At 56.2% G+C, this 68199-nt stretch overlaps 4 protein-coding genes across 6 annotated transcripts; 3 read left to right on the forward strand and 1 right to left on the reverse strand.

Annotated features, from left to right (window-relative positions):
• The first annotated feature begins 10229 nt into the window (after positions 1–10229).
• GCK (glucokinase) lies at positions 10230–22751 on the forward strand. Its single transcript, XM_077765776.1, has 10 exons — positions 10230–10277; positions 14506–14668; positions 15185–15339; positions 16163–16282; positions 17573–17668; positions 17809–17908; positions 19594–19777; positions 20625–20780; positions 21160–21375; positions 21640–22751. Exons 1-10 carry the CDS (start codon positions 10230–10232, stop codon positions 21782–21784), a joined length of 1383 nt encoding a protein of 460 aa, XP_077621902.1. The 3' UTR covers positions 21785–22751.
• A 2014-nt stretch (positions 22752–24765) lies between these two features.
• On the forward strand, positions 24766–26871 carry MYL7 (myosin light chain 7). Of its 2 annotated transcripts, none has more exons than XM_077765777.1 (7): positions 24766–24818; positions 25032–25145; positions 25273–25348; positions 25530–25634; positions 26000–26078; positions 26201–26249; positions 26760–26871. In XM_077765777.1, exons 1-7 carry the CDS (start codon positions 24816–24818, stop codon positions 26859–26861), a joined length of 528 nt encoding a protein of 175 aa, XP_077621903.1. In that variant the 5' UTR covers positions 24766–24815; the 3' UTR covers positions 26862–26871. The 2 variants fall into 2 exon arrangements, with proteins under 2 accessions (XP_077621903.1, XP_077621904.1); XM_077765778.1 differs by having other exon boundaries at positions 26006–26078.
• Positions 26872–42282: 15411 nt separating this feature from the next.
• Positions 42283–49397, forward strand: POLD2 (DNA polymerase delta 2, accessory subunit). Of its 2 annotated transcripts, none has more exons than XM_077765823.1 (11): positions 42283–42361; positions 43328–43598; positions 46171–46292; positions 46469–46592; positions 46872–46986; positions 47139–47337; positions 47512–47592; positions 47754–47911; positions 48134–48261; positions 48695–48796; positions 49154–49397. In XM_077765823.1, the coding sequence occupies exons 2-11, from the start codon at positions 43379–43381 to the stop codon at positions 49312–49314; spliced, it is 1410 nt and encodes a 469-aa protein (XP_077621949.1). In that variant the 5' UTR covers positions 42283–42361; positions 43328–43378; the 3' UTR covers positions 49315–49397. The 2 variants fall into 2 exon arrangements, with proteins under 2 accessions (XP_077621949.1, XP_077621948.1); XM_077765822.1 differs by lacking the exon at positions 42283–42361 and adding an exon at positions 42554–42769.
• A 64-nt stretch (positions 49398–49461) lies between these two features.
• Positions 49462–59032, reverse strand: AEBP1 (AE binding protein 1). Its single transcript, XM_077765821.1, is given in 21 exon segments — positions 49462–50331; positions 50552–50651; positions 50800–50939; positions 51032–51383; positions 51554–51733; positions 51850–52046; positions 52289–52412; positions 52717–52802; positions 52907–53051; positions 53149–53233; positions 53723–53862; positions 53942–54051; positions 54637–54690; positions 54774–54857; positions 55129–55206; positions 55816–55871; positions 55873–55975; positions 56127–56192; positions 56320–56382; positions 56848–57156; positions 58757–59032. Coding segments are annotated over 21 exon segments (3366 nt in total). The 5' UTR covers positions 59001–59032; the 3' UTR covers positions 49462–49681.
• Between the last annotated feature and the right edge of the window lie 9167 nt (positions 59033–68199).

The raw sequence follows: 68199 nt of genomic DNA on the forward strand, positions 1-68199 counted from the left end.
CCCTGAGGTCTGTGCCGGCGCCTGCACGGCTATGACGATAGTGACAACTCCCCCAGCCCTGTCCGTCTCAGGCTCTGCCTCATGACCTCCTTGCCTCCCGGCACACTGATGAACACTCCACTGTGTCCCAGTGCCGGATGCCTCATGCACAGTCTCTGTTGGCGAGTTTCATCTACTTGTCATCTCATTAGACAAGCAAGACTCATCATGGGGGGTGCCTGGGTGGTTCAGTCCATTAAGCATTCTACCTCGGCTCAGGTCCTGATCTCGCCGTCTGTGGGTTCGAGCCCCATGTCAGGCTTTGTGCTGACAGCTCAGAGCCTGGAGTCTACTTTGGATTCTGTGTCCTCCTCTCTCTCTGCCCCTCACCTGTTCATGCTCTGTCTGTCTCAAAAATAAACATTAAAAATGTAAAAAAAGTAAAAATAAATAAAAGACTCATCATGGGCCAGACCTTGCATTGGACACATCTGTATCCCTAGTTTCTTAAAACTATCTGGGCCTAGACCCCTGCTAGGGGAAGGGATCTGACATGGGTTAAGGTTTCTTCTTCTCTAATCCATCTGCTCGGTTTTCCTATGTCTTCCTGAGTCAGTTCTGCTAATTCATGTTATTTTAAAAGTCATCTCTTTTCTCTAGGTTTTAAAAAATTTTTAAAGCAAGTCTTTTTTTTTTTTTTTTTTTAATTCTAGAGAGAGCAAGTGAGCACAAGTGAGGGAGGGGAAGAGAGAAAAAGAGAGAGAATCCCAAGCAGGCTCTGTGCTGACTCGGGGCTCCATCCCACACTGTGAGACTGTGACCTGAGCCCAGATCAAGGGTCAGATGCTTAGCCTAATGAGCCCCCCAGGCACCCCTGAAGGAATCCTTATACACAACGAAAACTTTCAAGCTCCTTTTCTCATCTCAAAGTTCCTTGTTGGTGCCTTTCTTTTATCCTTGATCAGATTACCAAGACTTTGCTGTTTTATTATGCTTTTCCAAGAATTGGGTTTGGGGTTTGCCGATCAACTTTACCGTTGGTTTTGTTTGTATGTTTCCTGTATCATTCATTTCTGTTTTTACCATTATTGAATTTTTAATTCTAATTTTCTTTAGGCTTCCTTTGTTTTCTTTGTATCAAGGTTTTTAGCATCCTGAGAAGCAAGCTTAGCTCACTGACTTTTGCAAGGGTATTAAATGTCCCTTTGAGCACTGCTTTGGCTCTTAGACATATGTTTTGTGTTCAGTGCACTCATGGTTATTCATTTATGAAGGGTCAGTAGCCAAACTCAAACTTCCTGTTCAACCCAAATGCCATTTACAACAGCCCCGCTTGCTGGGTGTGTGTTAAGTTCAAGCCACCTTGAGTGTCTGTTTCTCAAAATGTTTTTGGCATTGTCCTGCTGGCCCCTGTGCGGGGAATGTCACTATCTACCTGCCACTTTTCACCCACACTCAAGGGCCATGGGAAGGAGCCCTGAGAGGCCCCATCCAGAACCCCATTAGTCCCCTCCACGCCCCCAAAAGATGCCGTGCTACACCAGCGTCAGCTTGTGTATTTGCTTATTTCTTCTGCCAGATTGTTCGCTCCTACAGAACTGAACATGAGTCACTTCCGTAACCTCAGACCGAGCACAAATGAGGTACTCAGTTTAGCTACACAAGTGATCCAAGGCCCTTTCAGACCTCTGTTTTTCTTCACTCATGCTATCATTCTGGGTATTAATTAGGGCATGCTTAATTGCTGTAGCCAATTCACCAAAACAGGAAATGTGTCTACTCCATGGACTTGTATTTCTCACTCCCATAATAGCCAGGTGCAGGTGTTAGCCAGCTGCTGGGTCCTCATCCTCGTCTTCCTGCCTGTGTAGCCCACAGAGAGGTTAGAAAGACCCTGAAAGGGCCATTCTCTTCTGAAAAGCCTGGCCCCAGAAATGGTATGCACCATTTCTTCTCAAATTTCATGGATACAAGTCACTGCAAGGGAGGCTGGGAATATAGAACAAGGCCAGGCACACACCTTGCACTGTTACCGTGGTGCATTCTGGCCCACACCTGGCACTCTCTGCCATGGTCCACTAACCTGTCCACCACGTGTCCACGTGTGCCTGTCTTCTTACACCTGGGGATGCACACTCATCCCCCTTAAAAGCAATGACCCCAAATCCCATATGGCCCCTGTAGCAGGGGCCAGTGCAGATGTTGTGCCTGATTCACGAGTCCCCAGAGACCACCAAGGAGACAACACTGATGCAAGTACAAAAGGGTCTTTATTACAAGCTTGAGCAGGGGCTCACCCACCTACCGGTGTAGTGGAAGCAAGGTGAAGTGAAGAACAATAACGAACAGGGTTTTTATGGGGTAAGGGACAGGGGTGTTACGGTGCACACGTTGTATGTATAGCATCATCACATAAGCACCAATTACAATTGTACAGCACCTGTGGTAACAGCTTTGACCATTCAGTATCTGTGAGGTGTTCATTACTTTTGGTGGGACCCAATCATGACTTTTGAGAATCCTTTGAAAATGATCGATTATGAGGTGAGTTCAAAGGGCCCACGTGGGGTTCAGGCAAGCGGTGAGAAATTGGCTAGTTTTGTACAGAATAACTGCCTACAGTTCCCAGCCTTGACTCAGACCACAGGAATGTTTTTTGAGTAGCTGATCTGAGGGCTGTCTGAAGCTGGCTTTAGCCTTGAGCAATCTGAGGAACTGGGGCTACGTGCAGCCCGAGGTTGCTCTTAATGGAAGCCTTAATTTCAAAATGACGTTACTTAGGCTCTTCACAGGCATCTCCACTGGGTGCACGTACCACTGAGTGTGATTCCGTGGTCTGGGAGCTACGGATGCGTCCTTCCCCACTCCTTCCCCACTCGGGGGTGACGGGAGTGCAGGCAGGTGTCCTCAACAAACATGCCCCCTGGGAGAGAAAAGGATGGAGAACAGAGAAGACTTGCCTGGGGGGACATGTGCCTACACGGGGTTCTGGTTGTCCCCGGGGGAAGGCTCGGTGGGCCAGGCCCCAGCCTTGAGGAGATCCTTCTATGGCTCCAACCCTCCACGAGGGTAAAACCCCTTCGCAGGCTACTTCTTTCTGACATAGTCTGGGAGCCCGCGGGTTATTCTGTGGCTTCAGACCGCAAAGACTTTTTCAGGCCACACTCACGTGGCTTCTGTAATACAGTTCCTCAAACACTTGGTAGACGTATCACTTAGGTAGGTGCTCACAGGTAGTAACGGTAACCAGAGCTCTCTCCTGGACACGGTTTTCACGTCTATTTTCTTCCTTCTTCCTTAACCCCTACCCCTACCCCTACCCCTAACCCTAACCCCTAACCCAAACCCCTAACCCCAGCCTCTAACCCTAACCCTTACCCTAACCCTCCCCTGGTGGCTTAGTGGCGTCCGGAACAATAGGTCATGGTGACAAGGTCTTACCATCAAATGAGTCCTCACCACAGGACCAAAACCTTTTGTTAATGAGACAGCTGGAGCGGCCCTTTCAAAACACCCCTTGGGCTTACCTCCAGTCTGGGGGTCCAGACATCACTGACTTCCTGCCCTGCTCATGTCCCCCATGCAAGACACCTGTGGAGTGAATGCACAGGCATGCTTGAGTGCCGACCCCATCTGGGGAAAGAAGGGACATGTTTTTACTGTAAAATAACCAGTGTGGTAGTCAGCCTCTCTCTTTTTAAGTAGGCTCCACATCCAACGTGGGGCTTGAACTCAAGCCCCCGAGATCAAGAGTCACATGCTCTACTGACTAAGCCAGCCAGGTACACCCCATTCTTTCTTTTTTATTGTGGTAAAATATAAAATTCGCCACTTGAACCTCCTTTTACGTGTACAACTCAGTGGAGCTAATTACAATCAGTGCGTGTGTCAGGACCGGATCACATCTCATGATTGAACGGTGTGTGTGCCACTGTGTTCTGTTTGCTCATTCGCCTGCTCACCGAGAGTGAGTCTGCTTCTGCCTTCTGGCCGTTGTAATAGCGTGATGATGGGCACCGGTACGCGGGCGTCTGGGTCCCTGGTTTGGGTTCTGCTGGGAGTGTACCCAGAACCGCGATCACTGGGTGACCTGGTGTTTTCCACAGCGGCTGGACCAGTTCACACGCCTGCCAGCAGTGTGTGCGGTCTCACTTTCCCCACAATCCCGCCAACATGTACTTTTGTTATTTAATCTAGCCTCCCTCGAAGGCTTGAAGTGGTATCTTGCTGTGGTTGGGTCTGCATTTCCTAAAGGGCTGTGATGTTGAGTATTTTCTCATGTCTGTTCACATCCTTTTAAATTGGGTTGTTTGTCTCTTTGTCAGAGTTGTGAGAGTTCTTTGTATTAAACCCTGCATGTCAGACCCTTATCAAATAGATGATTCGCGTGGTTTTCCCCCATCCTGTGGGGGTTGCCTCACTGTCCTGACAGTGGGCTTTCATGTACAACTTTTTAACTCTGATGAAGTCAAATTTACCTATTTTTTGTGTCATATTTAAGAAAAATCATTGCCAAACACAGAGTCATGAATTTGCATGTATCTTTTCCTCTAAGAATTTCATAGTTTGAGTTTCTTGAATGTATATATTCATGTATTTCATCATGTTTGGGAAGCTGTTTCCTTATGTTTTTTTCAAATACTTTTCCTGCCCCTTTCTGTCTCTCTGGGACTCCCATAATACTCACGCTAATCTGCTTCATGGTGCCCTGAAGTTTCCTTGGGCTCTGTTCATTTTCTGTCATTCTTTTTCCTTTCTGTCGAGAACAACTGATAGACTCTGCCTTACCTTCGGGGTCCCTGGCTCTTTCTCCTGCCTGCTCAAATCTGCTGTTGAATCCCTCTAGCATTTTTTTTTCATATCAACGATTGTACTTTTCAACTCCAGAATTTCTGTGTGGTTCCTTTATATAACTTCTACTTTTTATTGTCTGTTCATACATCGTTTTCCTAATTCCTATTAGTTCTTTATCTGTGATTTCCTTTAGCTCGTTGAATGTGTTTAATTTAATGTCTTTGACTAGTAATTTCAATGTTTCCTCAGGGATAATGTCTATTAAATTCTTTTTCTTCTGTGAATGCACCATATTTTCCTGTTTCTTTGTAATTTGTTGTTGTTGAGAATTTGTCATTAAATATTTTTTAATGTTTATTTATTTGTGTGTGAGAGAGAGAGAGACAGAGCATGAGCCAGGGAGAAGCAGAGAGAGAGGGAGACACAGAATCCGAAGCAGGCTCCAGGCTCTGAGCTGTCAGAACAGAGCCTGACGTGGGGTTCAAACCCATGAACCATGAGATCATGACCTGAGCTGAAGTCAGATGCTTAACTGACTGAGATCCCCAGGTGCCCTGAGAGCTTGGCATTTTGAGTAGTATGATGTGGCAGCTCTGGACACTAGATTCTCCTCCATAAGGATTGGTTTGATGGCCTATTGAGGACTGTAGTTGTCCATTTGTACAATGACTTTTCCAAACTATTTCCTGCAAAGTCTGTATTTTTTAAAATGTTTTTCAAATCTTTTTTTTAAAATGTTTTCCTTATTTCTGAGAGAGAGAGAAACAGCATGAGCAGGGGAGGGTCAGAGAGAGACGGAGACACAGAATCTGAAACAGGTCCCAGGCTCTGAGCTGGATGTCAGCACAGAGCCCAATGCGGGGCTTGAACCCACGAACCATGAGATCATGATCTGAGCTGAAGTTGGATACTTAACCGACTGAGCCACCCAGGTGCCCCTAAAATGTTTTTCAAAGTCTGTATTTATATGTTATCCCTGGACAAGTTTCTGTTCTAATGTTTCTACATCAGAGAAACCTGACCTGACAAAGAATTCCTTAAATACCTGGATTTAAAACAAACAGGCAAGTAAAAACACACACAAAAAAAACAAGAAACAAGAACAAAAATGCTGACCTGGCACTGTGTACCTCTTTAAACCCTCCACTACATGTGACCAGGGGCTGTAGCTGAAACACAGACAAGGTGTGCACCAAGCCTCAGGAAACCCAGAGCAAGCAAAGTGCACACACAGCCTCACTCAGGCCAGCTGCTCTCGGGGCCCGGGCGCTGTCCCCATGGCCGTGACAGGGATTAGGGCTGGCGGCTGGTTTGTGCTCACTGCTCTCTCACAAGCCATCAGCAGCCTCCCCTTTCTCTAGCACTCCTCTGGCTGCTGTAACTGTCTGATCAGGACCCCCAGTTCCAAACCACAGTAAAACCTTGGATTGCAAGTAACTTGTTCTGCGAGTGCTCCGCAGGACGAGCAGACATTTCTAACAATTTTAATCTGGTAAAGGAGCAATGTCTTGCAATACAAGTTGTAGGTGATGCTGACAGTCACATGATCACAACTGAGCTAATGGTTCTTCTCTCTCTCTCTCCCCCCACCATTATTCGTCCTACTCCACCATCATCTGTGGTGGGCTAAGGCATCCTCTGGTAGCAAAAATAGCTACAAGTTGGGGCGCCTGGGTGGCTCAGTCTGTTAAGCGTCTGACTTCAGCTCAGGTCATGATCTCACACTTCGCGGGTGCAAGCCCTGCGTCTGGCTCTGTGCTGACAGCCAGCTCAGAGCCTGGAATCTGTTTCAGATTCTGTATCTCCGTCTCTCTCTGACCCTCCCCTGCTCATGCTGTCTCTCTCTCTCTCTCTCTTTTTCAGAAATAAATAAAACATTAAAAAAAAATTTTTAAATAGCTACAAGTTATCAAACGGTGTGGATCGCCAGGAATCTTATCTGCACTGTCCTGTCCTCTTAACAGCCCTGTTAGGGAAGGAAACTGTTATCTCCACTTTACTGATAGGGAAAATGAAGCTCAGAAAATTAAGTGACTTGCCCAAGTCCTACAGGTAGTGAATGATGGTCAGTCTTCAGGCTGGGGGCTTTACAGGCCCATTCTACCCCTGCATTACCCTGCCTCCCCATCCCCAGCCAATGTGCAAGACCTTCTCTCTCCTTCACTCTTACTCTGCCTCTTTCAGCCCATGGCTTCAGCCCTGACTGTGGCCCCAGGTCTCCAGCCCCACCTGCTGTCAGAGGAGAGCACTGGGCAATGCAGACCTTGGTGGCTGTGTGGGCCCCACCCCACCAGCCAAAGCTGAGGGCTCCGAACATTCCCAGCCTGAAAACAGCTCCAGAGGCTATTTCCTGACCCCTGCTGTGTGCTTGGCCTTGAAGAGCCTCCCACCTGGTCAGGAAGACTGACCGTTGGCACACCTGGAGTCAAGCTGACCTAGGGTCAAGCCCTGGCCGCATCACGACAGCTGTGGGATCCTTCAAGTCCCTTATCTCCCACGGGTCTCGGTTTCTCCACATAAAAAATGCCAGCCCTGAGCTCACAGGTCAGTTGCGGTCCACATAAGGCAAGTTGCACAGCAGGCAGTGTGTGGAGGCCTCCAGGGGCTCGGTATCATGGTCCCTAATGTCCTGCCGTGTCCAGGCTCAAGTCCACCTTGCCTCTGTGCCTGACACCCTCCTCCCCCTGGGCCCTGGCCGGCCCTTACAGGAGGGCACAGCCAGTCTACCGTGTAGTAAGCAAACACTTGCAACACCATGCTGACCTCTAGACCCTGTTGCATCAGTGCAGAGAGTGCCTGCACATGTGCCCCTTGTGCTGAGGGTCTGCAGGCCGGCGGGGGAGGGGCTGGCACACTGGGCCCATTTTCTATTCCACTGGAATACGGGGTCTGCCAAGTTGAACAATTTAACTGTGAACCTGGGACTCAATTCTTCTCAGTAGACCTTCCCATAGGACCCTCCTGTCCTCACAGGTTGGCACTGGCTTCCCTCAGAGTGAAGAATCCAAGAGAAAGAGGCGGAAGCTACCGTGTCTCTGACGGCCTTGCCTCAAAAGTTACACGGTCATTTCTGCAACATCCTAGTAGTTACACAGGCTAGGCCTACTCAGCATCAGTGGGGATCACATGGGGGGCAGATTCTCTTTAGAGTGTGTGTCATGGGCATCTTCCCGTCAACAGAGGCAGAGCAGTCTTGTCGTCTTCGGCGACTCATGAATGTAGCACAACTTATTGAACGGATTCCCTGTACTTGGACATGTGGGTTACATGCCACTTTCGATTGTGGGATCTCCGTCACTGAGCTTGTCAGAGTGTTTCCTAGAGATAAATTAATAAGAAAGTGAAATTGTGGTGTTGTCCCAGCTTCCTGAGCAACCAAGGGAGGAGAATGGCTTCCTGGGACCCTGCTCTCTCACGTATCGTGCTCTCACTCCCCGTTAAGGGGGAGCCCACCTTCTAATGAAACACCTGAGCCCACCGTCAGGCAGCCCTGTACCGTCATTTGCAAGAACTCTTAGGCAGAAACTATGTTTATCCACCCTGTTTGTGACCACCTTTGAGACACCAAGGGCTCTAAGTATGTCCCTCATAAGCTGTTGTCTCTGAGGTCCAGCCTTTCCAGAACCACCTTCTCTGGACAGGTCAGACCTCACCTGGAGCCCAGAGCTGAGCCGCTTGAGGTCACCCCCCCCCATTTAAAGAGGAAGCAGTGACACAGGGAAGTGGTGGCACACAGGAGGGCTGGGAGTCGGCTCCGCAGGACTGCTTGGTGTGGGGACGTTGGGACCCCAGTCCTGCCACACTGGAGACCCGGAATGCCAGAGGTGGCCCCAGGAAAGAGCTCTGGGGAATGATGCTTGCTGGTCAAAGGGCAAGCTAGAGAGGGGAGTGCAAGTCCAATGGACCAGAAAGGTGGGGGGCCTTGTCTACTCCTGCCTCCTGGAGGAGAGAGCCAGAGGACCCTGAGCTTCCTCCCAGGCACCAGGAGAAGGGCAGCTGGTCCAGAAGCCCCCCTTCCCCGATCCACTCCCAGAATGAGTGCCACTGCCTCGCACACACAGAAAAAACCAGTGGCTCAGAGCCAGGGGCTGGTGGGTCAGGGACCTGTCACACGTGGGTCTAGTGAAGGCACTTTAGCTCTATTTTAGGAAAAGGATCGATCTTGTCAAGGTTTTCTTCAGGTGACCGCACTGGCCATTGGCGGGAGAGCCTGGCATTCTGTCCACCCACCATCCCTACCCTAGTTCCTCTGGAGCCCTTGCTAATTTTAGAAGGGCCTGGCAGGTGCCAGCGTGTCCGGGACATGACAAGTTCACTGGGGCGGGGGAAATGCTGCGCGCCGTCCAGCATCCAGAGCGAGTTCCGGCCTGGACCTCACTGGCCCCAAACCCAAGAATGATGACCTTTGGAGGGAAGTTTTGACAGTTTGGAGGCAGTTTATAGTCTACAGGCCCTGAAGAAAACAAGCATTTATCACCTGGGGGAATGACCCTGGGCTGGGGACAGCCAACAGGGGAGGGGGGAGCGGGTGGGGGGGAAGCCTCTGGTCCTCCACTCCGCAGATCGCCCCCCCTCCTTCCTACCCCTTCTTCCTCTCTCCCCCTTCCACTTCCTCCCCCTCCCTTACCTTCTCCCAGAGCTCGCCCCCTCCACCTTTCCCATCCTTGGGTCGGCTCTCATTGGCCTGAATGAGGTCTTGCACGCACCCACAAACCAATCTTGTGGCCTGATTGGCCGAAAGTCACGCCCACGCCCCCACCCCCAGAGGAGGGGAGGAGAGTTCTGCGCCTCCAGCTCCAGGGGTCTTCTGGGCTGTCTTGGCCAGGCCTGGGTCTGGTCCCGCCTTCTTCCCCTCCCAACTCCTCCCACGCCCCCTTCCCGGAGCGTAGCACCGCCCCTGGGAGGTAGGAAACTCACGACGGACCCCTCCTCAGAAAGAAGTCTGCCAGCGATTCCGGGGCCCCACTGTGGCCTACGTGGGCCAGGCCCTCCCCAGCCCCTCCGTGCGTGCGGGGCTCTTCACTGCTTTCATGCCCCGGCAGCCGCAGCGTGGTGACCGCCAGCCCTGCCACATCTAAGGACTGGGGGGCACACGGACTAGTCCTGTCTCCTCCCCAGAACCTCTGGGCAGCTAATCCCCACACCATTATGCAGAGAGCGTGGGCACTGCCCCATGGCCTTGTCCGCACGCCCGTTGTCAGCCCTGACCCCAGGCAGGCCCCTTTTGCCCTCTGCCCTGCCTGACCCGGTGGCAGCGAGCAGAGTATTTCAGCAGCTGCTTGCTGAGTGCTGTCAGTGCAGAAGGCCGGGGCGGCCTGCCATAGGCAGCTCTCTGGCAAGGTGGCCCTCACCTGCCCAGGAGGGCCTCAGTTTCCCCGGCTTCAGCTCCCCCTGCCCCTCAGCAGGCAAGAGCGTCTCCACCTCCCCAAAATCCTACCTCTTGGGCCCTCGGAGAGATGGCAATGGATGCTGCGAGGAGCCAGACCCAGACTGCCTTGAATCTGGTAAGGGTCACCCCAGAGCCATGGGAGTGATTCTTCTGGGGCACGCAGGGCAGTGGATGCAGCAGAGTAGATGGGTGTACTGGGCCCCTGGAAGGAGGCATGTCACTGCCCGTCCTGACACCAATGGTCTCTAGGGAACTTCCTCCTGTGCCAACAGGCTGAGACGGCTGGCAGCCCCTGACAGCCAGGGACTCAGGTCCCTCAGGTCCCCTGTGGGCTCTGGAGTGCGGTGTGAGCCTGTCATGTGTCCAGCTGCACCCTGACCCCCATGCTTGTGGGACCTTGGTGGCTGCACACACAGTGGGCAACGCTGGGCCAGTTGCCCACATATTAATAGGGGGGAAGGATCCCCGGTGCAACAGCCCCAGGCCTGCCATGAGGACCAGGAGAACCAGTCGGGAATGCCCTTGAGTCAGAGAGTACTGGGCAGTCTGCCTCCCTGCAGAGCCCAGGCCGGGGCACCTGAAACACTGCCTGGAGTGTGGGGGAAACAATTAGGCAAGAGACCCCCCTCCTCTGTGTTTGGAAGCAGACATGAGTCCCAGTGATGCCCTGGGACCTCCCGGCAAGCAGACGGCAGTGGTAGTTGTGGGAGGAAAGGGGCACGAGCTCTGGATGAGCTTCATTCTCCTGAGTCCTGGCCTGGAGAGGCAGGTGCTTCCCTGAGCTTCTCAGGCAGCACCGTGAATTTCCCAGGCTATGCGGGCAAGTCCTTTAAGCCAGCATGACTGACGGCAGCATGACACTCATAGAAGACTTTTGTAGCTGGGGCTGGGCCCTGAAATTGGGCAGGAGGCAGCCCAGTGGGGTGGGGAGGTGGGCCCGGGGCTGACGCCATGGGCTGGGGAAGTTTCCTCGTTTGTAAGAATGGGGGGCCCTCCGGTACCGGTGTCCTGGGGTAATTCTGCAGGATAAGGGAGAACTGGGCTTGCTCCCGGGGATGTTCCCAAGGGTCTGTGAGGCAGGCTCCCATGACTTGAACCCCACCCATGTCCCCCAGACACTCAGCCTTGAGAGCCAAGGGGGCTGCGCAGGTCAGAGGCCATCTGTCAGGGTTGCGGGCTAATGTGTGCAGCGTCTGTGGGCCCTGATGTGTCTGAGGGGCTTGCACCTCCCATGGTGAGAGGCAAGGTCAGCTGGAGGCCAGTGTCAAGCCTGTGGCCAGCTAGAGTATTGGACTGTCACCACAGGCCTCCCAGCACCCCTACCCCCCTGTACCCCCAGGAATGGGGAATGCACACAGCAGCATGGGCAGGGGGTGTGGCGAGGACAGTACCAGACCCCGCAGTGCCTCGCTTGGGCAGGGCAGCTGAGAGGGCCGGTGACCCGGTGTCCCCTGCATGCCCCACACTGCCAGACACAGGCTCCCCCACACCACACGCCCTGCCCAAGCAGTGGCCTCCCCAAGATCTACTGTTATAGAAATGCTGTCAGAAATGCAGATTTGCCTGTGAAAGTGCCTCTATTTAAATGTGGGCAGCAAATTTAGGTTTTTGAGAATATTCTACAGGACAAACGAGATCCACATTGATGCAACTTTATTTACAGAATGGAATCAGGTTCTAGTGAACAAACATCACCTCATGGGTTCACTACCCCTCAGAGAAGGGGCCTCCTTGCCTTGCACTGTCCCTTCCTTGCTCTGTGCTGTCCCCTCCCTGCTGTGTGCTGTCCTCCCCTCTCCCCCGCTCCTTGCAGTGTCCTCCTCCACTGGATGAGACGTCCCCTCCCCTCCCTGCTGTGTGGTGTCCCCTCCCTGCTGTGTGGTGTCCCCTCCCTGCTGTGTAGTGTCCTCCCCTCTCCCCCCTCCGTGCAGTGTCTCCCCCCCCACCTGCTATGAGGCATCCCCTCCCCTCCCTGCTGTGTGGTGTCCCCTCCCTGCTGTGTGGTGTCTGGGAAGGGATGGCAGGGCCGGGAAGGCCCAGGTGATGTGGGTCTTCTAGAGTCCCAGCTGGCCCAGCACCACGTGTGCTGCAGAATGAGATCTTGGACAGAAGCTGATGGGTGGAATGAAACGTTGTTAGCAAGTCCAGGTTGCCCTTTGACCAGGTGTGTGACTTCCAGTGATTTCCACAGAAAGGTCATTCTGGCCTAGAAGCTGGCCAGCCGAGCTGGGGTTTCACCTGCCGTCAGTGGCAGGGAGCCATGTGGGCCTGGACACCAAGGGTGAAAATCCCCTCCTGACCTGGGCTCCAGCCACACCAGGCAGTGGGGGGTGGGGCTGTCACAGCAAAGGGGCTGGGATGTGGCCCAGGAGGGCCTGAGGCTGGACCTTTGCAGGGTCTGCCTCAGTTTCGCTAAGAGCCTGCGATGTCTTACAGTCAGTCCCTCTGACAATTCTGTGTCAGAATGGTCTCTCAAGGACCTCAGAGAGCAGCCCTCTAGCATGTGGCCTGGGATGTTGGCTGGGAACGTGCCAGCTGCATGCACCTGCACTTGAGATTCTTTGAACCTTTGCTCATCTGGAAGATGAGCAGCTGCTGGCAGCTCCTCCTGGCGCTCTGTGACGCTGTGGCACTGTGACGGGATGGGAGGCTTCCTGCGTGGTGCACTCAGCTCCGGGCGTGGCGTGTTGGTAGAATTCTGTGAAAGTCAGTGCTTCTACTCTTTGCTGGCACTTTATGTTTGCAGGGGTGTAAAAGAAGGGCAGGGGGGCAAGGTTGCAGCCACCAGCCTCTGAGAACGGCCTGGATCACTTCCCAAAGGATGAGTGCGTCTGGTGCTGTGCCCTGGAGGGACAGCCTCAAGGGGGGGCAGGGACAGTCTGGAGCCACAAATGGCCTGGCAAACACTGATGTGTGATTCTGCGTCTCTTCACAGACTTTCCCAGCCTCGTCCCTTTGTGACTTTCCCTGGGCTCAAACTTTAAGTGCAGGGACTCCATGAGAGAGGTGGTCCTTAAGGAAGGGCCTGTGTCACTCAGGAATGCCATTGGCTGCAGACAGTGAAAACGCTGGCTTCCTTGCGGCTTTCAGGGATCAGTATTCGCTCCCACTTTAGCGCCTGCAGGTGGGTGGGTGCAGAGCTGACCAAGATCTGTGAGATCTGTGACGGCTTCGGGCCAAGTGGCCCTGCCTCTCTTCCTGCCCTGGGTGGGCTGCCCTTCCCTCTGCCTCCTCTCCGCCTTGCTACAGGACAGCTGCTAAGCACCGGTCATCACACCCTTACAAACCTGCATTCACAGAATAGAGGGGCGCTGACCCTCCAGGAAGGGACGGTCCTGCTAAAGCCGGACTTCTCTTTCCCTGTCGCTGGCCAGAACTGGGCCACCTGCCCTACGATCAACCAGATCCCCAGGAAAAGGGCACAGGAGAGCTGTGCATGGCTTAGCCCGGTCACAGGCTGTCCCTGGGGCCTGGAGAGGGGCTGCCTTCCCCTAATGTGCTATACCCATGCCTCTGTGCACACTGCTCCAGCCAGTCCCTGGGCCTGGATTCCTAGAGGTAGGATGACTGGTAATGCCAGCTGCCCACTGGCCATGCCCCAGACAGGCTCCTGCAGTATGTCCTACCCACTGTCCTGGGCGGCACCTTCCTCCTCCTCATGGCAGGCATCTGCGGTACTGAGGGAGGCTGCCTTTGTCTGCCGTTTGCCCCCTACCCTTCAGCATCCCTTGAGCCACATGTGTTGAGGGGCCACTCTCAGAACTCTGCTGTTCTCCTTGGACCCAGGGCCAGAGGGCAAGGGAGGCCCTCCATGTGTGTGGGACTCCCACCCCCTAGCTGCTCTCACAGCCACCCCCAGCTGCTCTCATCTCCTCCAGCTGCTCTTACCCCCCCAGCTGCTCTCACCTCCTTCAGCTGCTCCCACCCCCAGTTGCTCTAAATTCCCCCAGCTGTTCTCCTCATCTCCTCCAGCTGCTCTCACTCCTAGCTGCTTTCACCCCCTCCTCCCCCAGCTGCTCTCACCCTCTCAGGTACTCTCACTCCCCCAGCTGCTCTTACCCCCACACCCCCAGCTGCTCTCACCCGTCAGCCACTCTCACTCTCACCTGCTCCCCGAGCTGCCCCTTCAGCTGCTCTCACTCCCCAGATGCTCTTACCCCCAGCTGCTCTCCCACAGCTGCTCTCACCACCACCACGCTCCCCACTCCACCCCAGATGCTCCACTCCAGCTGCTCTCACCACCACCACCACCAACCCCCGTTGCTCTTCCCCAGCTGCTCTCACTCCCCTCAGCTGTTCTCACCACTCCCCACTGCCCACCCCACCCCCCACGACCCCTGCAGGCAGAGCAGATCCTGGCAGACTTCCAGCTGCAGGAAGCTGACCTGAAGAAGGTGATGTGGCGGATGCAGAAGGAGATGGCACGAGGCCTGCGGCTGGAGACCCACGAGGAGGCCAGTGTGAAGATGCTGCCCACCTACGTGCGCTCCACCCCAGAAGGCTCTGGTACTGAGGCCCAGGGCGGGCAGAGGAGGGACCCACACAGGAGACAACAGCTCCTCACCTGGAGGCAGCTGTCCCCCGGTCCCAGGGGGCAGAGGCGGCCTGGGTCTGCACTGAAGGCTCAGACTGTCCCTGGAGGCTCAGGACAGCTCCACCGGCCCAGCCCTGGGTCTTCAGGCTAACCTTCCCCCCACCTCCCCTGAGGAAAACTGGCTCACAATGAGAAACCGGTTCTCCATGGTCAGTAGGGGGGGCACCCCCAGCCCAATCCTGAGTCAGGGCCATTTCACTAGGTCTTCACTTGGGACCTGGGTTTGGGGTGACTTCAGTCAGAGGCACAGGACTCGCACCGACTTCCCAGTTCACCTTTGACCCTAGTGATCCCCTAGACGCCTGGTACCAGCAGCCCCTTGTCCAGTTCCTCTGATCCCCACGCTGCCCTCCTCTCCTCCCTTCCTTGGTCTTGGGGTCCTGCCAGGTGGCTCCCCGAAGCTGATGTGCTTCTCCCTGTGGCTGCAGAAGTCGGGGACTTCCTCTCCCTGGACCTGGGCGGCACCAACTTCAGGGTGATGCTGGTGAAGGTGGGGGAGGGCGAAGAGGGGCAGTGGAGTGTGAAGACCAAGCACCAGATGTATTCCATCCCTGAGGATGCCATGACCGGTACTGCTGAAATGGTGAGCAGTGGGGGGTGGAGGATGGGGAACCCAGGCGACCACGGGCCTGGAAGACCAGGGGACTGAAGGGTTGGGGGCCAGGGGTGGGGGCTGGGAGACCAAGGGGCTGGGGGACTGGGAGACCAAGGGGCTGGAGGGCCAGGGGACCAGGGCACTGGGGGCCAGAGGCCAGGGACCCATGGGGCTAGGGGCTGAGGGGCCAGGGCTGGGAGCCAGGGGACAAGGGGACTGGAGACCAGGGGATTCGGGTCCGAGGGGTTGGGGGGCCAGAGGTCCAGGGGCCGGGATCAAGTCTGCCTGGGATCTCAGCATGGACACCAAGTGGGGTGACTACAGTCATCATGTCCACCCAGGCCACAGGGCCACCCTGCCACGGGGGGGACTCAGGAGATGGTGCAGAAGTACAGTGAGTCCTTGGGAGAGGTGGGCAGAGGCAGAGGGTTTCATGGCAGGAGTCCTGCGGCAACCTGGGCCTTGCCACACCCCTGCATGCTGTGGGACTGGCCATGAAACAAGGTGGCAGGGGTGGTACAGGCACCTCACAGGGCCCCAGCCGCCAGCAAGGAGCAGTACCCAGCACTGTGGACAGGCCCACATGGGCAGGCTGGGGCCAGCAGCAGGGCAGCCAGGACACTCCGGGTGGTAGAGACAGAAATCAGCATTACACCAGGGCTGTGCCTCTGTGCAGAGTCTGCAGCTGCATGTCACTGGGTCAGGGAAGGACAGGCCTACAGTGCTCAGACCTCTGGCAGGAGTCTTGCTGCAGGGTCCCTCAGCCAGCCCCCCACCACAGCCGACGGCCAGCTTGCTGTGTGTCTTCCAGCTCTTTGACTACATCTCTGAGTGCATCTCTGACTTCCTGGACAAGCATCAGATGAAGCATAAGAAGCTTCCCTTGGGCTTCACATTCTCCTTTCCCGTGAGGCATGAAGACATCGACAAGGTGGGGCCAGGTGCAAGGGCACAGGGAGGCTGATGGGGCCAGGTGTAGGGGCACAGGGAGGCTGATGGGGCCAGGTGTAGGGGCACAGGGAGGCTTATGGGGCCAGGTGCAGGACGAAGGGAGGCTGATGGGGCCAGGTGCAGGACGCAGGGAGGCTGATGGGGCCAGGTGCAGGGGCACAGGGAGGCTGATGGGGCCAGGTGCAGGGGCACAGGGAGGCTGATGGGGCCAGGTGCAGGACGCAGGGAAGCTGATGGGGCCAGGTGCAGGGGCACAGGGAGGCTGATGGGGCCAGGTGCAGGACGCAGGGAGGCAGAAGGCCCCCCCCACGCACCCCTGTGGTGCCTTCACATGCAGCTCCTGCTTCAGGGAAGAGCCATGGTTCAACCTGTGGCTCTGTCACCTTTTGGGAGACTTTGGGAAATGGTTATGTGGCTGATGCTGTTTGCCTTAGTCCCTGCTGCCCTACAGGCCCACGTTACTATCACCCCCATCAGAGATGGGGAAATGGGCTGATCAAGTGGCCCACAGCAGGAGGACATGGTGCTGGAGTTCAAACACAGGCCGCCAGACACCAGCACAGTGTGTCACCACAACAGCTGAGGTTTCACCTGCCTGTGAGCTGGCAAATCAGCCTGCCAGCCATGCACACACGTGACATACACACACATGCATTATACACACATATGTACACACACACGTGTCAACCACACACACACAGGTCAATTACATATACATACCCATGCACATCGGTTATACACTTGCATACACACATGTGTACATCATACATACGTATACCCATCAATGGGGTGCACTGTACAGGTGCACACACACCAGTTACACACGTACACATGTAAGTTACACACATCAACTATAAACACATTCCACACACATACGGCCTCTCAGAGACAAGCCAGTTCAGCACTCCTGGCAGGAACAGTGTCCGATGCTGGCCTCCGAAGCCCCCTCCACACAGCGCACCAAGGGCCAGGTGGTACCTTCTCATGCCGGGGCATCCTATGGGACAAGAACCCCAGCTCCATGTGCGGCTGCTCTCCTCATGACCTCATCCCTACCCTGGGAGGATGCCTCTGGGCTTGACATATTAACACCATCACAGTGGCTGGAGCCCATCCCTGTGGAAATAGGAAATACTCACAGAGAACTGTCTCCAACACCTCTCAAACTTGTGGGACCGCTTGGAGCCTGTCTCCTGTGCTGCACAGGGGGAGGCCCACACCCTGCCCCCAGCATCCATCAGCAGCCACAGGGCCCTGCCTCTTCCCTCAGGGCATCCTCCTCAATTGGACCAAGGGCTTCAAGGCCTCGGGAGCAGAAGGGAACAACATCGTGGGGCTCCTACGTGACGCCATCAAACGGCGAGGGGTGAGGTGGCCCCCGTGACTGCCCTGGGACCCCTCTCCCCGCAACCCCACTCAGACCAGGATGCCAGGGAGGGCCTTCTGGGCATCCCTCACCTGGCTGGATCCCAGCCCCATCACTCCTGCCTCTGTGCCTCCTGGCAGGACTTTGAAATGGACGTGGTGGCGATGGTGAATGACACCGTGGCCACGATGATCTCCTGCTACTATGAAGACCGCCGCTGTGAGGTCGGCATGATTGTGGGTAAGGATCTGGGCCCTGCCCTGTCCGGGGACCTTGGCTGCCATGAGAGACAGAGAAAGGCTGTGCTCCTCTGCAGGTCTTGGTCTCCAGCCCTGAGAACTGAGCCATTGGCGACGGTCAGAGCAGTCACCCAGAGGCGACGGTCTGGGGTGGTATGGGGGAGACGCAGGGGTGTCCTGAGTACAGCCAGTGTTCACTAGGAGGAAACATTTCAGCACTCAGCAGTCACTGCATCAGACAGTACAGCAGCCACACATCCACCTGGCTCATCAGGATTTAATTAAATCACCTTGTCTGGTATATCGACCAAACTGGACAGATTTGTCCAAGTGGAAGAGGGTAAGCAAAAGTGACGTCATCGCTTCCTGGACAGTCTTCCTGTGGCCCAGAGCTGCCGGCCTGTCCCCACCTAAAGTGAAGGCCAGTGCCAGGAATGGAGGCAGCTCTGGCCCTAGTGGGCCTTCCGCACTTGCCTCAGGACTAACCAGAAGTTCCTGAGGCCTCCGGAGTGTTTGCTGAGGATAAGTCCCACTTGAGTACTTATCTGCTGGACCCACAGGCACGCGAGTGTTTTTCTGCAGCCTCCGGGCTCTGGGTCCCTAGAGAGGAACACAGAGGGGCCTGTGCTCACATGTGCCGGGCAAACTTTCTGCCCAGGGCTTGAAAACATGTTTGTGGGGGCGCTTTGGGAGCTCAGGTGGTTGAGCCTCGACTCTTGATTTCTGCTCAGGTCATGATTCCAAGGTCGTAGAATCGAGTCCCACATCAGGCTCTGAGCTGGGCATGGGGCCTGCTTGGGATTCTCTCTCTCTCTCTCTCTCTCTCTCTCTCTCTCTCCCCCTCCGCCCCTCCCCCACTCAGGTGCGAATGCTCTCTCAAAACCAAACCAAAAAAAACCACGTTTATGATAATTACCAGGGTCCAAAAATTGGGACAATGCACATCAAAGTCTGGGTTTCTGGGTTTTTTCTTTAAAAAAATGGAAAGGCCTGCGACACTGGGCTCCCATTCCTCCTGGGTAGCTCCACTGACTAGCATTTGAAATGATGCCCCTAATGGCTTTAGGGACGTGTCACACATGCAGGCACGCTCAAACCATTTTGAAACTTGATAACATCACCAGATAACCACGTTTTCACATTGCAAGGGACCCCGCAAATTACAAATTCCAGACAAATTCCAGAGCCACGGCCACGTGCTGCTCCCAGGGACCCATGCTGTGCCTTGCTCACCTCTGAGTACCCCCAAAAACAGGGCCCAGGACAGAGAAGCTCCAGCACATGCAAGGAAAATGCCCAAAAACAAGGGTGGATACACAAACAAGGTAACCCCTAACCCTACACACAGCTCCGGTTGGCAAAGTGCTTGGACACAATTCACACAGTCCTCCCAGCACCCAGGTCATAGGAGGAGAAGGTGTTACCATCCCTTCCTGAGGAAGAGGAACAGCCCAGAGAGGTGGGCTCATCAATGCTGGGTCACACAGCAAACCCAGGTCTTCTAGTGCCTGGGAGAGCTTCCAGGAGCCATTCAGGGAGGCCCTCCCCACAGTGGTGGGTGTGGAAGGCTCAAGGAAGACTCTACCACAGGAGGCTTCCTGCAGGGTGGGGGGTGGGGGTGAAGAGGCGGGCTCTGGACTGCAGCCCCTGCTGGGCTCTGGGGACCTGACCCCGCCATCTCCACAGGCACAGGCTGCAATGCCTGCTACATGGAGGAGATGCAGAACGTGGAACTGGTGGAAGGGGATGAGGGCCGCATGTGTGTCAACACCGAGTGGGGCGCCTTCGGGGACTCCGGGGAGCTGGACGAGTTCCTGCTGGAGTACGACCGCGTGGTGGATGAGAACTCCCTGAACCCCGGGCAACAGCTGTAAGGACAACCCCTAGCCCTCGCCCTGCCCCTGNCGGGCAGCACACTGACCAATCCTTCCCGAGCTGGCTCCTCCCTCCTTCGGCTAACAGGCGCCCTGTGAACCCAGAACAGTAGAGATGTGTGTGAAGGTCTAGTCCTCAGAAAGAGCGTCTGCGGATAAGATGAGCCGGGATCTCCCAGCTCCCGCAGGTGACCACTGACAGAGGGTGCCTCTGAGAACCCCAAGCAATGGGTTCAGCCCAGAGTTCCCCAGAGTAAACTTCTGTCCGCGTTCACAGAATGTACAGTAGTGTTTCCCAGAAGGCTGCGGTATGGCCTGCACAGAGCTTGTCTGAGTCATGGCTCTCCCAATTAACCGCCTGCCTGCCGGGCACGTGCTAATTTCTTCCTGAGCTTTGTCTCTGGCCCTCATAACCTCTGCTCGGTCAGTCGCACTCGGTGAAAATACACAGGCTGCCAAATGCGAAGCACGAACGCGCCAGCTCGGTGCACACCAGGGGCGCAAGCCCAGGGGCGCGAGCGGTGGCGGAGGCCCTAGGCGGGTCGCTAGTCCCTCCGCGCCCGAGTTTCCGCAACCTCAGCCGCATTGGGCAGTGAGCGCAGCAACCATCACACGGCAGTGGGATGATGCCGGGGCCTCAGAGGGGCTGGACTGAGGGACAGGGTGCCGAGGCCCCAAACACAGGTTGATAAATGAGGGAACAGGTATGAATCCGGGTTTGCATGCAAAGTGTCAAGTGCCCTTCCTGGCCTTCCTCGTGGCCGCGCTTGGGGACCTCCCTGGGGTGGCCGAGCACTGCTCCCCGCCCCCCACTTCAAGAGATGACCGGCCGCCCTCGTGCAGGTACGAGAAGCTCATCGGTGGCAAATACATGGGCGAGCTGGTGCGGCTCGTGCTGCTGAAGCTCGTGGACGAGAACCTGCTCTTCCGCGGGGAGGCCTCGGAGCAGCTGCGCACGCGCGGCGCCTTCGAGACGCGCTTCGTGTCGCAGGTGGAGAGGTGCGCGGGGCGCGAGGGTCTCCAGGCGGCATCAAGGGGGCAGTGCGTAGGAGGCTGGGGCGGGGTTCCAGGTGCGAGCGGGCCCGGGCAGGGCACAAGGGAAGAGGTCCTGGGTCGACCGCCAGCAGTGTAACCCACCCCTGGGCAGCTGAGGCGGCCCGCGCGGCCCTCCCGTGGCTCCGCACAGCCGTGGACAGCGTCTCACTTGATCCACGCAACAGTCCCGAGGTGCGCCAGTGTTGCCCACGTTACAGCGGAGACCCTGGGCTTAGAGAGAGGCTCAGTGACTAGCTTACTTCTGGTCCCTGGCAGAATCCGACGCGCTTCCTTCCGAGGCCCGAACCCAAGCGCTTTGCCTGGGTGAGGTGGGCAGGGGGAGGGGTAGAGGCTGCCGCCGTAGGGGTNTGGGGCTGAGGCCCACGGCCACCGACTGCGACATCGTGCGCCGCGCCTGCGAGAGCGTGTCCACGCGGGCGGCACACATGTGCGCCGCAGGGCTGGCAGGCGTCATCAACCGCATGCGCGAGAGCCGCAGCGAGGACGTGATGCGCATTACCGTGGGCGTGGATGGCTCGGTGTACAAGCTGCACCCCAGGTGAGCCCTCGCGGACGTCTGCCCTCCCCGTTGGGTCCCTAGTCCCTCGTGGGTGCGCGTCCCGAGGACTCAACGCAAGTGGAAACGAGCTCTCCGAGGACCCAAGGGCTATTCCCTAATCCCCCAGACAAGGAGGGAGGATCCCCTAGGCTTACCCCCACCCTGTTTACGTGCAACCAGGAGCTGAGCTGCTCTGGAGAGGTCTGGGGTGAGGGGGTCCGGGAGTGCAAAGACAGGGGCCGCAGCCCTGTTTCCCCTGCTCAGCTTCAAGGAGAGGTTCCATGCCATCGTGCGCAAGCTGACACCCAGCTGCGAGATCACCTTCATCGAGTCAGAGGAGGGCAGCGGCCGAGGCGCGGCCCTGGTGTCCGCAGTGGCCTGTAAGAAGGCCTGCATGCTGGGCCAATGATGGCGAGGCCACGAGGCAAGGAGGAGGCAACGCTCGCTGGATCTGGGCTCGTGGGCACTCGCTCCCCACAGGTGCCCCAAGCCTGGCCCAGTGAAGGGGTCTTTAGTTATAAGGGCCCTGGACGCCTCCCATCCTGAGGCCACCTGGGAAGATGCAGAAAGGCCCTCAGAGAGGAAGGGGATGGTAGTACTTGGGGCAGGCCGCTTCTCTCAGAGGCAGTGGGTGGGATAGCCCAAGGCCCTGACTGGGTTGGGGGCTGAGATGAGCAGGAATGGAGACCCCCAAGGTCCCCCACCTGTGCTGCTGGAATCAAGGACCCACCCAGAGGGAAGCCGCTCACTCAGGACTTTGCTGTGTTTCTGCACTGCCTGCCTCTTGGAGCCTCAGCCAAGTCAGCCTCACGCAGGCCCTGCTCTGGGCCCTGCTCTGGACCCTTCGGTGGCCTGGGGACTCAGCCCACCGGGAATGCAGCCTTGCTTACCTGGACGGACCTAGACCCGGTTTCCACAGGGTCCTAGGCTGCCAGCCACCCAGGCCTGGCTGTTTTCCTGCCTGGTGGGGGTTGGGAAGTGGGAGAGGACCGGCTCCACAGTGGAGGCTGCTTGTTCCCGAGGCCTGGAGGTGGTGGCCTTTTTGCTGTCCTACCACCATCCACAAGTGGTTTGTGGTTCTGGGATGCACCCTCCCAGGGGGTGCAAGACACAGAGCCCCCACAGCTCCTGCCCAGAGGGACCCAGGGTGAAGAGAAGCCCCCCACACTCCCACCCACAGGCAGGGCTGGGAGCACCTCCGTGATGGAGTCCTCAGCTCCCACGGGGCTGGCCTGGAAAGGAACCTCAGGCAGCATTCAGCACCCAGGGGACCCCAAGCCTCCCTCTTCCCACCATACCTTCATGTGCCACACCAATCTTTCATGTCCAACCTGGGACCACATGGTTTTTTAAATAAAAGTTGTAAAAGTTTAGAACATGGTTTTGACCAGTGTTCTCTGATGTCTGTGCGTATGGGCTGTGGGACGATAGGGAGACCTGGTCACATGCACACAGACACCCTGGAAGCCTACATGTGTCTTAGAATTCGCCCCCGTCCCCCAGCCATGGTGGAGAGTGTGCAGTGACACCGCAGGCTGAAGGGATAGAAATGAGGGGTGGGGCGGGAGTACTGCATTGCCCTGGCCCCCAGCTGGCTGCCTGTGGGGACGTGGCTGTGGACCCACAGTCTGTGCTCACTGAGCAGCTTTGTGGTGTCTGAGATCCCCAAGGAGAGGCTGGGAGGGGCTGCTCCTAGAGATGGGCAGGGCTGCTCCTGCTTCAGGGTGGTCTCTGCAGGAGTCCCATTGGAGCCACTTGGGTTGTGACAGTGATGGGGGGGAGGGGACTGCTGAGGTCCCTCCAGATGCTCCTGGGTGATGTGCCTACCCTGAGTCAGCCAAGCCCAGGGCCTAACACCGCCGTCTCTCACCTTTGCCCAGTTACCTACAAACACATTTACATGATCATAACATATGCTCACTTTTCAGTGAGAGCAAATCTGGAAAGCCTGTATTATGTCACTCAGAATGCAACCCTCACTTGTGGTTTTGAGCTGTCACATCCCTGTCCAGCTGTTCCTTTGTGTTCCCAGATGTCTCGTGTGGGACTGTGTCAGATCCTTTGAGTTCTCTTTTATTTAAAAAAATTTTTTTAACTTTATTTTGAGAGAGAGAGAGAGCAAGCACGCACATGAGTGGGGGGCAGAGAGATTCCCAAGCAGACTCCACACTGTCAGCACAGAGCCTGATGTGGGGCTTGATCTGAGGAACTATAGGATCATGACAGGAGCCGAAGTCAAGAGTCAGACACTTAACTGACCGAGCCCTCCTGATGCCCGAGATCCTTTCTGTTCTCTTGAATCCAAGTCATTCGTTAGACTTTGTGGGTACATCATCCAGTCACCTCGTCATCACTACCACTTGCTCCTCTCCCTGCATTCCCGTGTGAGATCCCGTGTTGATGTAGATGACCTCCTACTTGTTCTTTACATTACAGTTCAGGGGGATCCTATTGATTTTTAAAGTTCTCTTTGCAGGTAGGTTATATATTTTATGACTTTAATTACAGGAGAGTCCAGGAGGAATTATAAAATAGTTATTGTACCATGCGAGGGGCGTTGGGTCTGGCAGACTGACACGGGTCCCTGCGAAACCAGCTGGCCTCTCTGCATCTGTCACCCCAGGGGCAGAGCCAGGTTCTGGGGGAGAGGTGGCAGGCAGCCAGTATGCCCCCAACTTATGTTCTAGACGGGCCCCAGCCCCCAGCCCTTCTCTCCCTGGGCCCGGAAGCAGCCAGTGAGGCTGTGCTCTGGCAGAGCAGAGGGTGACAGGGCCCCCGGCTCCACAGTGGGGCCTCACACAAAGGGCTCATGACCACTCTCATGGGGGCCCAGGGGATACTTGGGGTCCAGGTACAGCACCATGCTCCAAAAGCATCCCACGTATGTGCTGTTTGGGGCCACAGCCAGCTCAGGGCTGCCTTCTACCCCTTCGTCAGGGAGCCAGAAGCCAGGGCCTGCCATCTCCACCCAAACCTCTGGGAATCCCTGGGCTCCATCCAGAGACCATCCTCAGAACTACGCACTGCTCTCCCCAAGCCCAGTAGATGCCCAGGCCAGCGATCCCAAAGCTGTCCTCCTAGCCTGGCAGGTCTGGGCTGGACCTGCAGGAGAGATAACAGCAGAGCCTTCTCATGGTGGGGGGAAGGGAGACACCTCATTCAACATCCAGAGTGGTGATGGCCAGGAGCCTATAAGCTCTGCCCTTGAGAGACATCGCTGCTGATGGGTGGATGCCCGGATGTTACACATAGGGGGCCTGAAGGTCACCAGGAACGTGGCTGGAATCTGGCTGGGGCCCTGTCCTCCCCTGGCCCAGGCAGGGCTACCAAGTTTGGGCCTGTCCTCTCCTCCTGTCCTTATATGGTGCTTCAGGTGATAAGGCTGAGACATAAAAGGGGCTGTGAACCCCTTGCAGCAACCAGGCTGTCACAGAGAGAGGATGGTGAGTGTCAGGTGGGGTTGCCAGAGGCTAGCACACTCCCACACTCCCAGGTGCTGTCCTTGGGCTGGTGGGAGGTGGGAGGGTCAAGGTGCTGGCATTGGGCCTAGAGAGGTGGTGTCCGAGGACAGGAAGAGGGCCCTGGCCCGGGTTCTCCTAGGAGCGCTCTGAGGGAGCACATGGGAAGGGGGGCCTCTCCCCACCCGCGTGTTGCAGGCCAGCAGGAAGGCGGGGACTCGGGGCAAGGCCGCGGCCACCAAGCAGGCCCATCGGGGGTCTTCCAACGTCTTTTCAATGTTTGAGCAAGCCCAGATCCAGGAGTTCAAGGAGGTGAGTGCCATCTCCCCAGCGGCCTGGGACCCGTCCTGGCCCCTGTCCTTGCTACCCCTCCCTCCAGGTCTCCCTGGGGTAGGGGCTGTTCCCGCCTGGACACTCTGCCCCCCACCCCACCTGACAGGCCTTCAGCTGCATTGACCAGAACCGTGACGGCATCATCTGCAAGTCTGACCTTCGGGAGACCTACTCCCAGCTCGGTGAGCGCCTCCACCTTCTGCCCCAGCTGGGCCTGTGGGAGCCCACCGCCCACTGAGAAAGAACAGGCCCCTCACTCTGCACTGTTCTCACCTCCCCTCCCCCACCCATTCAGCCCAGCTTCCTTCCAGGGCACCCCCCTCCACCCACTAACTCTCCACCTCTGTGGCTGGCATCCCCCAGGGAAGGTGAGCGTCCCGGAAGAAGAGCTGGACGCCATGCTTCAGGAGGGGAAGGGTCCCATCAACTTCACCGTCTTCCTCACGCTCTTTGGGGAGAAGCTCAATGGTGAGCCCGCCTGGAATCTTCCTGAACCCCGCCCAGACCTCAGTTGGACCCCACCAGTCCTTGCCCACCCAGAGAATGTGGAGTCCTCCCCTGCACTCCACACCCATGGGCACTGCTCACCCCACTCCCAACCTGGAATTGGGAAATGTGCCTTCACCCCCATTCCCACATCCCAGATCCCAGTCTCCCGCCAGGCCTGTCCACAAAGCCCCTTCAGCATCCCTGAGCCCCAAGGGATGCTCTGTGTCAGGGAGCACACTCCCACCTCTTCTGGGACGTGACAGCCCCCCTGCACCCGGGTTCCTCCTGGGTGGGGCCAGGAAGGCTGGGGGCGTCGGTGCTCACCTGCTCCCTCGGGCTCCCAGGGACAGACCCCGAGGAAGCCATCCTGAGCGCCTTCCGCATGTTTGACCCCAGTGGCAAGGGCGTGGTGAACAAGGACGAGTAAGTGTGAGCGATGGGGTGAATGCCTTTACTGTGGGGCCCTCTCTGCTTTGGGGGTGGCCAACTGGGTCATGGGGGCCTTTGCCCCCCTCATCAGGCCCCCCTTGGCTCTCCCCCACCAGGTTCAAGCAGCTTCTCCTGACCCAGGCAGACAAGTTCTCTCTGGCTGAGGTGAGGATTCCTGGATCCTTGGACACCACTCTCCTGCCCACCCCTTCACAGGGTCCTCAACCCACAGGGCGCTGGGGAGGCCTTGCTGCCCCTCCACCCCTGTGGGCCTAGAGCAGGGCTCCGTGGAGGAGGGACTGTCTCAGCCGAGGGTGATGCGCATGGAGTCAGACGGGAGGAGGGTGTGCCGGGCCGGGGGAGCCATGCATGCAAAAGCCCAGGCATGAAACAGCGGCACCAGCATCCGGAAAAGCCTCTGTCCATGCAGGGCTGGGCAGCAGAGAAGACAGGGGAGGCATCCCCACGGCCCCCTCAGGCCCTCACCTGCCACCCCCATGCCCCTAGTCTGGCCACAGTCAGGTAACTGAGCATTAACTCAGAGTCTGGGGCTCAGAGTCAGAAAGGCTTAGGGCCAAAGTGCAGCCCTGGGAATGGGGAGTGGGGTGAAGGGTCGGCCCCTCCCCCCGGGCCTTGCTGCCTGGGCTCTCACCAGTGCCCGCCCCCCCCACCCAGGTGGAGCAGATGTTCGCCCTGACGCCCATGGACTTGGCGGGGGACATTGACTACAAGTCTCTGTGCTACATCATCACCCACGGGGACGAGAAAGAGGAGTGACGGGAGCAGCCCCTGGGGTCACCACAATAAATGTTGTTTTTAGTCAGACCTGCCATGGTGGCCTCTTGGTGACACAGGGGGTGGAGAGTGGTGGGGGGAGGGCTGTGAGATGAACCAGGCCCCACACAGCTCTGCAACTGTGAGCCATTATCTGCCCAGTTCACAGAGGGGACACAAAGGTCACACCTCTAGGGGAGGAACCCGTGGGCCTGTCACGGCTTCTCAGGACTGAACCAGCCACACGGCAGGCCCTGCACTCGGCAACCTGAGGCTACTCAGCCATGTTCTGGGAGGGCCCCACTGGTGGGCGGCCCCTGTCTCTGCGTGCCGGGTATGTGTGTGCACGTGTGTGCTGGGCATGTGTGTATGTGCATGTGTGCTAGGCTCTGTGTGCAAGGCACTGAGGAATCTATCTGGAAACACAGGCTAACTTCATTTCGGAAACACAGACAAGGTGCGATGACAGGAAGCGAGGCCTAGAACAGGCTTCACGTCTCCCTGGGGGGAAGGGTCAGGTGGCCGGAGAGAGGGAGAGCTTTCCTCTGGAAGGGATTGTTAGTGTCTTGTCCCCATCTCATGTGTAGAAAGCAGGGGCTATGGGGGGGAACACGCCTCCATCTGGGAACTGGAAGGCAGCAGAGGACCTGGGGAGGAGAGGAATGAGGAGGGAGGGAGAGAGAGACAGCCTGTCGCACAAAGTCCAGGTCTGGACAGGAAGAGCCAAGTAAGGGCTTCCCCTGAACCCCACCTCTGGCAAGCCAGGCCCCGCAGCCCCCAGCCCGGCCGCAGCCCCCAGCCACCCCCGGCCACAGTGCTGGAAGAGCTGACCACACTCCCTGCAGGCAACAAGCCGGAGAAGGAAAGCCATTTTCCCCTGGAGAGGTGTTCAGTTTTTATTTTTATTTGGGAGTTGGCACTTTACGTTATGACATTGAGACCTGAGATTTAAAGTCAGCATAGCACTTTCCATGGCTGATTAGTGATCACAGGAGTGGCGGAATGGAATGGCAGAGTCCCCAGGCAGAGTGAGCCTGCAGGGATGGCGGGCACACAGCCCAGCAGGTGTTATGATGCTCGAACAAGTCCTGCTTGTTCAGCAAACTGACTTCAAAAATTAAGAGGTAATTTTACAATTCAAGCTTCTGCAGAGAAAAGTTGTGAAAGACGCAAGGGACCAAAAAATCATCAGCATCTTCAAAAAGGTGCGTTCAACATCCCCTCCAGCTGGTCAGCAGGGCTCCTGCGCCCCCCCCCCCCACCTTGTCTTCTGTAAGGTATAGATGACCCAGAGCAAGGCCAAGGGTTCTGGTCCCTAGACACAGTGAAGCGCATGACCCAGCGGAAGGACAATCGATCCCCCTCCTCCTCTGTGGAAGAAGCCAGCATTGAAACTATTACAATAGCAAGTTCTGGCGGTGCCTGGGGGGCTCAGTCGGTTAAGCATCCGACTCTTGATTTCAGTTCAAGTCATGATCTCATGGTTTCGTGCTTTCAACCCCCAAGTTGGGCTCTGTGCTGACAGTGTGGAGCCTGCTTGGGATTCTCTCTCTCTCTCTCTCTCTCTCTGTGCCACCCTCCCCTCCTAAAATACATAAATAAAACATTTTTTTAAAGCTTAAGGGGCGCCTGGGTGTCTTAGTCGGTTAAGCGTCTGACTTTCGCTTGGGTCATGATCTCGCGGTTCGTGGGTTCGAGCCCCGCGTCGGGCTCTGTGCTGACTGCCAGCTCAGAACCTGGAGCCTATTTCAGAGTCTGTGACTCCCTCTCTCTCTGACCCTCCCCTGCTCATGCTGTCTCTCTCTCTCTCCTAGAAATAAATAAAACATTTTAAAAAAATTTTTTTTAATTTTAAAGCTTAATAAAAAATAAAATAGCAAGTTCCTGCTAGCATCCCTGAATTGCACCCTCAACCCTGAACAATGTGGGTTTGAATTGCATAGGTCAACTTACACAGAGTTTTCCTGACAAACGCAAGACCGTACTACATACCCACTTCTTTATGATTTTCTGAATTTTATGTTCTCAGGCTCACTGTACTGCAAGAACACAGCGTATAGTAGATAAAACATGTGCTACGTGACAGTTCACGTTATCAGGAAGACTTCCAGTCAACAGCAGTCTGTCAGTAGTTAAGTTTTAGAGGCATCAAAAGTCACACACGCATTTTTGGCTGGGGGGGTACCCCTCACCCTGCAATGTTCCAGGTCAGGTGTATGTGCATCTGCTCCTCAGTTCTTCCTCCGAACTGGCTGTCACATGCTAGTGACTCCCACGCAGAGGAACCAGCACAACACCTCTGACCGGTGCTCGTTTTCTATCCGTTATGTGAGCCACAGTCCTGCTCCCACCCAGGATAGTTGTTGGGTAAGGGTCTGTCCTTTATGCCCCAAAATGGCCTGCACAAACCAGCCCGGGGTAACCTGACAGCAGAGTGTGTGTGTGTGTGTGTGTGTGTGTGTGTGTGTGTACACTGCCACAGCCATCAGTGCCTGTTGACGTGGGGTGTGACTTGAGATGTGATAATGTCCTGAAGATTTAGTACAAAAAAGGACATAAAATATCTCACTCACAATGATTTGCACATTACTTATTGAGATATTTTTGATATATTGGGTTGAATACAAATGTTACTAAAATCAATCTCACCTTTTGTTTTATGCTTCCTTAATGTGGCTATGAGGAAATTTTATAAATTTTTAAAAATGTTTTATTTGTTTGTTTATTTATGAGAGAGACAGAGCACAAGTAGGGGAGGGACAGAGAGAGGGAGACAGAATCTGAAACAGGCTCCAGGCACAGAGCCTAACGCGAGGCTCGAACCCACAAACCGTGAGATCATGACCTGAGCTGAAGGCAGATGCTCAACTGACTGAGCCACCCAGGTGGCTTAATGATGTGTGTGGTACCCATCTCTGGCTCAGGCCCCCTTTCTACTGGACGGTGCTGAGCCAGCTGTGCGATGTGCCTGTGGTCTCTGGGGCACCAGGGTTCTGACCCAGTACATGGAGGTACGCCAGTGCTCTCTGCGAACCCAGCCCAAACGAAGCCCATTTCATTTGGGCAGAGCCAAATCTGCGTGTTCTGGCAGAAAGGAGAGAGGGTTTTGTTTGCAGAGAGCAAAGCCCACACTAACATGTTCTGAGTCTGGTGGAACAAAGCAGATGCGTCTGAGGAGGGCCTGGCCTGAATCCTGCCTGCCCCTGCCAGGCAGCCTGCCCAGTTGGACATGGACGTGGGACACGCACACCCCACTCTGAGTCTGTAGCCACCTGTCCCAGTGCTCTCCCCAAGGGGAGCCTTGTGAAACGGGGGTCATCGGAACCCCCTGACTTCCTGTTTTCCTACAAGCCCTTAAGCCAGGCAAGGCCTTGTCTGCAGATGTCCTGGGCTCCGGGTTCTTTTGGTCCCTCCCCACACTTCACCCACAGCCCACTCGGCTGGACATGAGGAGGTCTTCCAGCCCCTTGTCCTCACGGGGACTGTGTCTTCTCTGGGAGAACTTTCCTCAGCTCCGGCCCCTTCCTCCTCCTCCAGGAGCTCACATTAGGAGGGGTGCACAGAGGAATACTGCCCTTCTGCCCCAACACCCTGCAGACCCTAGATCCAAAGCCTGGGGTCCCCAGCAGCAGCCCAGGACTCATGGAGCAGGGGAGGGTGGTGGTCGTTAGAAATGCAGAATTTCAAGAGACCGCAGTAAACACTTTTGTTCAGGAGGGTCCTGGAGCCCGTCTGCTGGGCCTGAGTAGTGGCAGGCAGGAACCCTGTGAAGGCAAATGCAAATTAAAACTAAGCCAAAGGGAACACTTTTTGGTGCAAAAAAAGGAAACAGGTTTTCTCCTCCCTTTTCTTAGAGGCTTTTCTTTAGAGAACTTGAAACTTCTTCCTCTACATCTTTTTGTGCCCATCTATTTGAAAGCTAAGAAGCCTCTCGCCAGTTTCAGAACCCGGAAGCCCCCTCCCCAGTGTCCTGGAAGGGCAGGAGTCTCACCCCCAAGGACTTCAGCAAGTCCACCAAGAGGGAGAGGAGGAGATGAAGGTGATTGGCAGAGCCTGGTCCCTGAGCTCCCCGGCTTCCCTGGGGAAGGCGGAGGGTGCCCGTCTGCGGGATCGCTCAGCGTGGGCCAGGTGAGCTCTGGCTTGGTGATGATTCAGTAGGAAATCCATTCCTTCTTCCTCGCGACTTTGGTGGCAATCACTCTGCTGCCCCAGCAGGGTCTGCAGCTCTGTCCGCACCCACCTGGTGCAGCGCACTGTCTGTGTGGACCTGGCCTGTATGCTTCCCGTTTTATCCCGGGGTCCCTTCAGCGCCCCCAGCCTGGGCCCCATCCCCTGCGCCCTCCCACCAGAGCCGTTCACGCATTCTTTCCTCACAGTGCTAACACCATAGGGTAAAGACGATAAAGACAGACCTAAAGACAGACCGTGCAGCTGCTCCCCACCCCTACCGCCAGGTTCTCAGGTTTCTGGGCTGTTGGCTGGGCCCTCCTCACCCCACCTCCAGCCCAGACCCTCTCCATTCTCCAGTTTGGGCGGAGAGGCCTGGTGCTTTGCTCTGGTTTTGCTGTAGCAGAGAGCAGACATGTCCAGTAAGATGGAGAGGCTAGTAAATAATAGGTGTAAGTACACTGGCCTCTTCTCTGCCCTGAGTCTTCTAGACTTTTGTGGCCTGAGAGGCTGGGGGTGTGGAGACGCAGGGACCCTGCCCTGGAGAAGGCCCCCTGGGAGTCAGCTGGCAGCCTCCAGCCTCCCTCCCTGTGCACGTGAGCAACCCTGATCCAGTCCTGAGCCCGCTCAGGGACTCAGTTTCCCCATCTGTGCGGGAGGGGCTGGACTGGCTCTCTCCCAGCACTTCGGGGCCGGGCATGTGTGATGAGCCTCTGTGAGCTTCTGGCCCCAGAGCAAAGCGCACATTTCTCAGGCTCACTTGCTGGGAGATACAACCCAGCAGATGTCAGAACACATATCATGCGGCAGATTTGTCCTCAAGAGACAGATGTGTGTCCTCTTCCACCTCCCTCCCTGGAACACAGCTGGGACGTAACCGCCAGGGCTGTGGGGGCTCATGTGCTAGACTGAGCCGGGCCCCCGACACAACCCAGAAGCCCTCTTCATATCCTGTGTGACTGAAGCCCTGGTATTCGGAGTTCCTTACCCTTACAGCAAAACCTGGTCCCAACCAGTACAGTCTGACCATTATCCCCACCTCCCAGATAAACTGAGGCACCACATGGCCGAGCAACCTATCCAAGACCGCACAGAGCCAGGAGGTGGCCGAGCCAGGTCTGAACCTGCTTTGATCTTTGCGCAGATGGAGCCCAGAGCCGATCAGGTGGCACTGAGGCTATGGGCTCCCTCTCCAGGAGCATAACCGGTCCCCAGGAGGCCCTGCACAGCCGCCCACACGCTGGGTCTGCGAGCCCCCAGGCCTCCAGGCTCCACACACACCCAGGGGTTGAAAATGAGGACACCGTCCTGACAGCGCCCACCACGCTCTCCCAGCCTCCTTTTCTGAGGCGCAGCCCTGAGTAAGTCCCTGCGACACCAGCTATAGTTTGGGACCCCAGGGCATATCCACAGGGTCGGGCGCCACCAGCACTTGATTTCATTTTCCTGACTACCTGTGCAGACGGAGGAATGTGTGGACGGACTGGGGAATGGGCTGGTACTCAGACAGCTTTCATGCCATCTGTTTGGGCGACCTGACAATTTCCCAGCACAACAGGGAGCAGTGGCATGACCACAGAAGACTGTGGCCTCGAGGTGGCAGGGAGGCCACATGGTGGTTATGGTGTCCCCCAATGTCCAGTGTCTTTGTGGCTGCTCCTATCGGAAGGCCTGGCCTGTTTCTTGGCAGGGAGTCTAGGCTGGTAACTTCAGGGAAGCCGGAGGCCACCAGGCTGAGACAAAGCCCGAGATGCAATCTCAGGGAGGGAGAGGTGTGGACCCTCCCACCTCAAGCTGGACTCTCGGGCCCCAGCCCCAGTCCCATGGCCATGTCCAAGTTCAGATGGGAAGAGACGGCAAGCTGCCTGGCACCACGAGAAATGAGAAGTTGCTGCTTTAAGTCAGCCAGACTCAGGACAGCTTGCTATGTGGCAGCAGATGAGTGACATAGGGCCTATGCTCTTTCCTGGTGAGGACAAATAGCAGCCCTTCAGTGCCCCGTGTCCCCCACCGCAGGGGTCCGGAACGCCCCTCACCTCCCGCCTGCAGCCAGCCCTCTCGCCATCTGGGGACCGTCCCCACAGGGACGTGCTGCTGACGCGCAGACACACATAGCACCGAAATAGAACTCTGTCACCCCAGCCTGCCCTGCTTTGCATCACCATCACCTCCACCACCCCTCTGCCTGGGCCCCTCCTGACTCCCTGCTTCCTCCTCTTCCTCTTCCCCTCTTGCACCCCTCTCCCCAGTTTCTCTCTGGCCCCCACAGCCCCCTCCCATGACCAACTGGGCTGGACCACCTCCAGTTCCCGCCAGGCTCCATCCTGGCCCCCCTTGCTGTGGTCTCCTCGGGAAATGAGACCCTGCCTGTGCCACAGGTGACTGGACTGTGATTGCTCCAGAGGGACACAGAGTGGAGGCAGCATGTTGTGGGGGATAGAGAGAGGCAGGAGTGGGGAGCACAGGTCAGGTGACAGATGGAGGGGAGTGCCCTGCCAGCCCATCGTCCACAGAGCTATACCCATGTGATGACACCCACATTGTGCTTAGTTGCCTCCAGCTGGTTCCTATGACCTGTGATCAGGACCCAGGTCCCTACCTCAGGCCCGCTCTGGGGAGTGGATGCTCTCGGCCACCTGGCCCAGGCACACCTGCTATGTGCCTCGGGTCCCTACCTCCAAGTCTCACCTTCCTCTCCTCTGTGCCTCCTGCACAGAGGCCTCCACAGCCTGGGCTCCTGTTGCTGGCCTTGCCCAGCCCCTGGAACCCTCCGCACATGGGTCTCACTCAGAAGGAGGGGCCTTGCCATGGACAGGGGTCAGTATTTAGAATTTCAGTTACAGGAACCTGTAATCTTACCAAACTTGTTTTCCTCAAAGTTAAATTAGAAAGCCACAGCTTCTTAAACTACAAAAAGTGGGGGGCGGGGGGGGCGGGGGCGCTCNGGTCCATGACTTTGAGCCCCGCGTTGGGCTCTGTGCTGACAGCTCAGAGCCTGGAGCCTGCTTCAGATTCTGTGTTTCCCCCTCTCTCTGCCCCTCTCCCACTTGCACTCTGTCTCTCTCTCTCTCAAAAATAAATAAACAAAACAAAACAAAAAAGCTGAACAGGATGCCTATTTTTTTAATGTTTATTTTTCAGAGGAGGCAGGGACAAAAAGAGAGGGAGACACATAATCCGAAGCAGGCTCCAGGCTCTAAGCTGTCAGTGCAGAGCCCGACGCAGGGCTTGAACTCATGAACTGCAAGATCACGACCTGAGCTTGACCTGCGGAGCCATCCAGGAGCCTCGTGGGATGCCTATTTTAATTGATGATACCTTGAGGCTTCTAAATATTTTCAGGATTTATGTTTGCCTCTTTGCAAAATACTATTTAGAAAGTAACTGAGGCAAGCAAGTGAAAGAAATCAGAAAGGCTTCTGAGGCCTCTGTGCCTCCAGGTCCATTGTGCTCTGTTCTTCCTGCCAAGCCTCCCTTTTCCTCAGAATCTCTCCCTACTCCTTCCCCTCCCGAACCTATTGAAACCTGCCCCTCTAAAGTTAAGCCTTCTGGGGCACCTGGGAGGCTCAGTTGGTTAAGCACCCAACTTTTGATTTTGGCTCAGGTCGCAATCTCACGGTTTGTGAGTTCAAGCCCCATGTCGGGCTCTGTGCTGACAATGTGGAAGCTGCTTGGGGTTCTCTTTCTCTCTTTCTCCCTCTGCCCTTCCCCCACTCTGTCTCATTCTCAAAATAAATAAATAACCTTAAGAAAATAAAGTCTTCTGAGGATCCAAATAAACACCAACTTTCTTACGTCCCTGGACTAAGGCCATAGTGCAAGCCGCACATAAAGAGTTTCCTAGTAACACAAGACCCTATAGGTTTGCTGAAGGCCTTAACATACTTATTGCAATTGACCAACCCGGTTTCTTAGATTTAGATCAATTAGTCCTCATGTTACTGGTGGGGACCAGGCCAAACATGGGATGCAATCAGCACAATGGGAACATCCTGAGGGATCCAGAGAAGCAAACTCCTAACTTTGGGCAAGATGCTAGAACACATTCTGGAAATGTCCACAGAGCAACGACAGCAGCTTTTCCCAAGCCTGGTGATTGGAACAAAATTCAGCCTTGCACACAAAGGCCTGATGAACCTGTTTATGACTATTACAATGGACTCCAAATTGTCATTTAAGAACATTCTGCTTTAGACGTTGCTTAAGATGTTGAATCCACCCAGGGGTCATTTAGCCCCATGTTTGGTGGTGGGCGGAACTCCGTCTTTCACCTTTAGTTAAAGAGAGCAGGATGGAATGGGAAACTATGTTTCCCCTCCTGACTTAGCTAATCTGACAAACCAGCTCACTTCTCTCCTAGATGAGTCACCTGATAGAAAATACACTAAAGTTCTCCATTTTCAGGGTGCCTGGGTAGCTCAGTTAAGCGTCCGACTTCAGCTCAGGTCATGATCTCATGGTCTGTGGGTTCGAGCCCCGCATCGGACTCTGTGCTGACAGCTCAAAGCCTGGAGCCTGTTTCAGATTCTGTGTCTCCCACTCTCTCTCTCTCTGCCCCTCCCCAGCTCGTGCTCTGTCTCTCTCTGTCTCAAAAATAAACATCAAAAAATAATAATAATAAAGTTCTCAATTTTCAACTACAGCAAATGAAGACCCCTAAACAAAGCCAAAACCCTCCTCATTTTGACTACGATTGCAAAGAGCCAGGCTACTGGGGAATAGATTGTTACCAAGTAAGCGCCCAGGACCTTTAGCGTCATGGCCAGCCTGTCCAATGTTCTTCTACTCCCCAGTGATGGGCTCTGAGGAACTATAGGGGCTTTTCCAGTCCTTCCTGGTAATCAGCTTGGGGAACCCACCCTCCAGACTGGGAATGAACCTCTGTCCTTACTGACACAGGACCTTGACTCTCAGTGCCCGGCCCCACTGCCACCTAGCAGCCCCTGCCCGGAGCCCTGCAACAGTACATTTAGTGAGTGGGGGTCTCTCATAACCTCAACAGGCTCCCATCTCTGAACCTACTCCCTCTGAGAGATACTGACTCTTCTTAGTCCCTCTCCCCCTGCTTGTTTACTGAGCTGAGATTTCACAGGGAAGTATCATGCCAGAATTTCTTTCTCCCCAAAGGGGAAAATAATTCTAGAATTTGACAGTAGTCATCAAAGTAACCAACCAGGGGATTTAAGTGACCCTTTAACATCTTCTGGTTGCTCTTGTCTCTGGTGGAAGCCTAGCTGAGTCTGGGGACACTGATCATTTGTCCCGACTGGATTAGCTACCATCCTCTTTAGGGGCAAAATCCTCAGCTGATACCAGCACAGTCCACAGCACACCTGCCAGTAAGATTCAAATAGATCCCAGGGCGCCTGGGTGGCACAGTCAGTTAAGTGTTGGACTCTTGGTCTCAGCTCTAGGCAGTTCGTGAGTTCGAGCCCCACGTCAGGCTCTGCGTTGATAGTACAGAGGCTGCTTGGGATTCTGTCTCTCCTTCTCTCTTCCCCTCCTCGCTTGTGCTCTCTCTCTCAAAATAAATAAATAAACTTAAAAAAAAGATTCAAATAGATGCCTCAAAACCTGTCCTTAGAATTAGTAAATACCCTATAAATAAAGGAGCCCTTCAAGGCAGTAAGTCCACAATAGAGAATTACACGCTCAGGGCCTCATTATCCCCCGTACTGTACCAGTCCCTGTAACAACACTACTTTACCTGTAAAAAATCCCAATGGCCAAAGACAGAGGTGTGTTCCCTGACCTCTGAGCAGATCACACTGCTATCCCTCAGCGCCCATATTTTTCTAACGCTCATATGCTGCTGACATCCATTCCCGCTGAAGCAAATTGCTCACTGCCATACACCCATGCAGTGCCATTTCTTAGTTTTCCAGTTGATAAGGTTAGCCAGTATGTTCCTGCCTTCACTTGGGAAGAATGGAAATACACCTGGCCAGTCATGCCCAGGTTTATGCAGGATCCTTTTTTTCTTCACAAAAGGAAAAGGCTGATTGGATGAAACAGAGTTTTCTGCAGGATCTGCTTTGTTACGATACATATTTGATTGGCGTCTCAGCTCCCTTCTGAGACCTGTTCACAGGAAGACAGCACCCATCTTTAGAACTTGTGGCCTGGGGCATCTGCGTGGCTCAGCAGGTTAAGTGCCTGACTTCAGTTCAGGTCATAATCTCACAGTTTGTGAGTTTTCAGCCCCGTGTTGGACTCTGTGCTATCAGCTGACAGAGGAACACTGAGAAGCGTGTCTTTCCAACTCAGCTAGTATTATGGTAACCTTGGTTTGTAACTCCATCAAATGGCTCATAAATGCACCAAGTGGGATTTATTTCTGAAATGTAAGAATGGCTAGACATACCACAATCATTCACTGTAACAGACCACATTAACAGAAATTTCCTTAATTGATACAGAAAAAGTACTTGACAAAATTCAACATCCTTTTGTGATAAGATAAAAACCCCACTCAACAAACTTAGGAGGAAAGTACTTAGATAATAAAATGTAGATATGAAAAAACCACAGCTAAAATCAAACTCAATTATAAAAGACTTAAAGTTTTTCCTCTACAATCAAAAAGAGGTGTGCCTGGGTGGCTCAGTCGGTTAAGTGTCTGACTTGGGCTCAGGTCATGATCTCCCGGTTCATGAGTTCAAGCCCTGAATCAGGCTCTGAGCTGTCAGCACAGAGCTCGGAGCCTGCTTCGGATTCTATGTCTCCCTCACTCTCTGCCCCTTCCATGTTTGTGCTCTGTCTCTGTCTCTCTAAAAAATAAATAAACATTAAAAATTTTTTTAAATCAAGAGGAAGATGAGGATGTCCACTTTCACCATTTCTATTCAACATAGTACTAGAACTTCTAGCCAGAGCAAGTAGGCAAGAAAAGGAAATAAGAGGCTTCCAAGTTGGAAAGGAAGAAGTAAAGTGATCTCTGTTTGCATATTACATGATCTTATATGTAGAAAACTAATAATTCCACTAAACACACATACGCATTAGAATAAATGAATTCAGCTTAGTACTAGTACATTGCAGGATATATACAAAATCAACACACAAGAATCAGTTTCATTTCTATACACTAAAGTAAACAATATGAAAATGAAATTTTAAAAATCCATTTGCAGGGCGCCTGGGTGGCTCAGTTGGTTAAGCATCCAACTTCAGCTCAGGTCATGATCCTGTGGTTTGTGAGTTTGAGCTTCGCGTCGGGCTCCATGCTGACAGATCAGAGCCTATTTGGGATTTTCTCTCTCTCTCCCTCTCCCTGCCCTTCCCTCACTCGTGTTTCTCTCACAAAATAAACAAACTTTAAACAGTAATAATAATAAAAAAGATTAAAATAAAAAAAACATTTACATAGCATCACAAAGAACAAAACACTTGGGAATTAGCATAAGCAAGGATGTGAAACGCTTGTACACTGAACACTAAAACACATTGCTGGAAACCGCTAAAGACAGGCTCTCTTAGCCTGGGCGCCTTCTTCCTGGAAACCTCTGCACCATGAAAGCCAAGTGGAGGAAGAAGCGAATGCACAGGTTGAAGCATGAAAGATGAGGCAGGGGTGCCTAGTGGCTCAGTCGGTTGGGCAACCGACTCTTGATTTCTTCAGCTCAGGTCAAGATCTCATGGTTTGTGGGTTAGAGCCCCGCATCCAGCTCTGAGCTGACAGCACAGAGTCTGCTTGGGATTCTGTGTGTCACTCTCTCTCTGCCCATCCCCTACCTGCTCTCTATCTCTCTATCTCAAAAATAAAATAAATATTTAAAAAATTAAAAAAAAAAAAAGAAAGATGAGGCAGAGGTCCAAGTAAACCACTAGGAGAAACAAGGAGGAGCAGGGGCGCCTGGGTGCCCTGGGTGCAGAAACTTGATTCAATGGCTCTAGAACACTCATCATCATCTGATTGCAAAGACACAGCATCTGCCTTGCTCATACCAAAACAGTCCCTTTTATTTATTAAAAAAAAAAATTTTTAATGTTTATTCATTTTTGAGAGAGAGAGACAGAGTGTGAGGAGGGGAGGAGCAGAGAGAGAGGGAGACACAGAATCTGAAGCAGGCTCCAGGCTCTGAGCTGTCAGCACAGAGCCCAACATGGGACTCCAATCCACAAACTGTGAGATCATGACCTGAGCCAAAATTGGACGCTTAACCGACTGAGCTTCCCAGGTGCCCCATAGTCTCTTTTAGTCCTTTGCCCTGGATCTGGGACGTTCAGGACCAATTCTGTCTCCACTTGCAGCTGAATGTAACATGTGCACAATAAACCATCTCTTCTGCTATCTTAGCTGAAGAAAAACAAAACAAACTATAGACATAACTGGAAAGACATTCCATGTTCATGGATTAGAAGATTTCATACAGTAGTACTCAAAGTAATCTACAGATTAAATGCAGTCCCTATCAAAACCCCAATGATATTTTTTTGCAGAAATGGAAAAAACTTTTCCATGAGCCATATGGAATCTCAAGAGACCTTGAATAGCCAAATGATCCTGAAAAAGAACACAGTGGGAGGACTTACACTCAAGGACTTCAAAACCTACATTAAGGGTGCCCGGGGGCTCAGTTGGTTATGCGTCCGACTTCAGCTCAGGTCATGATCTCGCAGTTTGTGGTTTAAATCCCACTTCAGGCTCTGTCTGTGTCTCCCTCTCTCTATGCCCCTCCCATGCATGCACTCTGTCTCTCTCTGTCTCAAAAATAAATAAACATTAAAGAAAACCAACCCTATGACAAGACAAAGCGACAATAATCAAAACAGTGTGGTACTGGCATAAAGACAGACAGATAGACCAGTGAAACAGAGAGCCCAGAAATAAACCTTTGCATGTGTGGTCAAATGATTTTTGACAAAGATGCCAAGACCATTCAATGAGAAAAGGACAGTCTTTTCAACACATGGCATTGGGAAAACTGGATATGTATGTGCAAAAAAATGAAGCTGAACCCTTACCTAACACCATATATAAAAATTAATCCTACATGGATCAAAGATGTAAACCTAAGAGCTACGACTATAAAATTCACAGAAGAAACCATAGAGGGAAAGCTTCATGACACTGGATTTGGCAATGACTTCTTGGCATCACCAAAGGCACAGGTGATGAAAGAAAGTACAGAGTGCATATATTCAGTGTCACTAATAATTAGGGAAATGAAGATAAAAAGCACAGAGACACCACCTCACACCCATTATGATGGCTACTAAAAAAAAAAAAAAAAAACAAAAACAGAGGGGCACCTGTGTGGCTCAGTCAGTTAAGCGTCCCACTTCGGCTCAGGTCATGATCTCACATTCATGGGTTGGAATGCCGCGTCGGGCTCTGTGCTGACAGCTTAGAGCCTAGAGCCTGCTTCGGATGCTGTGTCTCCCTCTCTCTCTGCCTCTAAAAAAGGCTCACACTCTCTCTCAAAAAATAAACTTAATGTTTTATTTAAAGGGACGCCTGGGTGGCTCAGTCGGTTAAGCATCCGACTTCGGCTCATGTCATAATCTCACAGTTCGTGGGTTCAGGCCCCGCGTCGGACTCTGTGCTGACAGCTAGCTCAGGGCCTGGAGCCTGCTTCAGATCCTGTATCTCCCTCTCTCTCTGACCCTCCCCTGCTCACACTGTGTCTCTCTCTCTCTCAGAAATAAATAAAACATTTAAAAAACTTTAAAAAAATAAACATTAAAAATTTTTTGACTAAAAAAAGAGTTCATGTTAAAAAAAAACAAACAGAAAAGAACAAGTGTTGGCCAGGATGTGGAGAAACTGAAAAACCCTGTACACTGTGGGTAGGAATGCACAGTGGTGCAACAGCTGTGAAAAACATTGTGTGTGTGGTGGTGGGGGGGGGGTTCCTCAAAAAATTAAACATGGAATTACCATTTGATCCAGCAATTCCACTTCTAGGTAAGCAGCATTATTCGTGGTAGTCACAAGATGAAAATGTCCACTGACAGACGGATCGGATGAACAAAAGGTGGTTTGTACCCACAAAGAAGTATTATTAGCCCATAAAAAAGAATGAAATTCTGACACATGCTACAATATGGATGTACCTTGAAGATATTCAGTGAAACAAGCCAGATACAAATACTTATGATTCCACTTGTATGAGGTACCCTAGCAGAGGCCCATTCATAGAGAATGAATTGGAATAATTCATAGAGAATAAATTGGAATTAACAGGGGGGTGGGGGGAAAGTGAGGAGCTACTGAGTCACAGGGACAGAGATTCCGTTTGAGATAATGAAAGGGATCCAGAGAAGGGTGGTGGTGACGGTTGCATAACACTGAATATATTTAATGCTCCTGAACTGTACGCTTCACAGCGGGTGAAATGGTATTTTTCCAGAATAAAAAACTGCACATAACACGGAGCGAACGTCACAGAAGGCCCCTTCTCTGCACCGCACACACACCCACCGAGCCCTGGCTTTCCGGGGAAACTCTCTCAGGCTCTGAGGGGCCCATACCCAAAGGCACCGCTCCTGTTGAGCCTTCCGCTCCCTGAGCTTTTTTATGTATCTATGCATTTAAGAACCCTTTTGGTTTCACGTTCAAAGAGCCCGAAGTGGAGATAACAAATCGGGGTTCGCTTTCTGTCACAAAGTAAGAACTTAGCAATTGCCGGCTGTAGTCCAGCTGCCACGTGGCACTGGTGGGGCCGCAGGACAGCGCCCGAGCTGGCGGCAGCAAGCAGCACAATTCTTGGAACGCTGCACGGATGCTGCAAAAACGCGTCCCCACCGTCGGGGGCCCGCCCCACTCCCCACGACCAACGGCACGGGCCTGGGCTTCCCCGTCTTCAGCGGGTTGTTGACAGCATGCGCTGCAGCAGCAAGTGTGAGGCACCCCAGGCAGCCGGGGCTCTGTCACCCGCCCCAGTTGTCCTGGAGACCAAAGTGGCACCGGAAGCGGCGCGCAAGAAATGACGCACAAGCGCGTGCGACCGGCCCCGCGGCGGCGCGGGCGAGCAAGTTCCGCGGCTGGGGCGTCCCAGCCCCGGGCTTTGGTACCGTGCGGGAGACAGCCCCCCGCAACGGGCGCGGCGTGGAGAAAGCCGGGGGCGGGCGCAGGATGAAGGACGCTGGGCCACAGCTTGTCCGCTCCCCTAACACTAACCCTATCCCGAAGCGCTCCTCCGCTGTCCGGGAACGCAGTCCTGGGCTCTGCTCTCCGCCCGCGGACCTCAGGGACAGGCCTCACGACACGCGAACGCTCAGGTCTTACAGCATCAGTCTGCCCGCGTAGTCCGGGAAACACGGGGCACGACCAGAGGCGGGGCGCTCGCGGATTGGCGGGCCCCACGGTGATGGACGGCACGGGCAGCCTGGTGATTGGCGGAGGCGGCAGGGCGGGGCGCGCGGGCTGGGGAGGGAGGCGGGCGGGCCCCNGTGCGGTAAAGCAGGGTACGGGCACCTGGCTGCCGCCCTGAAACCGTGCATGAAAAAGGAGAGACCTGTAGGCCGTCCCACGCGCAGTGTCCGACGGTTTGCATCGGGCTCGTGGTTCAGAGAGCGGCTGAGTGTAGTTCGGGCGGCCGCCAGGAGGCGGGGTCGGGGCTCCGTGCGGTTCGGGCAGCTGCGAGCTGCCAGGAGGCGGGGTCGCGGCTCTGTGCCTTTTGGGCGGCCGTGGGGAGGCGGGATCGGTGCTGTGCCTCTGCCAGGAGGCGGGGACGGAGCTCAGTAAACAGTAAAATGGGAGAAATAGAAGTGCCAGGGGACGGTTTCAGTTGGAGAAGGTGAGGCGTGAGCAAAGACGGAGAACAGGGAATGGGAAGCCAGCGAGTCTGCACCTGTAGGCAGTGGAGAGAGGAGGTGGGGCAGATGTCAGTGAGGGCTTGGGGTTTTAGTCTCTGATATGGGGAGCCTTTTGAGCAGAGGATTGACAGATTTATATTTGGTTTTATTTAAAATAGGCTTATTATTTTATGACAGACTTATGTGATAATAGGCTGCCCTCATGCCCTGAGATAGAGCAGGTGCAGGGGAGCAAGATGGGGACAGAAGGCCTGGAATCTGGGACCCTGGTTAGTTGTGCAGGTGGAGATGTGAGGCAGACAGTGGTTGCCTGGGTGGGTTTGGAGAGCTCTGGGTGGGAGAAACATTTCCTACCTCCCCTTTCTGGATGAGGATTACGAGGCGCACTTTGGTTTCCAGCACAGCTGACTTCCGAGATGCCGTCCTGAGCCATGTATGGTGTGGGTGGCAGCTCTTCCCTCTGCTCCCAGTGCCTGTGGGTGCAGTGGAGACACATCAAGGTGGGCAGGGGTTGCAGGAACATGTCTGTGTTTTCGCAGTGACTGACTCCTTGGCGTGAGCACCCTGGTCTGGACGCATCTAGCACGGCCATGTTCTCTGAGCAGGCTGCCCAGAGGGCCCACACTCTGCTCTCCCCGCCATCAGCCAGCAATGCCACCTTTGCCCGCGTGCCTGTGTCCACATACACCAACTCCTCGCAGCCCTTCCGGCTGGGGGAGCGCAGCTTCAGCCGGCAGTATGCCCACATTTATGCCACCCGCCTCGTCCAAATGAGGCCCTTCCTGGTGAGCCGGGCCAAACAGTACTGGGGTAAGTGATGAATTCAGGGCATTGCTTCCTCCCCACCAGCCCAGAGGGTCCCTGGGGTTTTCAGGGACCTGGTAGGGCTGGGACCTTCTTCAGTTTAGCCCACTTCCCAGTTATCTTGGGGGAAGTAAAGCTTTTTGTGCCTCAGTGTCTTCTTCAGGTAATCACGAGGATTAGATTAAGGAATTGCTAGGTTTAAAGTGAGGTTTTGTGCTGAGTCTGGGTGAGGTAGGGCTGAGCTCCAGGATAGCAGAGATGATTTCATTGGTGTAGGGATACGTTGTCCTTGTGTTGAGCTCAGGTTGTATGTCCACGTTGTGGCTAGCAAGGGTCTCAGTGTGGCAAGCCAGACACTAGGAGCCAGGGTCCGTGAAGACACCCACTGCCTCTCTAGGAGTTTTCTGTGTGCTCACTGATGTCTGCCTGTGGGTCTGCTTCTCCTCTGTACCTTCCTTGTTGGTTGGGCCTGAGTCGCCCGTCCCTTGGGCTCTTCTGTCTTTCCTAATCAAGGGGGCTGGGCGAGGCACGTGTTTTTCTTTTTTCCCCACTTCTTCCGTGCTCTCTTGCATCCCCACCTTCGGCTTTTGCTGCCTTGCTCCATTTTTACTGTTTATAAGAGGGGCCTTCCATGTAGTTTTCAACTTCTCTGTAATGTTTTTAAACTGGAATATTCATGGGGGGACCATGTCTTCCTCATTTTTCTTGCCCCCAGCACTGGACTTGGTGGTCCCAGCTCTGGGTGCACACTGGAAGCACCAGGAAGGCTGTGGGGAACAGGCACTCAGGCCCACCCCATCCCAGCCCAGCCCACTGAGCCGACGGCATCGACTCTGGTTTTATTATAGGCACAAGGAGAACTAGAACAGCATCTCTGTTCCCTCTGCTGCAGGCATGAGTGCTGTCCACCTTTCCTCTGTCACATGACTAGGGTCTCCTTCCTCTGGCTCCCAGTGGCCTTTTCCTTGCTTCCCTTGAAGCTTCCTCCACCCTCCTCAGTCCCTGTGTCACGGCCATTGTCCTGGTACCACACCCGTCTCTCAGTCACCTTTCCTGCTAACAAAGCTTCCCGGTGACAGAAAACAGCCACCTTACTCCACCTGCAGACGGGTCAGCAGTTCAGACAGTGGCTGTGGTGAATGGACCTTGGCTGGAGTTGATGCTGGCTTCTCCCAGAATGCCTGACCACCTGCGTGTGCATTCCCCACGTGGCCAGGCTTTCCGACCAGACTTTAGCCTATCCTGGGACTCGTCTGACTCTCTGGAACTCCTTAAACATGCCAAGCCCCTTCTCACTGTTGGCATCGCCTCCTCCTGGCATGCTCTTGCCCCGTCTTCTGTCGTAACCTCAGCTTATGTGTCCTGTGCTTCAAGAGGCCATAGCAGCCCTCAGGGCTTTCTCGCACCCTTCTGCCTCAGCTCCACTGGTTGGGAAGCTCGGGGAAGGTAAAGAGTGGCCTGGGTGTTCATCCTCAGTATGGTGCCTGGCCTGATGCCCGCACGCCATGCAGCTGGACAGCTGTCCTGCCCTCAACACAAGGCTGTGTGGTTCCACCTGGTGCTTAGCTGCACAAGTTAGTACCCTTGGACGTGTCACTCAGTCTCCCTGTACCTCCGTTTCCTCAGCCATATGTCAGGGCAGTAATGTCTCCTCTGGCGTGTTGTCAGAGTGGAGGAGTTCCACATACCACTGGGCATGGCCCCCCCCGGCACTGAGCGAGAGCTGTGCAGACAGGCTCTGGGGTCTCCTGTTTCTGGGGCATTTCTGGTCATCACTGGCGCACTCCTTATCTTGTTTTGAACTACTCACCTCCACGCCCTAGGATATAGATCTGTGGAATGTTCTTGGTTACTCAGGGCAGAAGGGGCTCAGGAAGAGCCTGGCCCTGCATGCACATGACCCCATCGGGTCGGACAGCATTCTGCCCTGGGGCTGAGTCTTTCCTGATAAACCCTCAGGCCTCCTGGGACTTGCACTCCGTCTCCTGCCCAGCGAGCCTGGCAGACGGCGCCTCCCTGATGTTTTCGGGCAGGGCTACGCTGAGACTTGACACGCTTCCTCCTAAGAACCAGTGTCACAGTTAGGTATAAATGACGTAATACCGTTGGTTTCCTGTTTCTCTTTGCCGCAGCAGACGACAAAGCCACAAACTGAGCAGCTTAGGGCCACAGAAATGTGATCTCAGTTCTGGAGGCCAGGAGTGTGACGTCAGGTGTTGGCAGGGCTGTGCCCTCCAGAGGCTGTCAGGGAGGACCCTTCCTTGCCTCATCCAGTCCCTGTGGCTGCCTGGGCCTCCCGGGCTCATGGCCGCAACCCTCCAGTCTCTGTCTCCATCTTCATGGTGCCCTCTCTGCTCATCTGCCTTTTTTTAAGGACACAGGATCCAGGGACCCAACCACATCCCAGATCCTTCTGTCCTGGGGCCAAGTCTGCTAGTGGTGGGGGTCCTTGCTCCTGACGGTCTCTTTCTCCTCCAGAGCCCAGGCCCGTGGGCTCCATGGCACCGTAAGCCTATTGCAGTGTCCCAGGGTGGGCTGGGAGGGTCGCCCGGTCTGAGCTCATACCTGTCACGCCCAGGTGCTGGAATCCAAATAAAGAAGCTGTGTGAGCTACAGCCTGGGGAGAAGTGCTGTGTGGTGGGGACCCTGTTCAAGGCCATGCCACTCCAGCCATCCATCCTACGGGAGATCAGCGAAGAGGTGAGCCAACCGCTCATGCAGGGCTCCCCTTGGACACGTCCTGTGGGCACTGATGGGACCTCCTGCCTTGGACCCAGGGGGTCGGGGATCGGGAGCTGTGGTGCCATCTCACTCATGGGGTGCAGAGCCTTGGTGGCTTCCAGCTCCAAAACCACCTCCCCATCTCCAAATTCCAGCACAACCTGCTCCCCCAGCCCCCACGGAGCAAATACATCCATCCGGACGACGAGCTGATCTTGGAAGATGAGCTGCAGCGCATCAAACTGGAAGGCACCATTGACGTGTCCAAGCTGGTCACAGGTTGGGGGCGGGAGGGGTGGCATAGCCTGTGCACACAGCTGCTGGCACACCCCTGCATCCCTAGAGCACTGGGTTCGGGTCAGGCAGCAGGTGAGGCCAGGGACGGGGCCAGCGTTCCTGCCTCTACCCAGAGGCCGTGACCCCGGGAAGCAGACACTTGGTCCCAAGTTCTAGGTGAACTGGCACAGGGGAACTGCTGGTTTTGCACTGTGGGTGACTGGAAGGGGGTGGTACTTGGGCTTCCCTCCTGGTGTCTGACTGCACTACGCTGTGCTTCAGGGACAGTTCTGGCCGTGCTCGGCTCTGTGAGAGACACTGGGAAGTTTCTGGTGGAGGACCACTGCTTTGCAGAGCTTGCTCCGCAGGAGCCGCCACCCGCCCTTGACACAGACAGGTGAGGAGCAGGCGCACGGGGCCGGGCCGGTGGTCCTGGGAACCACAGGTGCCAGGCTCCATGTCCCCCGCTCCCCGTGATGGTGGCTGGGGGGAGCAGAGCAGGGACACCTGCCTCCTTGGCACCCAGGAGGACCCCCACTTCTCCCACAGGTTTGTGTTGCTGGTGTCTGGCCTGGGCCTGGGTGGAGGCGGGGGCGAGAGCCTGCTGGGCACCCAGCTGCTGGTGGATGTGGTGACCGGGCAGCTGGGGGATGAGGGGGAGCAGTGCAGTGCCGCGCACGTGTCTCGGGTCATCCTGGCCGGGAACCTCCTGAGCCACAACACCCAGAGCAGAGACTCCATCAACAAGGTACAGCGCCTGCCTGCCTGCATTCAAACTCCTCCTTCCCCCGGGAGAGTCGGGACCTGGGGCTTTGCGTGTCTGGTGGGACGTGCCCTGTGGCACCTCTGCTCCGGCCCCGCTCTGAGGGACCCTCACCACCCCCCACAGTGGGGCCTAACACCTGTGGACTCATATCCCCAGGCCAAGTACTTAACCAAGAAAACGCAGGCAGCCAGCGTGGAGGCCGTCAAGATGCTGGATGAGATCCTCTTGCAGCTGAGCGTGAGCAAGCTGGGGGCCGGCCAGGCGATGACACTGGGATTTCTGAGGCTGCAGCTGGGCACAGGAAGGCGGGCTGGGAGAGGGGTGGGTGGGATCTGGAAGGGCCGCATAGGGAGGGCACCTGGCCTTACAAGCTCCCCTGGCCCTCCCTGTGCCTTTAGGCCTCGGTACCCGTGGATGTGATGCCAGGTGAATTTGACCCAACCAACTACACGCTCCCCCAGCAGCCCCTGCACCCGTGCATGTTCCCACTGGCCACTGCCTACTCCACCCTCCAGCTGGTCACCAATCCCTACCAGGCCACCATTGACGGAGTCAGGTAGCCGCTTGCAGCCACTCCCCAGCTGAGCGCTGGCCTCTTGTCTCAGAGACACTGGGAGGGGAGGGTTGGGTCCAGTGCTGCAATGGGGCCAGCAGACCCAGTCTCTTAGTCAAAGCTGGCCTGGAACAATGGCTGTGAAAGCCCAGGGTGAGCCCTGGGCCCTGTGGGGATACAGTTGGTGGCCCCCAGGGTGGGGATCAGCCAAGGTTTGCCTTGCAGATTCCTAGGGACATCAGGACAGAATGTGAGTGACATTTTCCGGTACAGCAGCATGGAGGACCACCTGGAGATCCTGGAGTGGACCCTGCGCGTCCGTCACATCAGCCCCACGGCCCCTGACACGCTAGGTAATGGGCTCTGGGCCAAGGGCGTCCCGACCGGGGCCTGCGTGCTTGGAGGGTGGGCATCATTTGCACCCAGCAGTTCTGCTGTGACTGGTCTAAGGGAAAGTCCAGACTCTTCGCCCTCATTCTGGAAGGTACTCTGGAGCCTTCCCTCATGGTTGAAGGCCACAGGGACTTTATCAGGAGCTAGGGCTGGTCAGAACCCCGCATGCAGCCACAGCCCCACCCAGAAGAGTGAAGGCGGCAGGCACACTCACCTGTCCCCAGGCTTGTGTGGCCATGTCTGGACGCAATTTGGGTATCAAGGCTGGCAGGGCTGCTACCAGCATAGCCTGAGTGTGTGTGAGCCGGTGGGTGGTGCTCAGCTAGGAGGGCCCCACCCTGGCAGGGTGTGGCGTGGTGCCCAGAAGCCGCATCCACTGTGGGCCTTCCCCAGGTTGCTACCCCTTCTACAAGACCGACCCGTTCATCTTTCCTGAGTGTCCTCACGTCTACTTCTGTGGGAACACACCCAGCTTTGGCTCTAAAATCTTCCGAGGTAAGTCCTTTCTCCTGGGAGCCCCAGGCCCTGGCCATCATGAGGGGGCAGGGCTTGCAGCAAAGGCTGCACTGGAGTCCTTGGGCCCCGTGGGGTAGGCAGCCTGCCTGGGGGCCAGCTGGCTGAACAGGGACTGAAATGGCCCACACATATGCACCCATGTTTGTGCTCACCCTGGTCAGCATGGCTTTACCCCTGACCGTTGTGCTGGCCTGGGCCCTTCTGTCTGGCGTGAAGGACCTTCCATGGCCAGCACTCCCATGTGCTGATAAGGAACTCCTGTTTGCTTCTGGTGACTTCCATCGGAGGCATGGACCACCCAGAACCTGAAGGGGCGCCCGTGTGGCTTCTCTGCAGGCCCGGAGGACCAGAGGGTGCTGCTGGTGGCTGTCCCAGACTTCAGCAGCACACAGACCGCCTGCCTTGTGAACCTGCGCAGCCTGGCTTGCCAGCCCATCAGCTTCTCAGGCTTCGGGGCTGAGGAGGAGGACCTGGGGAGCCTGGGTCTGGGCTCCTGACCCAGAGTCCCAACCACCCATCCCCTACAGCGTTGGCACCGCAGCAGTGTGTGCTTTGCAATAAAAGCCTGACTGTGCTGGCATTGAGCTCCTATAGACCTGGCACTGGGCCCCTGACCCTCCTGCCCAGGTGCTCAGCAACATGTGTGCCGTGAACTTGCTTTATTGGTGCGGCTGGGCAGGTGGCTGACAAGTGTGCCTGACCCGGCCCTGCCATGCCTCTCCTGAGGCTGGCAGGTGGAGCACGAGTGCCTCACAGACCTGGGCTCCTAGATCTTGTGACAGTTGGTGCAGCCTCCTGGCCAGGCCCACACTGCTGGCTGGGGCTTCTATGGCGACGGGGACTTGGATGTTGGCCGACCTGTGCTCAAAAGTCCCCAAAGTTCACTGTGTAGGTCTCGGCTGTGGTGAATGGGAAATCTGGACCCATGACTGTCTCCTCCTCCTCCAATTCTATCACCTCCATCACCTCCTCCTTCTCCTCCTCCTCCTCCTCCTGGGGCCCCAGCTCTGTCCCAAACTCCGTCACCACTTCCGTGTAGGTCTCCGTCTCCAACTCCTCCCAGGCGGCTGTGGTGGTCTCAGGTGGAAAGTGCCAGGGCCCCGGGCTGGAGCTGGGGGCGGGCGAGGGGCTGAAGGTAGGGGAGGGGTTAGGGGGCAGCGTGGTGGCCGGTGCCGGCGCCGCGAGGGTAGTGGGGCCAGCAGTCGCGTTGAGGCGCCGGAGCCGCATCTGTTCGCGCATGCGCAGCCGGTACTGCAGGCGGCGGCGCTGCATGCGCCGCTGCTGGGGTGTCATGGGGCGCGAAGGGTCAATGTGCGGGATGGGCCGGTTCCCATTCATGGCCATGATCTCGCGGATGCGCTTCCAGTTGGAGCGGGCCAGTATGAAGTTGCACTGGGTGGCCCCGATGTCATAGTCCACGTTGCAGGTCTTGGCGCTCGGCGTGTAGCCCTCCGCGTGGGCTGTCACGCGGTACTCACCCGGATTCAGGATGCGCCAGTAATCGCCACCGCTCGCTACATAGGGAGGATGGGTTCTGCTGCCCAGGACTTCCCTATATTCCCAGCTTCCAGCCCTTCTCTCTGAGATGCCCCCCCAAACTCCCAGCCCACCCTGTGCCCAGGGCAGACCCTCCGGTGGGAAGGCAGGGAATCAGGGATCTGCCGGGCAGGCCTGGGCTTGCCTCCCCTCAGCCATGCAGATCTCCTTGCCGGTAGCCGTTTGCAGACAAGGTACCTGTCTTCACGCCGTGGTTGATGCCACTCACGGAGATGGTGGCATTGGCGATGGGGATGCCCTGCTCATCTGTTACAACCCCCTTGATGCCACGGTGAACCTGCAGAAGGAGGCAACGGCGGATGTCCATATGGAGGCCCCACACGCAGCCCCACAGCTCCCCTGTCCTGTCCGGTCCCTCTGGGCAGGCATTCCCCGAGACCCCCAGCCCTAGTCCCACCTCTTCCCACATGCTGCCCCGCCCCCACCTGCTCCATGAAGGTGAGCAGGGCCTCCTTGTTGTTCTCCCACTCCTGGGGCAGCTCACTCTCGTGAGGGAACTTGTCACAGCCCAGGTAAATGGAGAGCTCCAGGCAGTTGGTGTGCAGGTAGCTGAAGTCATTGATAGCTGCACGGGGGGCAAACACAGAACTGCAGTCAACCCTGCCCACACCCACACCCCCGACACGCCTGGCCTCGGCCTCTCCCAGGCTGACTTACTCCCAGACCGGGGATTCCACTTGGCCCCGTTGACGATGCCCATGCCACTGGTGTAGTCCTGTGCCTGGCAGCCTCCCCGGTAGGGCTCGGTCATGGTGAGGTGGGCAGAGGCATAGGAGATGGCCAGCCAGCGGAATATGGCGTGGTCTGGGGTCTCCTGGGCCTCAGACACCTCATCCTCTTCTTCTCCCCTGGCAGCTGCCATGGCCGCAGCCAGCAGCTGCTCCTGAGTGGGTGTCCGGGCCATGTCGTAGGGGTAGGACACAAGCCGTTCCCCACCATTCAGGTTCGCCCCCAGCACGAAGGGGTTCTTCTCCATCCATGCAATGATGGCCCGGACCTCTGTGGACACCTGAGGGTGGCCGGGCATGATGTCTGAGCTGTAGCCTCCATACCCTCCTTGCAGAACCCCTGCCAGTATTCATGACCCTCTGTCCACCCCCCTCCCCGGCCTGTGCAGGCTGTCACCCATCAGCCCACAGCTCAGGACCCCAGGGTCCGGGCTGCTCCCCCTGGCCTCACCGTGGCGTCTGGGGAGAGGTAGCGTTCAGGAATGGGCAGGTTATTGTTGGGGACCCGGTAGGGGACCCATTTTCTCTCCTCTGCTCCCCAGAGCACAGAGTTGAGATCTGGGAAGTCTTCATAGATGTCAAAGCCCTCCTCAGTCCACAGCCCCATCGCCCAGTTCCCAAACTCCGAGCCCTGGAAGAACGGGTGGGTGTGGTGTCATCCCGGCCCCGCCCTATCTCTCCTGCCCTGCCCCACTGTCCCACCAGCCAGCCCAGCTTCTAGCCCCCACCGCCCCGCCCCCCACCCACCATCTGCGCTGCCACCTCGTAGCCATCCGGGTTCAGCGAGGGCACCAGGTGGATGCGTGTGTCCTGCACCAGGCTGCGCACGCGGGGATTCCCATCTCGGTACTCGCGGCAAAGGTACTGCATGAGAAGCAGCAGCAGCTCTCGGCCCAGCACCTCGTTGCCGTGGATCCCGGCCGTGTATCGGAACTCGGGCTCCCCTGCAAGGGCAGGAGCCTCAGCAACCACAGGGCTTCCTGAGGCCCCGGGGGATCTGAGGAAGGACCCAGACCGGCTCACTCCCTGGGGGATGGGGGCAGATAGGGCTTATTGGCCCCAGCAAGGCACACTGGGACCCCAGAAATGTTCCAAAGACAGGCAGAGGACCAGCTGTAGTGCCAGGGCCTGGCCTCGAATACTTGCCAGGGAGGGCCAAGCCTCCAGGGGTCTACAGAGCCCTCACCCAGCTCGTGATCCCCAGGGTTGTCCGAGATCTCCATGGCATAGATCTTGAGCCCACGTGAGCTCTTCCCCAAGCTGTATGTGCGGGTGATAGTGGGGCACTCCTCGTTCACCAACTTCATCAGCTGGGCTCGGGAGAGGACAGAGAGTTAGGAAGCACCGCCCCCCGCTCCCGCCACCATGTACAGTGGCGGTCCAGGATGCGGGGAGGGCCAGGCCTCTCCACTGCCCAGGTCAGCTCAAGGGGAAGGCATCTGTGTTAGGAGTGGCCCCCGCAGGCAAGCCCAGGCCCTCTCCAGTCCTAGCATCAGAGGGAGGGGCCACCAGCTGATGGCCAGGCAGCATCAGTCTCAAGCAAGCCGTGTCTGGGATGGGAGCACTGGACACAAGCTCCCCCGTTAGCCCTGAGCCTGGGGACAAGCACCCCACCTGCCGCATGTCCTTATAGCTGTGGTGCCGGAAATCCAGGTTGTCAGTGGTCACGACCTCGTTCTGTGTGTAGTAGCTGTGGACAGCTGCGGGGTGGGGGTGGGGGACAGGCAGGGCTCTGAGCTGTGCCGGCCGGCCCCCAGGTGGCCCAAGCCACCCCCTCTGAGCCCAGCTGGCCCCCTGCACTCACGGGACATGGGACACCCGAGCACCTCCAGGCGCATGCACAGGCTTCCGTTCCAGGTGAGCGGGTAGATGCGGATGAAGCGAGCCACCACCGGCTCCGGGAGCTCGCTCAGCACTGGCGTGTCCTTGTCCACGTTCCCATGGAAGGTCTGGGGAGAGGCCAGCCTCAGAGTAGCCCCCCACCCCTGCCAAGAGCGCACCCTCAGCCCAGAGGACACGGGCAGAGCCAAGAGCTTGAGAGCGCACCATTTCCTCATAGCCATTGGTGTACATCATCCACGTCTGGCTGTCATTGCTGAAGCCCACGAAGAAGGAGGTCACAAAGTCGTCACTGGGGAGCAGATGGCAGTCAGGGCAAGGCTTCTCTACCCTGCCTCAGGTCCCAGGCACTCAGGATCCAAAGCCCGTTCTTTGAGACCCAAGAATTTGAGGGGTGCCTGGGTGGCTCAGTTGGTTAAGTGTCTGACTTTGGCTCAGGTCATGATCTCACGGTTCGTGGGTTCGAGCCCTGTGTCGGGCTCTGTGCTGACAGCCAGCTCAGAGCCTGGAGCCTGTTTCCAATTCTGTGTCTCCCTCTCTCTCTGACACCCCCCCCCACCTCTCTCTCTCAGAAATAAATTTTTAAAAAACATTTAAAATTTTTTTAGAAAAAGAACTTAAGAGCTATCAGGGATGTATGATGCTCGAACATGGAGTTGAGGGTGGCTCCCATGCCTGCTACATGCCATGGAGGGGTGATTGGGGACGGGGCCCCTAAATGGCCCCCTGGAATGTCCTGAACAGGATGCAGACCTGTGTCTGCCATCCACCCCTCACGTACTGGATGCTGGAGTCACGGCCCTGGGTGATGACACCTGTGAACTTGGTGGTCCTTCTGGTGTCTACTTCGATCCACTGGGTCTGAGCTTCGTCCTCGGCACACCACGCCCCGTCATAGTAGTCGTCCTCGGTGGCACCGGCCTGTTGGGGGCAGTGGGGAGAATGAGCTGGTACAAGAACACCCTGCCCAGCCGCAAGGCCGGCCCATCCCAATACCCACCTGAATGTTGAGCCGGCCGCGCTGTGGCCCCAGGCCGTGGCGCAGCATGGAGGAGGCCCGGATCTGGTTGTCCTCAACGCGATGGGACTCCATCCCGATGGGGGGACACTCTAGGGACATGGCACCCGAAGGCTGGTGGCCCACTGGGTCCATCACTCCCTCCACCAAACCCAGAACAAGGAGCCCAGAGCCCACCCCCCTTACATCAGGGGGCAACAGTCAGGTAGCTCCACCCCAACCTGTGCTTTCCCTGCCTGGGACTCAGCTTCCTCATCTGGAGAATGGGCAAATGATGCCAAGTCTGAAAGGCCATGCGGCTCACATGAAACCACAGGCAACAACCACCCCAGAGCTTAGCCACTCACAGGCATCATCTGTATCAGGGCCTTGTGCTGAGAGTTCTATCCTCTGGACTTAATCCCAGGGCAGAGATACTCTAGGACCTCTCCCTTCTGGGCCCCAAGAATTTAAGAGCAAGAAAGAGTTCTGGAGGCCTGAAGCATCATCAGGAAACACATTGCGACCCACATGTGGCTTTGGGTCTTTTGCCCCACCACCTTTACCCTGCTGCTGCTGCAGGGACCCCAGCCCCCATACCCACCTCCCAGCACTCTCATACAACTCTAGCCCCCCAGTCTACCCTCCAGTCCACACACCCATCCACAGCCCCCACAGCCTCCAGACCCCTCACTCACTGACTCTTTCTGTTGGAGCCCACTCCTCCTCCAGCTCCTCACCCTTCCGGGACCCTGAAGGCAACACGGGGAGGAAGTGAGCCACTTGCTCTCCTACAGGGAGCCCAGCTGTGTGGGTCCAGTCCCCAGACACACACCTTTGTGGTCCTTGCCCTTCTCCACAGCCCATTTGTCATCTGTCTCCTCCTTCTTAGGGCCGCCTCCCTCCTTTTTGGGTTTCTCTGAATGGTGGAATGTGGAAGAAGCCTGTCATCTTAGCCCTGGGCTCCAGGGGGCAGGGATGCAGGGGTGAGGGGGCTGGGGTGCGGGGGGANGGGGCTGGGGCTGGGTTCAGGCCTGCACTGGGGGCTGGGGGCTGGGGTGGAGGTCAGGCCTGCACTGGTGGCAGGGAGCTGAGGGTAGGGTGAGGCCTCACTGGATGTTGGGCTGAGGTGGAGGTGAGGCCTGTACTGGGGGCAGGGCTGGGGGTGGGAATAGCTTGATTTCACTCACTCAGCTTCTCTTTCTCTTCATCTGTCTCCAGCTCAGTGTCAGGTTTTCTGGGTCTGGGAGGCCCAAAGTAATAGTCCACTGTGGGGAGGGAAAGCCTTGCTGAGGTGGCCCAGGTGCTGCCCCTGGGGCCCCCACTATGAGCCAGAGACTGGGCAGGAGGGAGAGTGAGATGAAGAAGTGGGGTCAGCATGGGCCTTTAGGCAGAGGTGAGAAGGGAGGGGCCCCTGAGGGGAGGCCAGCTAGTCACAGATAGAATGGGCAAGACCTTGGAAAGTCACCAGCCTGGCCTGGGGAAAGTGGGCCAAGGCTCAGCAGGGGGCGGGACACACACAGGACCCGCCCAAGTGACACCTGACACCTGTGGCCAGGAGGGGGCGGACTTGAGTGAAAGCCGAGTTGGAGTCAAGTGTCAGAGAGACTGTCGGGAACGTGGGGGCAAGGCAAGGGCAGGGACTGCTCAGGCCCCCACAGACATGGACCCCGGAGAGGGAGGAAGGGGCTGGAATCCTGAGAGGTGAGCGGCCTGCAGGATGGGAGCAAGGGACAAAGAGCGAAGCCCCTGGGGCCCTGGAGGGACCAGCCCAAGGGAAGAGAGCAGATTGGGCTGGGGGGGTGGGGGGGCACGGAGGGGAAGAGTGGCAGGCCGTTGGGGGCTGGAACCAGGGGTGTGGAGGGCAGGGCACTCACTGTCATCATAGTGGGGGATCAAGTAGCCATCCCCGTAGTCGGGAGGCAGCGGGNCCCGGCCCAGCTGGCTCAGCCTTCTCCTCAGGGCGCTCAGGCCATGGCCGGTCGGGCCTCCTCCTGGGGGGTGGCCGGGGCTGCTTCTGCCGCCGGATGTACTCAACTGAGGGGTAGGGTGGGCTTTGAGCCAGTCCAAGACCCTCCCCCAACTCCAGATAGCAATGGGGTTGGGAGGGACCCTGGTGAACTGACCATCAGTGGGTACCCGGGCCAGGGATCACGGTCTGGATGAGGGCAGTGGGGAGCCTACTCACAATCCTCGTAGTCCTCCCTCTCTATCTGGTCATTGTAGTCCAGCGTGGGCGGCTCCGTCTCCTCCTCTGGAGGAGATGCTCGTGAGTGCCTTGTTGAGGACACTCACCAATGCCCCTACTTGGGGCCCACCCTGGAAACCCAGCCGGCTAAGGCAATCAGTCCCCCAAGCCCAAGTGGGTATCCCCCACTCACCAGACTGGCGCTCCAAAACCATTTCTCCTCCCGGACGTGGCCAAGGACTTGGGAGGGCCCCATCTACAACACAAACCCCAGAAGGAGGTGGATGGGAAGCCTGCCCAGAGCCCTCGCTGTACATGGAGCAAGACATGGGCCCTGCTGATAGCTCCCGATGCCTGAGATGGCTCCCAGGAGCCCTGAGCTGCTCTGGCTTTCTCCACCCTGCTGGTACTGCCCCCAACCCATGACCAGAGAGCTGGATGGCTTTCCAGGGAGCCCAGGCCCTGCTGTTTGGCCCAATAACACTCAGGAGGATGGCTCTGGTGGGGTCTAGGGGACAGATACCAAGACAGTAGATGGTAAAGCCCGTCCAAGAGCCCGGGGGTAGGGGGGAGGGAAACAGCTGCACTAAGGGAGCTCCCACCGAGCCCACCCTGTCCAAGCAGCCCTCGGGATCTCCAAGAAGCAGAGGCCCAGGGACGCCACTTCCCCAGTAGCCTGGCAGGTCAAAGCCCCACAATCCCAGGAGGGGCCCGTACACACCTCCCTCCTGGGGCAGCATCTCGGGGTCAGGGCTGGGAGGCAGGGGCAATGGCCACCATGGGGTTTCTGAGGGGGTCGGGGCAGGGGGCCTCTTCCCAGACAAGGGCTTCTTGGTGGCCTTGGGTGGCTTCTCCTTGGGCTTCTTGGTGGCCTTGGGTGGCTTCTCCTTGGGCTTCTTGGTGGTCTTGGGTGGCTTCTCCTTGGGCTTCTTAGGTGGCCTGAGGGGCCCCTCCAGGGGCTGCTTGGTGGCCTTGGGGCCTTTGTCCTTCTTCCCTTTCTTCCCTTTGTCTTTGGCTTTTTCCGGAGGTGCTGTCGTAAATGCAGATTGAGATAAAATCAATGGAGACCTCACTCTATACCCTACGTGACCGCCCCAAGGTGCCCACCATGCGCACAAAGGGGCTCCTGTTGGTCCTGTTTCTTGGACTGGGAAACTGAGGGGTTAAGTCTCTTGCCCTCGTGGCAGAGCTGGGATTGGAACCCATGCCTTCCATCCACAAGTCTCTGCCGCCAACACCATATCTTGGCCCAGGGAGGCCCTCACCCTCCCACCTGCCAAACTCAACAGAGGACACTCATCATCCTCTTCTCCCCATCATGTCCACTCAGGGAGTGTTACACTGTGCTGGGCCTGAAAGGGGCAGAGATGTGACTCAGCCATCCAGGCCTGGGGGCTGGTCCAGCCTAAAGTGGGGAGGAGGTCTCATCCCCGCCAGCTGTCACACGCACTAAAAGGCCTAGGCCTGGGGCCTCCCTGAAGTTCCCTGCAGGGGCAAGAAAAGCTTCAGAATAAAGGGCTACTCATGCCCCTTCGAGCTGAGGTAGGTAGGAAGCTATAACCAATAGGGGATCCTGGGGCCACGCAGAGGGCAGAGGAATAGGCAGGCCCTCCAGCTCTCTCAGAGCCCATGGAGGAAGTGGGAGCAGGGCAGGGGGCTGTCGGTGGGAATCCCCAGGCCCCCAGCAAATGCTGTGAAGGACTTAATGGGAGACAGTGGCCACAAGGCCTAAACGCAGAAACATTTACAAAACACACACAGTCAGGAGAAACAGGGCTGCCACAGCGGCATCCGAGAGGCCAGGACAGTGAGTGCGGAATTCGAAGTAGAGGTGGGGGGAGGCCATGTCCTAGGACCCGCCCCCCAAGGGGTGGGTAAGGAGCCAGGAAAGATCTAGAAGGAGACCCAGGGGAGGGGCGGCTGACCTCAGGAATCATGGATGGTGCCCCAGAGTCTCCTGGGAGAGGGAGATCAACAGGACCCTTGGCCCCTCGGGAAAGCCACCACAAACAGCTGAGATTTACTGACAACTGATTACATAAGAGGCCCAGAGCTGGCCGCCCTGGTGATGCACTACCTCATCTAAGTCACACGGCGGTGGAAACCACTCTGCCCGCTGCTCCTGGCTGCCTTGCCAGGAGGGGTCATCGCAGCCCCCTCACCTGCCTCTGTGTTCCTGGAATGTGGGAGGCCTCCCAAGGAAAGCCTGGGACTCTGGCGGTGGTGCAGGCATAGCCAGGGTGTGCTACAAACAGGCCAGACTAGGGCATTAGGGCAGTTCACAGAACAGACTTGGGGAGGGGGCAGCAAGGTCCCCAGGGGGCTCAATCCCAATCCCTCTGGGGGCTGGGGGTGAGGGACCCGAGGACCCAAACCCCTAGGCAGCAGATTTGCGGGATGTGCCTCCATGCCCAGAGGGCTGCAAGCCAGCACTGACCTCTGCCTGGCACCGTGTCGCGCCAGGCATCTGGGCTGTCTTGTGCCTTCCAGAGGCATTCCTCACGCCGGGCAGGCTGGACAGCAGCCAAAGCCCTGCCGGGGGCCTGCCATTCTCACCTGAGGGGCAGGGCGCTCCGAGGTCCCCCATCACTCTTGAGGGCCTCCCCCAGGCGCGACCCCGGGGGTCTTACCCTCTTTGGAGCGCTCCCCCGGCTTGCCCCCCGTCTGGGCTTTGCGGACACGCGGGGTGGGCTCCGGAGGCGGCGGGGCCTCCAAATCGTCCTCCCGGGTCTCTGCCTCCAGCTCCGACAGGAAGCCCTCGAGGAACTCCTCGATCTCGTCGTCGGTCAGCACCGTCTGCGGGCGCCCCCCGGGGCACAGCGCCAGCAGCGCGAGAAGGCAGCCGAGCAGGGGCGCCCCGCGCACGACCGCCATGGCGGGGGCTCGCGTGGGGGCCGGAGGCGCGGGGGGCTNGCCACACCTCCGCGCCGGAACTGGCTGGGACCTGGAGGCGAGGAGCCGGCACCCGGCCCGCTGGAGGGGGTCCGGAACCCTGACGGCAGAGCCCAGCCATGGCCTCTGGCCCTCGGGACCCTCCCAATCTCAGAGCCAGCCCAGCCTTCTCTCTCTGGAGGCTGGGCCTGCAGCTCTGCCCACTGTCACAGCTTTCATTCAGACGGCTAACTTCCCGGGCTTACGGGCCCTGTGCTGGTTCCCGGGAGGGGTGGTGCTTCGGGGCCTCACTAGTGGGAGGCAGGTGCAGAACTGCCCTGGGTGCCGGCCAACTGCTCTGCTGGGGGTAGGGGGTCTCCAGGTAACACCTCCTCCCCCAGCTCCTGGCCCACAAGGGGGCAGAGATGCAGTAGGGAGGGAGCAGAGTCCTTTCAAATTTTATTAACTTATGTGCATAATTCCCAGGAATGGGGCTCCGCACTCCCACAGTGATTTCCATACAAGGTCAAGGGTCTCTTGCCCACTCCTACCTCCTGGAGGCCAAGGGGTTGCATAGGTCCCACAGCCCACTTATCTGGCCTCTCTTGAAAATGGTGCAGCTGCAGGTTAAGCCAGATCAGATCAAGGGATGATTTTAGGGGCAGTCCCTGTGACCCAAACTGCATGTGGAAGATGTGGGGGCCATGAAGGCGAAATAAACCAGGTGCCACCGCCGAGGGGCCAGCTGGGAGAGAGGATGTGTGCCTTCAAGTAGTCACGGGGCACTGACAGGGGAGGCACTAATGGCTGTGGGCAGGTCCTCTCCCTGACAGTTTCTTTCACTGTTTCCTGCAGGGAACATTGCCTCCCCTCTGGACATACACTGCTTCCCCACCAGCTCAGATCCCAGTATGGACAAACAGCCATTTCCCTCGTTCTTCTCACCAGAACCTGCTTTTTAAAAACTGTTTACAGTAGCTCCAGCCACTGCATAGACCTGGGGGCACATATATCAGGGAGTCAGAGAATGTCAGGATCAGTCCATGATATCTGCATGGATGCCAGGAAAGATCAGAGAATCCCACAGTAGATTGTGTCTGTCACGGGTACAGGCATAGGAAGTTATCACGTGGCAGGCCTGGTGTTTCCATAGGCTTCTAGAAGGGCAAATGTTGGCTGGCCCAAATGGGCATCACACCTGTGGCCAGAGCTCCTAGAGCAGAAGACATGCAGAAGCACAAAGAGACTCCACAGTCAAGTGTAGCAGCAGTGAGCCCCGAGCCATGGTTGTCTGTGAGGGTTTGGTCCCATGAGGTCATTGGGAAAACCCAGGAGGCCCCCAGGTGATCACCGGGCAGTGTGGAGCTTGAACTAAAGGGAAAGAGTATGAGCCTGTCAGGAAGCCCTGGGCCTCCACAGACAGCTGTGGCCAGCCTGAGGGACACTGTGGGGGCTACTGGTTCAGCCTGGGGTGGGGCAGAAGCGCTGCATGTCTCCTTCTCAAGGCCTTTCCTTTGCTTCTCACAGGCCCACCCTGGTTCATGCTTAAAAGGGCAGTGAGACCGTGTCGGGAACTGGTCTCCCGGTCCAATCCCAGCTCTGCCCTCCCAGCCATCTGATGGCACCCACAGCTCCCCAGCTTCAAGGTTCAAATGGAGCAGGGCTGTGCACGTGCTGTGCCTGGCACCAATGTCAGCACTGACGACATGCCGGCTCCCAGCTCCTGTCATGTCCCTTCAGAGAGCAAGGCCACCCACCTGAGCCCCCAGCCAGGCCTCCTGTCCCTCCTGACCCTGCACAGACTTGCCCTGTCACATGTCCCAAGGCTGGTCCTGGTGGCAGAAGGGATGAAGCAAGCTCTTACCCGCAAATGTGCTCTGCGAGCCTCTGAATCACCATTCTTGAAACTTTGTCTTGGAATTTGCTCTGTCGGCCCCCAGTTGAGTGTGTCCAGCAGGGAGACTCAAGGCTGGGGTTGAGGGGGTGGAGGTCTGAGGAACGTCACTTCCCTGGGAATGTTCCTGAGTTTAGCTGGCTCACACATGGATCAGATTTGGGCCCGGCATTCTCTGCCAGGGAAAATAGAAACCATTAAAAAAAAAAAAAATCAGAAAGGAATAGAAAGAAACTTTTCCTCAGCCACAGTGAGTCACCAACAGGAACATGAGCAAAAAGCCTCGTGGGGAGCTGGGCGAGTGGGGCAGGGAATCAGGGGCTCCCTACCCCCAAGCGTCTGGCCAGGTGGAAAGGAGGGGTGAGTGCCCTCCATGCCAGGCCAGTACCCTCCAACCTCGCTCAGTGGGCAGGGCTGGGACCCCACTTAGCTTTAAGACTCACACCCAGGAAATCCCTAGACCTGGGCCCAGGTTCCGCCTGGGGGCAGGAAGGCAGCCCCAGGGCCAGTTAGGATACCCCAGTCTGCTGAGGAGCCACAACTAGGCCAAACTCCCCAAGGGCAGCACAAGGCAGGTCTGGAGGATGGGAAGCTCACGGCCTCCTGTGGCTGCCACCCACCCTTCCAAGGTCCAGTGCCCCTGCTACTGGGTGGGGCATCTGTATCCATGTCCAGGGGCTCTCATGAGCTAGCTTGGGGGTCTACTGGGCATCCTGGCTTCCGCACCCCCATGTCCAGCTTTCTACAAGAGACCCGAGCCTTCCCCTCATTCCCAGGGAGGGTCTGCCCAAGGGGCCACAGCAGGACTGGGCTTGACAGGGAGGAGAGTGACATGACCCTGGGGGAACTACCCTCACTGCCTCTGGAGAGAGAAAAGAGAGTTCTCAGGGGCCTATGGGCTGGGGGGGGGGGGGGGGGGGCGTGGAGCTCCCCTGCAGACACGTGAGGGTGAGGCCAGGGATGCCCATGGATGCAGGTGTGGCCGGGCTGGAGCCAGTTCCGTGTGGCCCATGGGCTGCAGCACTCCGCTGAGGGCCACTGAGAAAGAACCACACCTCAAGGGCTGCCAGCCAGGGTAGCTCCTCAGGAGAGAGAGCTGGCAAGGTGCCCCAGGCCCAGGGTCGAGAACAGGGGCCCTCAGGTCAGCAGTGAGGCCCACCTGGGAGGAATGGGGCAGTGCAGACGCCCTACAGGCTGCGGTGGACGGAGAGGGGACGTGTGGGCACAGCTGCCAGGTGGGGATACCACAGCCACTCTGACCCCCTCCCCCAAGCAGGGTGCGGTGCAGGAGCCAGAAGCCCCTGCATTGGAGGGGCGAAGAGATGGAGAAAAATGGAAAGAATGGAACCCTCTTTCCTGGCTGGTGAGGTCAGTCCCACAGGGGTGGGAGGGAAATGGAAGCTTTGATCTGGATCTGCCAGGATTGGCCTGGGGCAGGAGGGAGAGGGGATTCCCCAGGTGTCAGTCTTAGGACTGTGACCTTGAGCACTTGGGTTGACTAGCCTGTAAGAAGAGAGTGGCTCCAGGACCACCAGGGCCGCCTACCCCACAGGAAGGGAGTCCCATTGGGGACAGTCCCCGAGGATCAGGGTTAGCATCTGTGTTTGCAGCTCAGGCAGCTAGGGCCTCGAGGCAGGGCTATCCTGGGCCTTGGGAAGCATGGGGGTCAGTCCCATCTCTGAGTGACAGTGGCTCACCCCCCCACATACCTCAGGGTTCCTTCTTGCCAAATGTGGGTGGTCTACATAAGCACTAATTCTGCACATCTAGGTAATGCTGGGACGGTTGTGGTGTGGGGGTCTGGGACCTTGGGTGGGGGGAACAGGAAGGAGGCCCTCTACTGGCCCTCTGGGGAAGAGCCAGCCTCTGGACCAAAAGCCAACCCCAGGCCGGCCAGCCAGCTACCCCAGCCTACTGCCTCCCCCATTTTGCTGTTGCTGGAAAGTGCACCGTCTCACTGCCCTCTGCCCCTCAGTCTCCAGACCACAGCCCCCATCCCCTGGTGCCAGCACCATCACCTCCCCAGGCCTCTGTGGCTCAGGTCCCTGACCGTGGCTCCCTGGTTTCCTAAGCAGGTCCTTACGGAGCTCTCAGCCTCAGTGTGGCCCGGAAAGCCACGGATGGAGCCTTCCCCTGAGACAGCCTGGAGGGAAGGGCAAGTCAGTGACCGGACTCGCTGAGGACAAAGGGCAAGGGAGGGCAATGACCTGCTGGGAAGTAGGGTCCTGCCCTGTGGAAGGAAAGGCAGGTGGGGGACATCACGGTGGGGAAGACTCTATCCCTACCTTGGGACTCCCCCCTGAGTTACCCACGACTCCAGTGCTGGCATGTGGACGGCAGACCGGGCAGTGGTTCACGCACTTTCTCTCTGGGCTCCGGAGCCTCCAGCATGAGGCCATGGGGCTAGGCGGCACAGCTCCTTCTGCTGAGGCCCAAGGGTCACCAACAGACAGCCTGGTGCCCCAGCCTGGGCAGAGGTGGGAAATACATCAGCCAGCAGCACCAGCGTGCCCAGGGTGTAGCTGGGGCAGCATAGGACACAGGGGCCAGGGTGAGCCAGAGGGCCGAGCCTGGGAGACTCCTGGGCCTCTGAGGCAGCAGCTCAGATACAGAAGGCTGGGCCTCAGGGACAGCAGAGCCACAGTTCAGAGGTGGCCGAGCACAGCCTTCTGAGGGGACTTTCTCTGTGGCCCGGCTGGCCAACCCACCACCAGGTCTTTCCACTCCTCCCTATCTGGAGAGGCGCCCAGAAGCACCCCCCTTGTCTTCAGTCCAGATGTCACCGGGAAGTGGGGGTCAGGCTGGTCTGGCCCACAAGAAGCATGGTTCCCGGAGCCATAAGGCCTGGGGTCTTGCAGACGGAGTCTAACTGTCCGCACAACTGGAAGAACAATCTCCCGGGTTTCTGACAACGTGAAAACCACATGTGATTTTCCACTGTCCCGTGTCCCCGCCCCACCCCCGGGCCTGTACTGCTGAGTGAGCGGAGTTCACTCGGATTCCTTCCACTTACCACAGGGCCCAGCCCCTGGGGAGACGGGGGTCACCACAGTGCGGGGGTGCTGCTGACTGGCTCGGGGGCAGGCATCCAGAGCCCCGAGTCTGCATGCGCACTGGGCCAGCAGCCTGTAGCTGGGCAGGGTCACAACAGCCAGTGTTGTTCCCAGGGGAAGGGGGTGGTTCAGTTCCAAACTCCTTTTTTAAAATGTTTATTTATGTTTGAGACAGAGAGTGTGAGTGGGAGAGAGGTAGAGAGAGAGCTGGGGGTGGACAGAGGATCCGAAGCAGGCTCCAGGCTCTGTGCTGAGAGCGGACAGCCCGACTTGGAGCTTGAACTCACAAACCACGCGATCATGACATGAGCCCAAGTCTGACGCTTAACCAACTGAGCCACCCAGGCACCCCCAAATTAACTCCTGATGGACTGAAGATGTAGATGTCACAGTATTCAAGGAAAACACAGAAATTTATGTTTATGTCCCTCTTGGGAGAAACCTCTCAGCAGAAACAGTAGAAGGAAACATTGAGAACGTCGCCTGGATAAAAGCTTTAGTCTTTTGTTCAAAATATACTGAAAATTAAATTAAAAGACAAAACACTGGGGAAAGACCTACATCCCCAGACAGAGAGCATTTTCGAGGCCCATCACGACCCCAGAGGTGCTCTCTGACCCTCAGCACCCAGCTCTGGACAATGGGGTGATGACGGCATGGCTGCCTCGTGACAAGGACACATGGACTCCCACTGTGACTCTAGAAAGCTCTGCCTGAAAAACAGTGTCTTTGGTAAAACAAAGCTGTTAAAGAAAATTCTTTACATTTTAAACCAGTTTGGCTTTGTCTCCACTTTTTAAAGTCAGCGATGAGACACAATCAGGCATTTCCCGCAAGTAGCAAGGTAAGTGGCCAGTGAATAGACACAAAAATGTTGACCTCATGAAAAATCATGAAGATGCCAGCTAAAACGCACTCAGTACTGCCTTTCCTGTTATAAAATTCTTATTGACTTCACACCTCCTGGGAGCCTGCCGGGCTCTGTCACTCAGAATCATGTGGCTGCAAAGAGCAGAAACCCAACCGTGTCTGTCGCCAGTGGGGCCAGGGTTGCCCAGGGAGCTGGTCAGATGTCATCCTGGGTGTGTCTGTGTGGTGCCTCCGCAAGGCATGCCTGCATCTGGATTCACGTATGAGGAAACCAGACGGTGCTCCCCTGAGCGGGTAGACCCCTGTCTTTGCTTGAGCCGAGATGGAATCTTCTCCTTCCTGTCCTGTGACACCAGTTCCCCAGCTTCTCAGGCCTGTGGGTTTGGACTGAACCGCAGCCCCCCCTTTCCTGGGCCTCCAGCTGGCAGATGGCCACACTTCTTAGCTCCCATGCCTGCATGTGCCAAACCTGCATGAAAGATCCGTCTCTATATATGTTCTGTATCTACACAGGTATATTTTACCCATCTATCTACACATAAATTTATACGTGCACACACGTATCCTATGGGTTCTGTGTCCCTGGGGAACCCTGGCCGATGCACCCTCTACAGCCGCTGAGCCCTGGCAGGCTATCCCACACACACCTGCTTCGTCAGCTTTCGCTGTCTCCCCAGGCCTCCTCCACACCGCAGAACTTGAGCTCAATAGATGTCCCAGAAAGGGCTGGGACCCTGTGACCAGACTCTAACCTACCCCTTGTTCCAACGAGTTGCAACCAGAGGGTCGGCCGTGTGCACAGCACACATGGCTGCACCTGTCCACCTGTGCAAGGGCCACAAGAGGACCTGAGGGTTGGGCAGGCCCCTAGCTTGTCTTCTTGGGAAACTGGATGCCGGCCTCATAAATGAGTGTGTGTCCCAGCATCCCACGCGGGTGCTTTCCTGCCCTGATGTATGCTATGGCCTCATCACCTGCGGCCCTGAAGGTGACAAGCCTGAGTGGCCCAGCCTGTCCACAGGGACTTCGGGGATCAAGGCATTGCATTAGCCCCCGAGAAACCCTCCCTTGACCCCACAGTCTAATTCAACATGTCCCTGATTTTAGTGGGAGAAAATGCTACCGGCATGAGGCGTGTCCTGTCCTGGGGACATATTTGCTGTTCCTTCTGTTTGCATACCTTTTCCTCAGACATCACTACTTTTACAAAGCCCACTGTCCTGCATGGAGCTTCAGCACCCCTACGTCTGCCGAGACAACCCACCTGGCCCCCCCCACTTCATGTCTGACCTATAGACCCATTGGGCTATCCCAACAGCATTGATGGCTCTGCCTAAGTGGCCTTCCTGTGCTGATGCCCTTTGCCCTGTAACTTTCTGGGACCCTCACAGACTGCACCCACACGTGGCTGTTCTGCCCAGTGGGACAGGGACAAATCTGGTTCAAGGAGAGGCTTGAGGAAGCACTTGCAATGCCTCCTGCCCTGTGCCCCCAACCTCCCAGAACTGTGGGGGCCCACCTGGGGGCCTGAGGCCCTGAGTGAATATCTGCTAAAAGTCTGAATACACCACAAGTATCTTCTCAGGATCCTGTGAGATGGGCAGCAGAGTGTGCTGGACCTGTGTGAAAACGGCAGTATGGTCAGGCTGGTGCCCCTCACGAGCACCCAGGGGTCCAGATAATCACCGTAAATCCTGTCTGTGAGCGTCATGATGAAGATTAGCCAAGAGTTCCCTTCGTCTTCTGGAAGGGTAACAAACCCATACTAAGCATAATGGAGCACTCCTAAGTAATATCCACGGGCTGGAGCCTCAGGCAGCCACATCATTTCTGGAAAAGATACAAAGTCTCCAAAATGTAAAATCTACTTGAATGGTAGGATTTAAGAGCTCCATAACATAGCAAGTAAAACTTTAGTAATAATAATAAACAACCCATTCGGTCTAATCCTTAGGTTTGAATATTCTCAGGAAGCACAGTGGGTCCTGTATCCCAGTGGATTGACACAGGGACTATTGATTGACCCTTTGCAACCTGCAACCTCCATTTATCCAAAACGGCTTTTCCATTAAGATAGGGTCATCTATGAGTGATAGAAAGTCCAACAATGGCTAACATAAGATAGAAAGCTATTCTCTCACATAAACAAGTCAGAGGTAAGCAGTCCAGAGCTGGCATAGCAGCCTAACAACCAGAGATTCTGGCTTCATTCCTCTCGTTACTCCCCCATTCTCAACTTATGGCTTCCATCTCTTGGTGCAAAATAGCTGCTTGGGATCCAGCCATCATTACCTCATCCCAGGCAGCAGAAATGAGGAAAGGAATAGTAAAGCACAACTTTTTCCTTTAAGAACATTTTCTAGAAGCTCACACAAAGCTCCAGGTTGATTCCATTGGTCTTGGCCAGAACTGTCAAAAGCCATAGCCAGCTACGAGGGAAGCTGAGAGTGTAGTCTTTTTCCGATAGCCTCGTAATAGCAAAATTTCAGGAGTTCTGTTACTGAACAGGAAGGAGATAATAGATGTTGAGGAATAATTAACAGTCTTTGCTGCAGATGATATTCTGAGTCTGAAGAAATTAATAAACTCTTAGGAAGGTATGAAAATATACCCGATATTTGGTGGAGGAAGGTGTCAAAGCTGAAATCTGTGGGAGCCTGGGGGCTCAGTCAGTTGAGCATCTGACTTCCTCTCAGATGATGCAGTTCATGAGTTCAACCCTGTGTCGGGCTCTGTGCTGACAGCTCAGAGCCTGGAGCCTGCTTCGGATTCTGTGTCTCCTCCTCTCTCTGTCCCTCTCCAGATTGCACTCTGTCTCTGTCTCTCTCAAAAATAAATAAAACATTAAAACTAATTTTTTTTAAAGTTAAAATGAGGTTATGGGGCACCTGGGTGGCTCAGTCAGTTGAACATCCGACTTCAGCTCAGGTCATGATCTCTCAGTTTGTGGGTTCAATCCCTGTGTCGGGCTGTGCGCTGACAGCTCAGAGCCTGGAGCCTGCTTCAGATTCTGTGTCTCCCTGTCTCTCTCTGCCCCTCCCCTGCTTGTGCTCTGTCTCTCTCTTTCTCAAAAATAAATATACGTTAAAAAAACAAAAAGCTGAAATCCCTGGACAGCATAAAATGAGAAACAAACTATAGCATTAGCAATTTTGTAACCAGCTTGTGGGTAAGGTGTTCTTATTCTTGCCTGTGTGTCTGCAGACCTGTGCCAAACAAAGCCCAGCCAACAAAATCCAGAAGAGCAAACCAGCTTTGATGGAGAAGGGGGGCCCCCAGCAGGCGTGCACCCTCTTTCCACAGCTCCAGCTGTCCGAGGGGTTCCGGAACACCCCCAGGACCACTGCGGTGCCTGGAATCCTGAGCGTTAGCACCTGCAGCTTCT

Source organism: Crocuta crocuta, unplaced genomic scaffold (genome assembly GCF_008692635.1).
Source record: "Crocuta crocuta isolate KB4526 unplaced genomic scaffold, BGI_CrCroc_1.0 scaffold751, whole genome shotgun sequence".
In the NCBI taxonomy this organism is placed as follows: Eukaryota; Metazoa; Chordata; class Mammalia; order Carnivora; family Hyaenidae; genus Crocuta; species Crocuta crocuta.

What these genes read in the sequence shown, in the direction of transcription:
- MYL7 (XM_077765777.1), top strand. An exon ending in AGATCCAGGAGTTCAAGGAG is followed by an intron (nt 25,146 to 25,272) that starts GTGAGTGCCATC and finishes CCCACCTGACAG; the next exon opens with GCCTTCAGCTGCATTGACCA. An exon ending in GGCGTGGTGAACAAGGACGA is followed by an intron (nt 26,079 to 26,200) that starts GTAAGTGTGAGC and finishes CTCCCCCACCAG; the next exon opens with GTTCAAGCAGCTTCTCCTGA.
- POLD2 (XM_077765823.1), top strand. Translation starts at nt 43,379, where the DNA reads ATGTTCTCTGAGCAGGCTGCCCAGAGGGCCCACACTCTGCTCTCCCCG. An exon ending in CGTGTCCAAGCTGGTCACAG is followed by an intron (nt 46,593 to 46,871) that starts GTTGGGGGCGGG and finishes GCTGTGCTTCAG; the next exon opens with GGACAGTTCTGGCCGTGCTC. An exon ending in CCCGCCCTTGACACAGACAG is followed by an intron (nt 46,987 to 47,138) that starts GTGAGGAGCAGG and finishes CTTCTCCCACAG; the next exon opens with GTTTGTGTTGCTGGTGTCTG.